At 35.0% G+C, this 72,089-nt stretch overlaps 1 long non-coding RNA gene across 1 annotated transcript; it reads right to left on the reverse strand.

Annotated features, from left to right (window-relative positions):
* Nucleotides 1-16,863: 16,863 nt before the first annotated feature.
* Nucleotides 16,864-47,888, reverse strand: LOC145666797 (uncharacterized). Its single transcript, XR_014127821.1, has 3 exons — nt 47,785-47,888; nt 33,291-33,340; nt 16,864-17,018 (listed from the first exon to the last, which is right to left on the reverse strand). It is a non-coding gene; the product is annotated as an uncharacterized LOC145666797 (long non-coding RNA).
* Nucleotides 47,889-72,089: the final 24,201 nt, after the last annotated feature.

Consider the following 72,089-nt stretch of genomic DNA (forward strand, 5'->3'; position numbering starts at 1 on the left):
CTCTCTCAACTCTCTCTTATCTGCATTTATACATATAAAAGTGTATGTATGTAGGTTCCATCATAACTCATGTATGCCTAGAGCAGGGTTTCTCAACCTGGGAGTCACGGCCCCTAGGGGATCGCGAAGATAGGCGGAAGAGATAAATATAGTTAGAATCTAATACCAAAAATTATTTTTAAATATTATTTTTAATTTTGTTCTGATAGGCATACTTTTATTTTTTTATACACACTGTAAAGAACAATAAAAATAAGTCTACATTTTCAAAGGGTGTACAATTCGTGCTACTATTCGGTTCAAAGTCTCTTGTCGTCGCAAATTCTGTCGAGAAATTTGAAGCTTAAAATATACAAAACGATAATCATGCCTGTTGTTCTGTATGGTTGCGAAACATGGTCGCTTACTCTGAGGGAAGAACATAGACTGAAAGTATTTGAGAACAAGATCCTTAGACGAATATTCGGACCCAAGAGGAACGGGAATGGGGAATGGCGGAAACTTCATAACGAGGAACTACATAATTTATACGGTTACCCAACATTGTTAGGGTCGTCAAGTCTAGGAGGCTTAGGTGGGCAGGTCAGGTAGCTAGAATGGAAGAAAGTAGAAACGCTTTGAAAGTCTTGACTGGAAGACCAAACGGAAAACGACCATTAGGAAGACCTAGGGGCAGATGGGAGGACAATATTAAGATGGATCTCGCTGAGATAAGAATACAAAGTAGAAACTGGATCCAATTGGCTAAGGATAGAAGTCAGTGTAGAGCTTTTGTGAACGCGGCATTGAACCTCCGGGTTCCATAGGCCATAGAGTTAGTTAGTTAGTAGAGTTGTTTAAAAATGAATTTAAATCAAAGAGGTATGATATAAAACTAATGAGAACTGTATATAGAAATACTAGAAAAATACACATGAAACAAAACCTGCACATTGAAATACAATTAAAATTAAAACCTAATGAAATACCTAAGCATGGTGTAATTTCACTAGTGCAGCAATGCCCGGTTCAATCTTCATGACGAATATTATCAAGCTGTTTTCAACTGATAAGCGATTTCTTATCTTTGTTTTAATGTTTACCATTAAAAAAAAAACACACTTTCGCACAAGTACGATATAGCAAATGGAATTATTACTTTTAAAGCAGCAATCACCAGACCAGGATATTCTTCTCTCCTCATCAGGCAGAACTTGTCCAAGTCTTCGTTACAGAAAACCAGTTGCAAAGACTTGTCGCATGATCATTCTATTATTTGGTCAAGAAGTTGTGGGCTTAGATCGGATACGTTAATGGCCTCTTCAATGAAGGAGTTTAACATCCATCTTGAACTAGCACCTTCGTCGTTGGGAATATAGATATTACAGTTACTGTATCCACTGTCAGTGCCGGGCGCCGAAAAGAGGGGCCACACATTTCGGAGGAAGTATGTCACTCAAGTTAGGAAAGTGCATGTTCACATGTGTAAAATAGAAGGAAAAACGTAATAAAATGTGCTCAAAATTAAGGAAAGGTAGGGTTTATTTTGAAAATGTTATTGAGCTTCGTGCCAACCATGGTGGCGCTTTGTAGCTAGTCTGTCGACGTCACTCATATATACGGTGACATCGTACTATACTCTCGCCCCGGGCAATGATTTTCCATGGCACTGTTCACTATAAACAAAAAAAAAAAAAAAATGGATTCTACTATTATAGAAATAGGTATGTTAAAAATCCCACACAAGCTTATTATAAAACAAATTATAAAAGGGTCGCTGGCAAGAGCGTGTGATAAAAGGGGATCGTGATAGGAATTAGATTGAGAACCACTGGCCTAGAGTAATTTTAACCACATTTCTTATAGTTTCAAAAAGAGTGCTGTCGGGTTACCTATGGTGAATGGGAGGGGGATACATATAAAAGATTGCTAGAAAATGATCGATATTAGATTCATAGTTTTCGGGGTCGCTTAGATAAATAGTGAGACTTTCAATTTCGCTTAACTCCGATTAAGCTCTCATTAGTAGGGATGGGCACGAACGACTTTTCTTTGAAACTCGACTCGACTCGAAACAGACATCTTTGAGGTCTACTCTTGGACTCGGCGCGAAAAATATCTTCCAACTCGACTCGGATTAGAGTCAAGTCGAACCAAAACGAGCCAAATCCTGTGTGTAGTCCTACCTAGACAATACATAGACAATAATTATTCTATCATCAATTATACTACTGTTACTACAAATAATAATAATAATAATAATAATAATAATAATAATAATAATAATAATAATAATAATAATAATAATAATAATAATAATAATTATTATTATTATTATTATTATTATTATTATTATTTTATTATTATTATTATTATTATTATTATTATTATTATTATTATTATTATTATTATTATTATTATTATTATTATTATTATTATTATGACAACACCGTGTACAAACATGAACGATAGATGGTTAGTAAAGGAATACTAAAAGCTAGTTGACTGCTGACGTCGGTAGTCATGAAGTCTACAAGGCAAGGACATCGTTCATTACCCTAAGCTGTAAGCGTCGTTGGACTACAGATGGTCAACTATTAACCTCTCGCCAGAAATTGGTGGCCCCGCAGCGACGATCCGTGATGGCCCAAGTTCCATATTGAAAACTTTACTACCAGCGGCAGAGACGCGATGAAACGCCAACGAACCACAAAATTACTCTCCCAAAATGTGTTAAAATGCCTATATGTGTAATTTGTTTATATTTAGGTGAAACAAAAAAACACAAAACAAATACCCCGGGGTGGACGCGAACTATCAATATTTCGATTACTAGGCACGTGTTCTTCTGACTTCCCCACAGAAACGATCATAAAAAGCTTGGTTGTTGAAGGATAAATCATTGACGTCTTAATTTAGCCAATCAGACAAACCCCTACATCTCGAGTTCCAGGAGGTCATACCGTGAACCGTTTCAGATTTATTGCTTTCTGGTGGAGTGCTATCCATGCGCAAAATTTGAGCATAATAGCCGACATGCATCTTCGGTGCCTCTTATCTTTTGTACAATTTTAACCAGAGATGGTTTGGGTCAATGAAAATTTGATCCACGACCCACCATGACCCACTATGACCCACCACCAACTATGAACCACTCTGAACCATTGCGACCAACTCCGACCCACCAAAACCCATCGATATCAACTCTGACCGATGACCCACGTCCTCCTCTCCATTGACTAAAGAGATTACACTTGTAATAAAACAAGACTGTGAAATTATCACTTATCGGAGTTTGAATTTCTACCGTCATTGGCTCAAGCACCTCTTTGTTACAGTACTGGTGGGTCTGACCTTTACGATATATAATGGCAAAGTGTTTCTCATCTTCCGAATTAAAATGAATTTAAATTTATCATAAGTAACTTATGTAATTATTTCTTTGTTGCCTTACAGACACATTTCAGTAGAAAATAGGGTGAAATTTAAAAGTTTCGAATCAAGGAAAAGTAGACCAACGTTAAAAAAAAAAAAAAAAAAAAAAAAAAAAGAGAGAGAGAAACTAATTTTCTATATAATTAAGCATGCCGTACTAATTGGAAATGCCCATGTAATTAAGTTTAGAATACAAATTTTATGGCCATTTTTCTCTAACTTTATGGCTTGATTGCCTTATGCTCGGAACGCTCCATATATTAAACACCAGCTTCAGCAATTATAAATAGAAAGCAGTGGGTATAAAATTCAAAAAGAACTTTAGTTTGCATTACTCAATTTTTTTCTCAACTAATATCAATCGTTTTCGATTATTTTTACAAATCAACCCACTACCAATTTCCAATATATAGAAAATGCACCCCCGTCCCCCCGCTCATAAAAGACAATTTTAAAAAATGCCAGGGCATATTCTCTTTATTTTTAATAAAGAGTTATATGCTGAATTTCAGCTCTCAGTTGAACGGCTTGTGAGATACTAAATTTTTCGCAAAAATTCGGACTTCTACTCCCCCTAAGGATATGTATTATAATGAAAGTGACACGCGTATGATAACTTCCCAGTTGGGATTGGAGCCTGATTATATACCAAACGTCAATTCATTTGACTTTGCAATTTGACCGTGATGATTACGCAGACATAGTTACTTTCAATTTTTTATGATACATATCCTTATTTCATATGTTACAGATGATTCAAAAATATTTTTTCAAGCAGTTAGCTCCTCTAGAATCTCACAGGCTGCATCCCAAAATCCGACTCCTACTATCCTATGACAATCCAAAAGTGACTGAACTTTTTTTATTAGGAACAAATGACAAAAGAAAAATGGAGATCTTGAAAGTAAAATGTAGAAAAGCTTGGTGCCCCCAATAACTCCATATTTCTCCGCCCCTTCATTCCGAACTTAAAAATAAAACTTAATTCGAATATGGTTAATTAGTGAATTTATTACAGTTAAATTCCACTCACTACATGCTACAGCTACAACTATGTAAGAAAAAATAACAACTGTGAAACATGTTCTGAATTACTGTTACATTTCTTACGCTATTATTAAACATATTAGAATAGTAAAAGAGGATTGTTCGTGAAATAGTATATTTGCTCATGATTTTTAACTTTTTCATACGGAAAAAATTAAAATATTATTCAAGTTTTAAAATTTGCACTCTGCAAATATGTTGCCCTCTAGGCAATGGGACTAATGTGGACTAATGGGAAATGCTGCACTGTTAGCGGCGCTGAAAACTTATGATTCGATTCTAATATCGGTTGATTTCGATATCTTTATGTCGCTACGTAACCACCCTGGGTGCTAATGGGAGCTTAATTGGACTTGAATTGAAAGTAGAGCTATTCACCTAAGCGACCACGAAACTATGGATTCAATAATAATATCGACCCGTTTCTAGCATTTTTGATATGTATCCCGACAGTACTCTTTTTCCAGACTGTAAGAAATATAGTTAAAATTGCTCTAGATATATCAGAATTATGTTGAAACACACACATAAATCCACTTTTATATTCTGTATAAATAGAGAGAGAGTGAGCGAGCGAGCGAGCGAGCGAGAGAGGGCGACTCAAGGCATCACCACTTCCACATTGCAAAAGCATATATCAGGAATTGAATTGAAAATCTATGTAAAGACTTTCTGCTGTGGCATCCTTCATAAGGACAATTCCAGTCTGCTCACGTGACCTTTGGGGTTCATGATTTTTTTTGCGAGCGTTCCGACTTTAGATTCTCTGTTTATACCCTCTGTTTATGCATCGAATAACTTTTCAAGAACATAAATTACATTCTATATTATGAATGTTGAGAATTACTCTCTATATGACAAATAGCTGCAAATAAATACACTACATGATTTATTTATTGCTATTGAACGAGTTTCTTAACTTGTATTTACATCCTCATATATAATACCGACCTACTGTGAAAATTATCTCAGATGTTATATTTTAAACATAATAATTACTATGTTCTGCAATTATTATGTTATATATAAACAACTTATGTATTTTAATGTAATTATTTTATATAATTTTTCATGAATTGCGGAAAATATAATTTTAGAAAAAGTATTGACCTAGATGGGATTCGAACTCACAACCTTATGATTTGAAATCCGACAGCTTACCAATGAGCTAACACAAGGACTTCTAGAACTAAGCTTCTAGCGATGTATAACGGATCTCAAGATACTTATGACATTCATATCCATGACAAACGCTGTTTCTGTTCTACTTTGACTTTTATTTTAGTACTCAGGCGATAATTATGTTCTATTTCTTAACTTTGAGCATTCTTTTACATATGGAAAGATTCTTTAACGTATTTAAATGCTCCATTACGTATAGAGAGCTAAATGACAAACAAGCATGTGCAAGGTTTCGAAATATTGTATCATTAAGTATTTCAATCAATGTTGCTTTTTTAAACACTTGGTAACAAGTCTTATTATATTTAAAAGAAGAAAAACACATCTGCAAACTTTTTCCCGATTGCAAAGGCTGGCTTGGAGGTTCGAACCTGGCTTACTTTTTCCCGAAGATACCCGAAGCTGGACTTAGAAAATTTTTGCCTCAAAACACCAATAAAGAATGCGCTCAACCTTTTTGAGACAAGGTGTACATTCTCATTTATTCAGGCGTAAAAATAACCCACTGAGTACCAGCAAAGTTAAGGAGTACTACCTGAAATAATTGTTCAAAAATTACACTTTTTTCTCTAATGATTCTCTAATACCCTAATTTAGTTGTATATACCCGAAGATGATCAGTTATGTATAATGCATAGTTTTACTGAGAGGTCGGGCTCTTTCAGTGCGTACCTTATTTATCATTCTATAAGTCACGTGAAATATTACCCCCAACATGAATGGACACATGTGTGGAAGCTGCAGCGTCTGCCGAACGTTCTCCGAAAAAAAGTTCATTCATAAGCGGTTACATAGTCGAATTGGGTGTTCCATACTCGACATATGAACATATGAAGAAGAATTTGAGTTACAGGGATTTAAACCTTCGTTTGTAAATGAATACATTCAAAAACGCCAGCAGGCTTGTGGGATGCCTGCTCGATGTTTTACAACTCTTCCTTCAAGGGAAAAGTGTTTTTCTCGGACGAGTGTGCAATATATCGCAATCGAGAAACCAGAAACATTTATTTCTGAAGTAAAGAAAACCCACGTTTTTATGAAGAACTTGAACAAAACCCACTACAAGTCATGATCTTGCTGCAGTATCTGTAACCCACTTGGTAGGTCTTTATTTCTTTGACGGTGCTGTGAATCCCATTGCGGATCACAGCATGTTACGTGATTGGTTTATTTCATAACTGTAAGATCGGGGACTGCCTGGTCGTGTATGGTTCCAGCAGGATGGAGCACCGGTCAATTATGCTATGGCATTTAGAAAACATTTCAACAAGGTATTTAATAATCTGTTATCTTGCTACAATGCATTATGGGGGTTCATGAAACAAAATATTACTGGTACACGTTACGAGAATGTTGACGAACTAAAGAATGCTGTTCGACGTGCATTTACAGTCATCAAGCCAGCAATATTGAGGAAATTTTCACATCGTACATGGACGAAAATCATGTTTTGTTACGAAAACGATGGTGTACATACAGCCACTCTTGAATAAATAATACAAAATTGTCACACTATCTTAAAGTTGTAATTTGTCAGGATCCCATATTCATCCAATGCGATGATCTATAAATATGTGGACACACGATAGGGAGTAACAGAACTTCGTGATCATCCGGTAAATTAAACTTTCCATGCTGTTTATAATTATGCTTTTCAGGCCTATGTGATTTCTGCCTGCTTCTAATTTTGCACTTTGTACTTTTAATATAATTAGATTTCATATATTTTCACGAAAAGCTTATACAACAGTCTTCTAACTTGAAAATAATTCTGTAACACTTAAATAAAGTGCACTTTGTTGCTTTACAACATGTTTCTGAAGATAAACCATATTGTCAATCCATCATTCTACTATTGAAATTTCTTTGTATCTAAGTCGGAAGACGAATTAATCTATGTTCAAGAAAACCAGACTTCAACCATTTTATCAATCTGAGTCGTAAAATAAATGTTCGTTTATTTATAGTAGTTTATGATATCTCCATGAAGCATATAACTATTTTTTTTATTATTTTGAGGCATCACTTCAACGTGACAATCCATTAAAAAACAGTTTGTTACGTGGTACGCACAGACACGGTTATAACCTTGATGCGATTAATAACGTAGCTAGCGACAAATTTACTACAGATGGTCTTAATAACCATTTTTGTGGTATCATGTTTTTAAGTAATACAGATCATAAAATTACATATCGTCGCATGATAACTAGAGGAACGTAACTCCATTTTCATAGGTTTACAGGCGAGAAGACAAAAATATTATTTGATTAGAAAGATGTGTTTTTAGTAAGATGGTAATTGAACTATATTACAAAAGATGATCAACAAGTAGAATAAATGGCGTTCCGTTCTTTTTACACCAAATGGGGCTTTCAAAATTATGTCCAAACAGGAAGAAAACGAAAACCGCATTTTCGGAGTTGGGTTCCTCTGGTTCTCATGCGACGATATAATAGAGAGAATCCATAATGTATAAGAAATGAATTTTACTTTAAATGTGTCAGTTCTCTAATAAACATGAAGACCATCAACAGAATAAAATTAAATGGTATTGGTGCTGACCAGATTAGTTTGCAATTTATTAAGAATATTACAACTTTATACTAAATTCCATTACAAATATGTTCAACCGTTCTATTATGAGCGACATTTTCTCAGAAGTCCTAGCGTTCCCCAAAACTAGTAATATCGTAAATGATAATTATTTTCGGTCTATTAGTATTTTACCAGTTCTTTCAAAGACACTAGAATATATTATTAGTGATCATTTTGGAATCCATCTAATGAACTACCGTACTCATTTTTGATGCATTCCAATCATGCTTCCGAAAGTACCACAGCATTGCTACAGTTTGTACTTATATTACTGACGACAGAAGAGTAGCAATGGATAGATAATAGGTAACTATTATTACTCCATTACATTTCTCTGAAGCTCTTCAATCACTTATGCATAAGATACTCTTCCATAAATTTACGACGAAATTTAACTACTGATGCTGCTGTGAAATGATTCAAAATTATCTACAGGAACGACAGCAATTTTTAACATTATCCGAGAATACTTCTTCATTGTGGAAGTTTCACTCATGGCGTACCTCAAGGAAGCGTCCTTGGCCATCTGGTAATATTTTTGTTCATCAATTACCTTCCTTCAATCATATAGTATTTTTCATCAGATGATTTTCATATACATAAGCAAACACACACACATAAATACACTCACACTCCTCCATTTGTGGGGGCCGCGGCGGCTCAGTGGTAGAGCGTTCTACTCTGGTGCTTGGGGTCCCGAGTTCGATCCCAGCCCCCGCCAAGTGAACCTTGTGGTGGACAAACACCGCGTACGTGGGTTTTCTCGGGGTTCTCCCGTTTCCTCCCACTTTCTTCATTCCACCATTTCATTTATCACTCATCATCACCGTGTCCTTTAGCCTAACCGAACGTAAAACTTAAAGATTTCATTTCATTTTCCTTCATTTGTCTCCCTTTTGTTGCAAATAGATCATGACCGCTTCATTAGAAATTTGCACAAAAGAGAAACAACGAGCAGTGATCCGGTTTTTGTGGTCGGAAGGTGTATTAGGAGCCACAATCCATCAAAGACTTTCGGCGCAATACGAGAAGAGTGTCTTGTCGCAACAGTGTCTACGAATGCATTGATACATTGAAACACTCCTTTCTCGTGTGACCATTTTTGTGACCATTTGTGTGACCATTTTTGAATTTTTAATCCATTCGTAGACACTGTTTTGCGCGAGGACACTGCTTCCATATTGTACCGAAAGGTTTTGATGGATTGCGGTCCCTGATATATCTTTCGTGCAAACTTCTAATGATCTATCTGCAACAAAAGGAAGACATATGGCGGAATTAGAGTTAAACTTTCGTAACATGACCGCAACAGTATAACAATAAAATAAACGAGGAGAGAGGGCAATTTGAACAATGTAAGAAATATTATAGCTACATTGCGGATAATTTTTGACGACAGTCTTAAGGATGTTGACAAATTTTAAAGTTTTTTGTAAAATCCCACTTTTTAAAAAAGAATCAAGGGTAATAACATAATACATTAACAACTAGTAGATCAACCGCTTACTCCTTTCTTCGCTTTCTTTGATCACAACTCTTTCCTGAGAAATGTTATTTTAGATTTCTGAAGTTTATCACCGGTGATATATGATGTTTCTGAAGTTAGTTGGATACGAATTCTGAAGTTTAAGCTCACACCGGAGATTGTTCATTTCAAGGCGTGTACTCTAACCATCTATCCAGAAGAGAGCTTATCTCCCTGAGTAAAGATGTATCTCTCTTAGTTCCTGTTGCGTTTCGAACTAGCTTTAAGCATATTATACTCTGTGTTTGTCGCGTAACTTCCATAGAACGATTTCAATATTTGTTCTTATTACTCAAATAAAATTAATAACATTCTTTCTTATAAGAGGTTTATCGATAAATACAGTTGCATGGAAATTCAAGTGTTTTGTTTGGAGTTTAGTGTGCATTTCCATAAAAAAAAGCACTATATATAACATATTCATTAATTTGAAATAGAAAACAATATAAGATCTCTCTTTAAATTCAATATTGGCCTTCGGTACTAAATCTGTAAATTTTAATCACTTACCTAAGAGGTGTTTTCTACAAAATTTTTAATAGTATCCAATTTCCTATATAAGGTTATTTATTCGGGAATATATACATACTGTACATTATAATACTTTTCGAAGTTTCAAAGGCCTGTCAAAGGTGATGCAGATATTTAAGATCACGCTTTTTTTTATTTACATTTTCAGTACTTTTCATTACGTACGGGCATAGACATTCCTGTTTTCCTGTTGAATGTACCAAAGTAAGAAACAACTGAAATGGAAAAGACAGAGTAAATTGAAATCTCTGATACATATTGGAAAAGCAATATGTATTTAACAGTAGAGGCATTACGAACTTGTTGACTTGTTTGAAGAATAGAAGAGGAGTATCCAATTGAAATATATCCATGGCAAAACATATGAACTAGAAACTAATAAAAACCCTCTCATCCGTTTGAGAGGCACTGGAATTGCACTCTAGAAATTGATTCACAGACAACCATGGTTACTGGAGCCATACAAATAGAAAAGTTTCAATGTTTTATAAACTAGTTTTTTTAAAAAAAATGGGACGAGGAGGAGGAAAGCTACGATCACATAGAATCTTGCCATGAGTGAAAAGCAAAATCGCTTCATGGTATTCAGAAAGTTTTTAATAACCTTGCTTACATCTATTTCAACTTAGAGACATTTCGGAAATCTCTTTTTAGTCCACCGTACGTTGCAATATACAGGGACTATATACAGTTTATTGTAGTATATAGCAAGCAAGAGTTTATTTAGGGAGGAGCCAAAGATTGTGGAGAGTTCCAAATTCAATATGGGGATTTATTATATTAAAATTTGTAAAAACGCTGCTAATATTAGATTAAATTGACAGAAAAGTGGGGATTTCGGAGTTCTGGACTCGTAGGAGTACAACCCTTGCATACATCCATAATATATAATTTACATATATGCAAGGAGAGGGCGTTACGAATGTAAGTGTTATATAGTTATTTATATGTAGTCTTATAATGTTCTCAGGATAGCTACATTTCCAGAAGCCGCCTTTGTTTGTTCGCCATTTACTTCACAAAATCTCTCTATTCATAATTATGCTCCTTTTGTTTTGCAAAGATTTGAAACAAGAGGCTTTAAACAACCGTATAATGTACGGTTTTGTTACGTAGTTTTGCAGTTCTTGTAGCGATAATGGAATAGAAATCCTGAAAGGCAGAATGCTGTTCATGTTCTTGTGAGTATGGCTCTGTGTAGGCTTACCTGCTACCATTCAATTTATTAGAAAAATCTATAAGGTTTAGACGTTTTAGGAAATTCCCTGATACATATTTTCTTAATTCCTTTTACACATACTCTAAGGTTTTATGAAACATAATTTCAGTAGTCACGCAGAACATTTTGGTGATAGGAAAACATATTCTTTGATACAAGGTACATGAGGTATCGCTAATTTTATCTGAGTACTACTGAAAACCTTGTAAAGTGCTTCTGCATTTTAAATAATTACTAACGTAAGGCTATTCATGTTAAACTTAGCTGCGCCATGACTGGTTTCTTTCAATCTTATTTCAAAGAAGCACTCTCGCTTTGAACATATAGATTGTTTTTACACTTCTTCTTAATAGTTACCTAATTGTTCTATCACACAAGATCCGACCAGCTATTAGATATTATGCAGACTCACAGATTATTTTAAACTCTCATGATACACCAGCATATTATAAGCACATACCAAAATACTTTCTTGAACAACAGAGTTATACATCCCAGCTGAAATTGCCATTTATCTTCTTTTACATTGTCAATGCATCGTTAACTTTACACTCTTAATATCAGGATTTTTACTGATGGTAAAGTTTAAATAATTATATGAGTAGTTTATTTCTTATTTCAGAATCATTATCGATTTCTCTCGTAAAAAGTTCAGTAGTAAACTTTAATGCCATATTCGATTGTCTCATCAACCTATTATCTCTACGAAAGGTAATCTTTCGATAGTATATATTACAAAAAAAATATTAGTACTTGAAGAACAACACTATGTGTTGTTATTTATTTCTCTTAAGAATATGAGAAAGATCTAGTTTCTCTCAGAACTCTACAGACAGATGAAGGGAGCAGTTTTATATGGGAGTAGGTTTTAAATTCATTGCATACTAAGTTTGAGTGAGGAAGACTTATGATGTAGACTTATATTGTTATTAACTATCGAATAACTATAAGACGAGTGGAAACGAAATCGAATTCGCCTTTTTTTTAACGCAATTGCATGATTGTAATGTGTTGATGATATATTGAAGAATTTTCTTTGAATATTATTATTCTTCTGCCGGTCCCTGCAGATCCTACCATAGCAGTAAAGGCAGAGTTAAAAGTAAAAATAACTACGATTGCTGCACTCACCCTTACTCTTCCTCATTTTAGTAAATGAGAGAGTAGATGGATGCATATACTTTCATGCGAAGAGCGCTGATGTGAATACATTTTAAGACAAAGGGCGATTGAGGCCACATCTCTGAAAAGCTTTCGAGGGTAATGACGAGAATCAATTTTGAAGGGGACCTTGAACACAGGAATGTATTTCGAAGGCCAGTGAGGTTCACAAAAAATGCCCACTTCCCGCGAAAAGTGATGGAACTAAAATTTTAGATCTACTTTTCTCATTAAATTGTTCAGCGTTTTCTCTAATTGCTATAATTAAATATAAGTCAGCTCGAGGTCAAGGGTCTTCAATAATTAGGATTTTAAGTTTTCATCTCCCACATTCTATTTTTCTCGCATTATTTAAGTTTTAAATAAATTTTTAATGAAACAATTTCAAGAAATGCAGAGAGTTTCACATAAAAGTAGCACACTTTGGTAACAGAAGAAAGGAACAAATAATTCTGTGTAATTCTCTAACTAGGGATGTACTTGAACCTGAACACACAAAGTGGGGGTAATTTTTATATTTTCTAAAAGTTTGGGTCAAGGTAAGATCAAAACCGGTTACCAAAATTTTGGAGGTCTCATGCATTTTGCTTGGGGACACCACTTTACTCATTTTTATTAAGATCTTTAATCCAGTCTATGAAGTCCGTTGCAACCCCGAAAAATCTGAAACGGTGAGACAGATATGAAAGAAAAAAAAACACATGGTTTTCATTATTTCAAAAGCACAGCGTATCAAAGTAAACTAAATTGTCCCAGGGTCCCCCGTAGGGTCCCAGACGGGCTTCAACTCAAAATTTTTAAATGGAGAGGGGGTTAACTTGCATATCGTATGAAAGTTGGTGTTAAATGAAAGAAGATAAATCAAGTCTCGACTCTCTATGATAAGCCTGTGCAAAACAGTGGTGGGTCAAAATATCAATACAATTTTGTATGGTCACTGCTATGAATCTGAAACAGTGGGATAGGTGTAAAAACAAAAACATGGATATGTTATTATTTCAAAAGTATAATGATTCAAAGTTAAAAAAAAGTAATGTTTCAGGTTCCCTCTCAGGGTCCTAGACGGGGTCCAACTCAAAATGTTGAAATGGGAAAGTAGTTCAAGTTGAGTATGGTATGAAAGCTGATGTTAAGTGAAAATGAAATACATCTTGACTCTTGACGATAAGCCTGAGCAAAATGGCAGTGGGTCAAAATGTCAACATAGGCGTCATTGAAAAGTCTATGCCCGGTACTATTAAGCTGAAACTGTGAGACAGGTGTAAAAGAAAAAAAGAGTAGAATGTTTCAACACGCTTGTGTTGACATTTTGACCTACCGCCATTTTCTACAGGCTTGTCGTAGAGTCGAGACTTCATTTATCTTCTTCCATTTGACATCAACTTTCATACGATATGCAAGTCTACTCCCCTTTTCCATTTAACAATTTTGAGTTGGACCCCGTCTGGGAACCTGCGGGAGACCCTGGGACAATTTATTTTACTTTGATACGTTGTGCTTTTGAAATAATGAAAGACTTTTTTTTCATATCTGTCTCACCGTATCAGGTTTTTCGGGGTTGCAACGGACTTTATAGACTGGATTAAGGATCTTAATAAAAATGAGTAAAGTGCTGCCCCAAGCGGAATGCATGAGACCTCCCCAATTTTGGTAACCGGTTATGATCTTACCTTTACCAAAGCTTTCAGGAAATATCACTCCCACTTTGTGGGTTCAGGTTCAAGTACATCCCGGGTAAGTAATTCTGGCTGATGCCGGTGTGTTGCCCAATATCATGTATCATGTTGTATGTTGATAGTACAGGCGTACCACCCAATTCACACTTGTTTAACTGGAATTCCCTATCTGTTTAGTTCTGATAAAGAAATCGCGTCTAAAACATTATGTTTTCCATGCAGTTGCAAATAATAATAGTGAAAGAAAATGTGCAGACAGCGTCAATTAAAAACACACACACTACCGTCATTGTCAGGCATACAGGAGCAAAACTACCTGCTAAAAACTGTATTCAGAACTAACTGCAAAAATGTATCTGTGGCAAATGTGAGTAAGCAAAAACAGTAATTCTTCTCAGAACATGGGTCATTCGTGATATTCAGCAGTGGATAACACGAAATTTGTAATAATATAATTGGAAACTATCTCATCAGGTCAATGTGTCACAAACAACGTGTCAATGTGTGCTGGAATGTTCAAAAATTGAAATCATACCGAGTAAAATGCGTCCAGGAATTTTCGGAGCCGGACACAGGTAAAGGGGCTCGTACAGTAATTGGTTACTCACAATGATTGTGGATATACGTTTGGATCATCTGCTGTAGTTCTTCTCCGACGAAATGTGATTCGATTTATTGGGATAACTGAATGCACAGAATAGGCGGCACTGACCTGCTGAGAATCTACACATCCTGCACGAAACATCCCTTCATGACCAAAGAATTGGTGTCTAGTGCGCAGTTTCCGGGATGTGTAGTGAGGTCAGTGTTATCTGAAGTAGTGAATAGTGAAGTTTATCGCTGCTTCTTGCAACAATTTTAGGACAAACTGACATCACAAGAACTCCTATTTCCAACAAGATGGAGCCATATGCCATACTTCGAAAGAATTTCTAGTATTGGTGTATACAAGTAAGAGGTTCTGTGTGGTCTCCTCGTTACTCGGATTTGATTTTCTGTGATTTCCTTTTATCTCTAGAGATGCTTAAAGCAGAAAGTCTTTTCAAGTAACCACCATTTTCTGGTTGAACTACAGCAAAACTTTATTCACACATCCGGAGCGTTAGAGGAAGTCAGCCAATGTGCGGCGATGTGCACAGAAGTATCTCGACTTTAACGAGAATCATTTTCAGCATCTCTTGTAACACACAAGTAAGCTAGTATTTACATTTTTCTACTCTTCTGGCCCGTATCCAGCATTGCAATGCAGGGCTAGTTTCATATGGGCAACTGGATAATTCTTTTAGAGCTTGTGTTTGTGTGCGAGAACATGAACTGAAATCTTAAAACTACAGAACAAAAACGACACTTATTGGAGAAAACTTATCTTTATTGGAAATTGAATGTTGGGTCAATAGTAAGTTTAATCATTTTGTTTTGTTTCACTACCTTTGTACTTCAATATATAGGATGTTTCAACTCTACCATCATGATTTCAAATGGGGTTTTAAAATATTTAACTAAGTTATACATAGTACAAAATAGAGGAAAACTCGAAGTTTAACGGAAAACATATCCAAATGTTCACCTTCACGTTTTTTCACTTATCTCAACTGGTTGCACATGTCAAACACTTGAGCAAGATTCACACGACTACCATTTGAAGTACACAGTTTGATGTTTATTTTCATATAATTTAGTGATCACGGTCCTCGTTTAATAATATCCTTCTCTAGGATAACACACAAAAAGTTACATGAGTCTCTCTGGGTTAGTTATAGTCAGCTCCAAATCATTTTCAAAGAAATGTGAAGTGATTTGAAATTACACGATTATTGTCATCATTGAATTTTGAGTGGAGGAAAAATGTAAGGACTGCTTAAGTTCTATGCAGTCTTGCTCCATCTTGCTTGAACTATTGTACACTTATTTCCGACTTATCGGATGGTCCGCAGGCATACTTATTCTCCAGCCGGAACCATCGTTGAACGAAAGCAAAAGAGGATCATTCCATAAACCATGTCTACATCATGATTAGTGATGGGCAAAAACCCGGCAAACTATTTCTTGGGTTTTTTTCCAATTTGGGAAAATATTCGTTTTTTTTTTGCATATTTAACTACATTTGCTTTGCTATTTCCAATTTTATTGCAAGGTTTGTTTTCATTAAACAATGTATTCAAAGTAATTGTGCATCTAGTACTTGGATATATCTGGAAACATGATTTTCTCCATACGTACGTGTTCTTTGACCATTCTCCACATTTAACAATACTGACTTTTCGGCATACATATTTAAAAAAGGAAAAGTTACATCATCTTTAAGCTTCTCAACCACCATACCTGATACAAAAAAAAAAAAATGGTTTTGGATTCAGATTAAGGAGTTCTACATACTGTATTAAATCAAGCACTTCTATCTAGCAATGTGTTTCTTAAGCTTATAACTTTTTTCTAACTCTATGTAATTAAAGAGAAATACATAGGTGAAGTCTATAACTTTTCCAATACTTTGCTTCTTCTCTTGTAATGTGTAGTTTTTACATTTGCCAACAACCACTCAACCGTGTCTTCGTCTTCAGTTTCAAGAGCAATGCTGTCTGATTTGTCAGACAGATGTAGATGTAAGCTCTCTGTATCTGTGTCTGTTTCAGAACTTTCAGATATTTTTCTCTTCTTTCTGCACCTGTAAAACAAAAATAAAAATAAAAGTATAACAATCAGGCATTAAAAGAACTCATAATTTCATGAATATTAAATAACAAAGCAAAACCTCTGTACTTGATGAGATACCGATAGAATTTATACAAGAGTCATCCTCTGGTTCACGTATTTATATCTTCATATACTTATAAAGAATGACCAATGTTCCATAACAACAAAACAAAAATTTCTAGTTCCAGGGAGTGAATAATTTGCCAAGTTCGACGTTATAAGACTACAAATGTGTGCCTTACCTAGCTTCGTGCAACTGAATGACAGAATACCATCTGAATGCATACTGATCAGGGTTGCCACACTCGAGACTCGCGATGATGCCAAACACGAGTCTGAATTATGCTAGATTTTTGTAAATTATGCCAGATTTTCAAATTATCTTTCCTAACTAATTTTAAAGACTCGCCTCTACTTTTTTTCATTATTTTAATGAAGTGTTTCAACTGTATTCATGTACAAAGCTAATATGACGCTGTCAGGAATGATGGTAAATGGCACGTTATAGGGGAGGATTGTCGAATTTATATTTTATGAATGGATAACATTTTAAGAAACATATACACAACATGCCGCTTCCGACATAGCCCTGAAGCATTTCTTTTAGCAGTGTATTACTAGCTGTCCCCTGATGCTCATATCCCCTCCGCTCTCAAGTTGTAAATTGAAAAGGGACAGAAACATTCCAGTTAACCACACACTCAGATTTCAGTTGACAGTAATAAAACTATGGGTAAGTAGTAAACAGACTTTTGTAGAATCACGTTTTGCTTATTTTTGAACATTTCTGGAATTCCACAGTACAACAGCGGAAATACTGACTGGTTTTATTACTCCTACTATCGTTCAACTAAAAGGGATAATTCCCGACGGTCGTTGAACTATCTAAATTTTCGTTCTTTTTCTGTTCTTCAGAGGGGAGAATGAAATTATGCTAGATTTGGCCAAGATGCTAGATGCTAAATGCATGTGGATTATGCTAGATCTAGCACCAAGATGCTAGATATGGCTTCACTGATACTGATTAGATGAATGTTAAGTATGTCGCATTTTTATTACCCCTCTTATCGTTCCCCATTACCAGGCCCGTAGCCAGAACACTAAGCCAGGGAGGGGGAGCTGAGTTAATTTTAGAACTGATTGACTTAATTTTAGGAGGCTAACTTCATGTAATTGCATTCATACTTTCTACGTATATAAATTGTTTCATTACAAAATACATTTGTCTTTAACGAGCTACGTACAAACAAAAGCATTTGAAATATAGTGACCAATTAGGACAGTTTACGGGAGGGCTGACGCTGGTCGCAGGAGGGTGCTCAGTGCCCTGGTCACCCCCTAGCTACGGGCTTGCCCATTACAATGGCACATAGAATATTACAAGAGCGTTAAATGCGTGCACAGTTCAAGAAATCCCAGTCGGCAAAATGTCGGAGGATTAATTTTAACTAAAGCAGCTTGAAATCTACATGTGTCTATTTTACGCTATATGTTATCCACGCCTTTAACCCTAGATATATTTTATAGCTTCCTCCTACTTGTTTTTATGCATACCGTAAATTACTTCTACCAAGATTGTGGAAAATATAATGAAAGCAGATTAATCTATAGCATAAAATAGACCTCAATTCATTAAAATAACTGTTAATCGCCACTTCTTCGGAACTCCTCTTTGAAACGCAAATAATAGTAATAATAATAATAATTATAATAATAATTTGGAGGAAATCAATCAAATATTCTTTTGTTGAAATAAGAGAAGGTAAACATTTTGCCCTAATATCTGCAGTAAAGTGAAATCGGAGCTCGTGCATTAAAGATTGTTTAGTACTGCACAAGTGAAATGAAATGAAATATTTAGTATAATGTCCAACGATTTTGCACAGAGGCTAAGGGAGACGGTGATGATACGGAATGAATGAAATGGTTTAGTGAAGTGGGAGGAAACGGGATAGCCCAAGAAAAACCCACGCTCACAGTGTTTGTCCACCATTAACCATGTATGGTATTTTGACAAGAAAGAGCATAATATTGTCTTCTTTCATAAGAAAAAGATTCTCTTTCAATCTCGTATAGTTGTGATAAATTTTTCCTCGGAAACTAGTCATTTCTCTTTAAGTAGCTGTTTTTCTCTCAATAATAAGAACTATGGACTAGACACCATATTACTGGATATAGTCCGTAGAATTGACGAAAAAAAAAGCCATGTACGTCTTAACATTTTCTAGCATGTGGAAGCAAAGCGCCTAAATGGGCTTTCAAAATGCAATACTTTAGCTTATTTTGAGGAAGTTAGATAAGTAGCAAAAACACAAGTGTAATGTGTCTCTATTTCGTAGTTATACTGAGCACATTATACTGTTCTTTATTCATTATTTCGCTAAATATTTTTTTCGGTTTTAGTGCTGCTATATCAGTTTATTATACTCAGAATAGAATTTCGGTTGTTTACAAAATTTCGTTAACATAGGTGAGAAGTGATTTACTTTGCATCTCGAAATTCTAAGCGAATAAGGAAAAGAAGTCTTTCCAATCACGACCCGTTTGGGAGAGTAATACTCACGGAAGTAACTTTATTCGCGTGCTACCCTAGCCAGCTGTTTAGTCACAAAATTTATATCATAGGGTTCAAGATGGAACAAAACGAGCACTGTGGAGTTTCTAATCCGTTCCTACTACTATTAGTACTACTACTACTACTCATCCTCTCCTACTACTAGTACTACAACAACAACTACTACTTATCTGCACAAAAGTAAGTAAATAACTTTCTTGAGTATTAAATTAATCTTATTTTCATGACAAAAGTGTTAGAAATTTTTTTTAAAAAAAATAAAAAGAAATTTGCCTTGAGCCTGGTTTGAACCCACGTCAACTATTTCTATTAGAAGCCAGTTACGCTAGCACACTCGGTCACGAAGACCACCAGTAGTAAACGCTTGATTTCTGCTATATGTATTAAATCTGCTGTATGTATTAATGTCAAGAAGCGGATAACGCGAACCAATCAGAACCGTGTATTTAGTTCCTACTTCCGAGGGCATTACCTTCCTAAAGGAGTCCTTCCAAATCAAGCAAAATATTATGACAAAAAAATTTACAACTTAAAATGTGTGATAAAACACGAATTTTAATATATCACGATTTGCCGAGGAATATTATCTGTTATAAGCCGAAGTGGAGAAATTGCAGCGATACGAGGGCTGCTCTATATATTTCTGGCCTAATAATGAAAATACGAATATTTATCAACGAAAATGGTTTTATTGTTTTTCAAAATATTCTCCATCAAGATTTATACACTTTTGCATGCGCTCAAACCAATTTTCGAAGCACTTTTTCCACTCCGATTGAGACACCTCCAAAACATGGTTTTTGAATGCTTCAACAGCATTTTCTGGCGACGAAAATCGTTGACCACGCATTTTTTTCTTGATGTGTGGGAATAAAAAGAAGTCATTGGGTGCCAAGTCAGGGCTGTACGGCGGATGACCCATCACTTCGACGTTTTGGCCGGTCAAAAATGCGCTGGTTTGAGCCGATGTGTGAGAGCTCGCATTGTCATGGTGCACAATGATTCGTCTTCTCTTGTTCATTTTTCGAATTTCTCCGAAGACTTCAGGCAAACAAATGGTGGTGTACCACTCAGAATTGACCGTCCTACGTTGCTCAAGCGGAACAGTCGCCACATGACCAGTTATGCCGAAGAAACAGGCGACCATTTGCTTCGAAGTGCTTCTTCCACGAACAACTTTCGTTGGATTTGGCTCGTCTTGGAAGACCCACACGGTCGATTGCTGTTTTGTTTCGGGCTCATACGCATAGATCCATGATTCGTCACCTGTGACGATCTTATAAACGTCTTTTGAAGCACCGCGATCGTATTTTTTCAGCATTTCTTTACACCAATCCACACGAGCTTTCTTTTGAGCGATTGTCAAATTGTGCGGGATCCAACGAGAACAAACCTTTTTTACGGCCAGGTGTTCATGCAATATCGAATGTATGCTGGTGGAAGAAATGCCTAGGCATGCCTCTATCTCACGGTAAGTCACATGACGGTCTTGCATTATCAGTTCACGTACGGCATCGATGTTTTCTGGCACAACGGCTGTTTTTGGACGACCTTCACGGAATTCGTCTTTGAGCGAGCGTCGGCCACGATTGAATTCGTTGTACCAGTTTTTCACAGTGCTATAGGATGGTGCTTCGTCGCCATACAAAGATTTAAGTTCATCGATGCACTCTTGTCGTGATAATCCACGTCGAAAGTTGTGAAAAATGATCGCACGAAAATGTTCACGAGTTAATTCCATTTTTTTGCCAAGTTGATTTCTTCAAGTACCTGTAAAAGAAAAAAAAATTGTCGTAAGTCAAAAAGTTCTGAGTACATTTATGCTACAAAATGTCAAACTTTCCAATGGAAATGTCAGATTGCACCTGGCAACACTTAGTGTTGCCTAGGCCAGAAATATATATAGCAACCTACGTAAGTAACGTAAGTATAGAGAACTCTGTTGGTATTGTGACTGAAAGCAGCTAACTCAAAATGGATTGTCAATTTTAAGTACTAGGTCAAGAGATTTTTCTCTCCCTAAATCAATCTGCCATCATAAAAAACATGATAAACCCTACAAAATGGATAAATGGGAACACTAAAGTAAACACATTTAAAGCAATTTCATATTTAGCAACCTTCAAAGTTCTAAATCTTAGATTTGTGAAATGGCCGTTAAACCAAAATGCATTTTCGATATGTACTAACCTGTAAATGTTAAGTTGTAAATTTTGTCTTGTAATCTATTTAAGGCATCGACAAACTAATTGGGGTAAGTTAACTGATGTGTTAATCAGATCTCAGGAAGTTCACGTTATACAAGTATGTTGCTATATATAAACATTTTGTTAGTTAATGTGATGGAAATAGACTCACATGCTATTGTTTTTCGAAATAGTTAACAGTCATATTGATTTGTTGGCTCAAATATAAGGCAAATTTTGCATGAAGGAAATATAGGAAGAGGGACACCTATCCACGTATTCGCTAACACAGTAGATGAAGAGTGTTGTCAACCCAATATAAAATTATGTTCTTAAAATGGTGCAATAACTCGCAATAGCTCATTAGTATAAATTGAAATGCCCTAAGGAGTACTGTCACGTTTATGAGATATCGGTAAGTCAGGTACTTACCGGGATATTTGATATCGTGCAAAAGCTGAGAATTTGTACTGTACAAGATGGAAACGATGTGTTAAAATTTTCTGTTTTCCTCAAAATTCCCTGTTTGGAAAAATCGTAAAATTATTAAAACGAAATAGAAACATTGATGAATAGCCCTTTCCGGATCCTGGCTTTTTGGGCTATTTTTTAGACTTTCAGTCAAGCAGCTACTGTATCGACACTATTTATCCTAGGATCATGGTTCATACCTCATTCTCTTCAGAATAGAGCTGGCTTTCAAATGGTACCACTTGCATGCTCATACCATATACCAGAAGCGGGAGAAAAATGTCAAAATGAAAGTTTTGGAGGGATTTTTTTTCTCGAACTTTGCCCCCCCTGGACCCCCCTGTATCAACGTAGCTATCTAAAAAAATCTGAGAAATAGTACTTGGTATACTAAATGTGTGTACCAAATTTCAAGTTTCTATCTTGAATAGTAAGGGAAGGAGAAATTTTATCAAAATTTCCCACCATGCCCCAAATTACCACAAAACACTATGATCTCAGGGAAAAAGAATCCTGAGACATCCCTAATTACCCTAGGGTCTTGTGTCGCCCATATTCTTATCTGAATAGAACTGCCTTTCAGGCGGTACCATTCACATGTCTCCATCATGTATCTAAGGCGGGAAATTGCAGAAAAAAGGGATTTTTTGGTCTAAATTTCCTTTTTTTCAACTTTTAGCCCCTCTGGACCCCCCCTGTTTTAACGCAGAAATCTGAAAGAAAATCTGTTAAATACTACTCGGTGGACTGAATGTTTGTGCACAATTTCAATCTTCTAGGTGCAAAAATAAGCCCACCAGAAAAAAATTGAGAAATTTCCCCATGTTACCCTATACAGAAGTATATTTTGAAAAAAAATCCCTGAGACGTCCCTAATTACCCTAGGACAATGATTCGATCGTCATTCTCTTTAGAATGGAACTGCCTTTCAGACGGTATGACTCACGTGTCCCCATCATGTATGCAAGGCGGGAAAATGACGAGAAACGGGATTTTGGGAGTAAAAATATCCCTTTTTTCACCCCTTTGCCCCTCTGGTTCCCCCCTGTTTTAGCACTGACATCGGAACAAAAAATCTGGCAAATACTACTTGGTGGACTGAATGTTTGTGCAAAATTTCAATCTTCTATGTGGAAAAATAAGCCCGCCAAAAAATATTGAACATAGGCTTAAAAAATGAAAAAATAAATTTTTGATTTATGACGTCATCACCTCCTATGTATGGACGCAGGAAGGTCTGAAATCATACGTAATGTCTTCTACAAGGCCTCTGGACTTGGAAAACAAAAAAACAAAAAAAAAAACAAAAAAAAACCCGGACGAAAAAGCTCAAATAGAAGAGAAATAACGCAATGTACCATGAAAACCGCGTATGGTACAAAATTGTACCATAGGATCCCCAAAGGGATAGGCATACGATGAAATGAACCCATTGAGTTCTTGAAAGGACTAATTAAGCATAATGCTTTGGATATAAAAGATTCTTAAGTTAATAATAAGAATTCACATTAAGAATGATGATACAAAGATATTTAGGAGATTTACTTAACAGGTACTTTCGTGTAGTGAATATATTTATTCTCTAGTAAATTAAGGGAGGCAATATCGAAAGTATTCAATATTATCTGTAAACATTACCAATCGCTCCCAATCGCTATTAAAATCATGAATGAATGAAATAAGTAACAGTTTGCTGCAACGGAAGCAATACAAGAGGGTAGTTTGCAAATACGATCCCTTTGGAAGATGGTGGCCGATGAGTGTAGCCCAGCGGGTGTAACCAAGGAAATTACTCACTTCCTTCGCTTGCTAACACAAGTCTAAGGGGTAATTCCGAAGCAATGTTAAATAATTTCTGCATACTAGAAAGCTACGCAAAAATGCAAGAAGTCATTATAACTGCTATGCCGATTATCGCTAAAAAAATGGCAAATATTTCAATTGCCTCCATTGGTAAATATGGCATTACACAAAATACAAAACAATCCTACTTTCTTCTCAGGTGTATTATTTTCCGATGAAGCAACATTTACAAATCATAGGCTGGTCGATTAACATAATGTGCTCTACTCGTCCGTAAAAAATCCCCACTGGCTACGAGTGGTAGAACATCAAAGCTCATAGTGCCAATGCTTGGTGTGACCAATTAATAAGACATTGTTTCATACATAATATTCTAAACGGAACACAATACAGGAACTTTCTTAATAGAATGTTGCCGGAATTGTTAGGAGCGATACCATTGCATATACGGCTTCATACGTGGTATCAACGTGATAGGTTTCTGGCTCATTGTTTCATTAAGCACGCGCTATTTTAAACAGGGATTTTTCTAATCGGTGGATTGGGCGTGCCAGCCCTGTTGCGTGAAACTCTCGTTCGCCAGATTTGTCACCTTTAAACTTCTGTCTGTGGGATGTACCCAAAGACTCATGTCATCAAGAGCCACCTACAACACCAGCAAATATGCGATAGCGTATTCGTCATGGGTGCGCCGACACTCAGGTGAGCTTTGAGTCCATATTGCATATCGCGTTGAAACAAACGGCCACCATTTTGAACATTTGCTCAACTGAACGATAGGATGTGTCAACGTCATTTTGGCGGTTTTCCGATTACTACATTGCTTGCATACACGGATATTACCACAACGAATGGTGCATAAATTTTTCATCCTTCCTGTGTCATTAGCAAATAATAATAATAATAATAATAATAATAATAATAATAATAATAATAATAATAATAATAATAATAATAATAATAATAATAATAATAATAATAAACAATTGCACAATTTTTGCAGATGTTAGAACCGAATGAAATCCCCAATAAGATCGACATCGAAAGTTACTCGAATACAACGTTACATAGACTTATCTCAGAAACTAAAAACGTTTGATGGAAAAAACGTTAGCTTTTTTTGTAGTGGTTGAATCACATTTTTTTCCTATTATCTATTCTGCAGTGTGTGTTGTAGTTAATTCTATATTTCTGAGAGATCTCTTAAAGTTATAGAGAAATTCAACTAACAAACCCTGAAGTTCTCGAGAAACGTTACATTTTCAAGATCCTGAACAGGGGTGTCATTTAGGGAGAGCAGGAGAGTGCACTTGCCCCTTCCCAAGAGTTTGAGGAGTACATAGATATCGATTTACTTTAATCGATTGTCTAGTACTAGTACAAAACGTGAAACTCTTATGTCGGTGGTGCTCTTGTCCCTCAAGCAAAGTCTGAAATGACGCCCCTGATCTTGAAATAAGTCACAATTTAAAGCGTTTTGTTCCCTGAGCAGCTTTAGAAACATTAAAGTAACTTACTATAAACTGTAGTAATGTTAATATTTTTGTTCTTGTACTTCATGCATTATTTTGCTTGAAAGTTTTATACCACATAACAGTGTAATTACTTCAAACTTCGATGAATATGCATGCCTTAATTTTATTGTAGTTGCAATGTTAATATGAAAATGTAATTTGAAAAAGCAGTTGTACATAAGTGAAAATGTTCTTTTTTAGAAGTACGATTTTCCTTGCATTAAAATTTTACCAAACAGATTAAGCAGAGGGCAAGGAAGTAAAATAGGATATATTTGCTTTTTCAACTTTGCTTCTGAAAAATAAATTGACGAAAATATGTTACGTGTCTTGATGTTTTGAATATTTTTATAATATCACGATTGAAGCAATAAATTTCAAATGAACATTTTGGTTTAACCTTCTCACTTATGCGTTGTAGACTGAACACACAATAAATATAAACCAATTGTAGTGTTTGTAGCGGATCTTGACGGAAGTTACATTGGTAAAAATTAAAGTTGTGTAAATATATTTAAAAAATCAGTGTATATATTACTACAATAAGTAAGTTCTCTTTAAATAGTTTAAAGCGATAAAACTAATTTTTAGCTGCTACATTGTCAGGAAAAACAAGAACAACTGAAGGGTAAGGGGAAAAAACAAGGAATGTCCATGTACGTGCTTTTTCGGGTGCTTTGTCCTATCTGTTGGTAACTCTTGGTACTATTTGAGTGTATATGCCACTCATACGTAGATGTAAAAACGTCCATGTAAAAAGGAGCAAAAGATGTAACTAACCCTATTCTTCTTATGCTGTTTTCAATATTAAATCGTAGTTTTCTCGATAATGCAGTTTTGTGACATTCCTTCTTTTTTCCCCTTACCCTTCAACTGTAAAAATGAATGTAATAGAAAAAATAGATGAATTTGAAGACACAACCTGACTAAACAATTTTTCTTAAGAGGTAACCTTAAAGAGTATAAATCTGTAAAGGAATCATTTTAAGCCATATGTTACGTGAGGAATTTATAGTTATTCTTTATCCATTGAAAAATATGAATGAAAAAGTCTCAGGTGAATGTTTTAGACCTGGGATCGTTAATGAAATATTAAATGAAACTGAAACAGGATGAATATTAAACGACGTCAACGCCGACTTTTACTCCAAAACAGCGGAAACGGATGTATACTGCATTATGCCAAAAGTATTCTGCATTGATAAATGAAAACCGCACTTAGCTGCAACAGGCTAACGCAAAACAAAGCTTGGCGCTAATAACGTAACATAAAATGTAGGAACTTGGCAGCATCGAACTGATGGCATACCCAGCATATACCCTTGACTTTGTCCCTTTAGATTACTATCTGTTTCAGATTACTATTTATTTAACAAGAAAATGATACATTAATAATTGCATTCAGACATGACTTTTTTTTTTTTTTTGAGGAATTGGACCGTGAAAGGTTAATGCGGTGTATTTGTGTATTTCTGCATGCATACTTGCAGTTCTTTTAGTGCAAATAAATCCCGAATCTACTTCCAATGTTTTTTTTAGACCCTATGAAGTATCACTAGACTAATGGTTTCCTTGTAATGATTGTGGTTGATGTTCAAACTGTAGCATAGTTTCATTATATTGGAGTAGAGAAATGTAGCTATTAAACAAATATTATTATTTATAGTTAATTGAGAACTGAATTTCTAAAACGTGTATACTATTCGCTTATTTTTTGCAATATTTATATTTCATATGCAACTACACTTCGGTTTATTACAACTTTTTTTTTCTTTTTTGTTTGGGAGACCAATGGTAACATTTCGTCACAATATTCAGCTGCATATGACTGTTTATGTGATTGATACAAAGCGAAGGTGCTTTTAACTAAATTAATACTTTGTACGAAACACTTTTATTCTGATTCACAACTGTTCTTTGTGTTTATATGATATTAAAATAACAAAATATTAGAAAAATGCTACTTTAACATTAAAAATGAAATATTTAGAATTGACTAGAATATATATATCAGTAATTAATATTAAATTAATTAATGTTATGTTTCATACATCACAAATGTATAATGTATTACTTACAAAGGGCGTTCAAAAGTATTGCACAGATGGGTATAACATTTGTATTAGTTACAATATGATGATGAAATTTTAGGCGAATATGCTGTAATCCTTTGGCTTCAAAATTGTAATAATTGTTGTTTCCTATTGTTCACGGGCTCAGTGGACACTGTTGTAGACAACAGGACCCAACGACGTTCGGTAATGGAATTCCTGTTCAAGACCATTGATGAATCGGCCACATCAAATTATAGGTACTTGCTTCCGGGTTATGGGGATCACACGTTGTTCCTCGCCAGTATGCAATATTGGTTGCAGCAGTTTAAACTAGACTTTCCAGATCAGGCCAATCAATTATGACCGTCTTTCTTTATATCAGTGTGGTGTAATTTTTATAGACTTCTTGTAACATGACTTCACAATTAATAAGAAGTATTATTATTTGCCACTGGATATGGTACAATGTTTATTCCAGACCAAGTAACGGGATCTGCAAGGTAAAGTAATCAATCATGACAGTGCCAAACCTCACACAGCCAGAATTACAGCATAAAATCACGAAATTGGGATAAGAAATCGCCCCTCGGCCTGGCTATAGTCCGGACTTAGCTCCTTCGGGTTTCTTTCTGTTTGATCATCTGAAGGTCCATCTGCGAAGAAAACCACTTGATAGCTCATTTATTGTGTGAAAGAACGGTGTAAACTCAGTCACATGAATTTTATCAAAGCGCTTCAAGGCATGGCGAGAACGTTGGATGATATGTGTCGTAAGGAATGGAAGCTACATTGAGTAACATGGTCTTGTAGAAAAAGGATTGACACTTCTTGACACCTTTTTAGAAAGTTATTTTTAAGCAATTCTATCTTTATATTATGTTTGAATTTCCACTTTAGTCATTAACAATTTTATGTTCAAAGCACTAATATTGTATATCTAACGTAGCGCCAACAATTGACACCTTTTCTGTTCTCCTCAAAGTTATTTTTTTTTTAAAGTGTCGATTGTAGATTTGTTGTTAAGCTAAATCACTACTTTAATTTGTTAATAACTTTCCGTACGTAGCACCAGTCTTTGTGATTGTAGCACATACCAGCATTAAAGAATGGGACATACTTATTCTACACAAATTTATTTTGCAGGTGTGGCGATTAAGAATGACGTTAGATGAGTATCGTCACTTTAATTTATTAACAACTTTTCATACGTAGCGGCACTAACGTTGTGCTTGCAGCCAGGCACATAGCCAGAGTTTGGTAATACGGGGGTCCGTGACGAACTACTGTGGTTATCATACCAGGGTCTCGATCATTCTAAACTATTTTACTGGCAACGTATATTGGTTCGTTTAGCCAAGATTTCTAATGGGGGAGGGCATGACATGAAACACCGTGGTTATTCACCAGGGGCTCGATCAATCTAAATATTTTACTGACAACATACCCATATTGATTTGTTAGGACAATAAAATGATATGTTAGTATGTATTTTAATAAAAAGCTATGAAGAAATCTCGAGTAAAAGAATATAAAAAAAAGAATGGAAAAAGATATAGTCTTCCGAGGTCATTCCAAGTCGGTTCTTCTTGTCTTCTTGCTCCTTCTTTCTCTTATCTTCGTTAAATGCCGTCAAGGATAGTATAATAACGAAATTTCCTTTGGGAGTAAAGATATCCTATAAAAAAGATTAGTGTTGCCGCGAAATTGAAAATCTCTTTATTAAGTGTAACTAGAATCTATGTTGCCAGGCTCATGTTATTGGTGATTATGGGCATTTCTTAAGTTCAACTTGAGAGTCTCTGATCGAATCAGTTTATCGATCGTCATTTGTAGCCCATAGGTTTACAATGGAACTGGATGGACTTCGGAATGCTCTCTTACAATAATATCCATTTTCAGCTTGACCCCCCGCCCCCCGTTTCCTCCACACAAAGATTCTCGCAAGAAAAAGTAACCAAACAGTTGCTGTAGCTTTATATTTTAAGGCTGGTTCTTCTCTTTTTCGTTTCTTTCTGTTCTATCCTTCCTTATTTTTTTCATTTCTGGTTCCGAAGGGGGGATGTCTAACTTCCCCGGACCCATCCCTTCGCAACGTGCAAACTCACACCCTTTTTCTATTCTCAAAGGTATGTTGAAACAATCGTCGATTTTAGCTTCACGTCAAGCCAGAATCGTTACATTAATTTGTTAATCACTTCCCGTCCATAAGATCACTGATGTTCTGTAACACTAAAGTACGTAGTACTAACTATTGGCATCCTTTCTGCTGTGTTGAAAACGTTGGTAATTCAGTTAGATTTCAAGCCAGATAATATAGCAATATGGACTGGTCAGATGCGGTAATTGTACTTGACAAACGTCAAGCCTATTACCGCTACTTGTTTGATTCAGTTCTTCAAAGCAAGTTCGTTCTTTACTAAATGAAAGTTAGATCACAAAATACTCGCTAACAAGTTATAAACAAAATAATGATTCTTTAGGTAGACACATAAAATATTAGAAAAATAAACAATTAAAAGTGATCAAATTCTTCCACCTGTAATTTTCACAGTATTTAATAAAGAGCTCCCTGTTACGTGTAGTATACTGCGTGTAAATATAAAACTATAGTTACTGTTAAACATACTGTTATTAAATTATTTACATCTGAGCTGTAAATTTATATTCAATTCAATAAAATAAGACTATATATCGTTAATACTACGTGGTGAAAAGTCATGTTTACCCTGTCCTTCAATTTTGCTTACTGAGCTTTCTCATATTCTATTACTGATGAAACAGAACTCTATGCGGTACAATACAATACACATCAACTACAAATGATTTACAAAAATAATGTGTATCGGAGTGGACTCTGGTTTGTGAACTCTCTTGAATTGGGACTTTAAATTGTTCTATTAATTTCTTATAATCTAAAGGGATGTAAACAAATTACAATATAATCCAGTAGGAAGTAGAGGCATGTTCACAGAGAACAAACGTTCGTGTTTATTCAATTAGTAAACTTCCAAAACTATGCTATGCGTAAGTGTCGGAAGTCTTCTACAACGGTTATGTCCGTTCGTCCATTTGTCTGTAGACAGGTGTCAGAGGAAGATACATTGAGAAGCGATTTTTTTTTTGTAATCGATGTATTGCAATTGATTAAGAGTTTCAAGAATAGGTACTACCTTCTCCGCTAACCCAATATTCACACCGTAAGTGGTTGAAGTTAACCATATTTTGTTTCAAACCTTATTGCCATAAAAATGGTAATAGCTAACGGCTAGCGGTATCGAGCAACCGATTCAAGGTCTCAAAAGAATGTGAAATTACAACTAGCAACGCTCTGCCAAAACCGAAAGGGGTTGAAATTAACTACTTCTTGCAGTTTGAATACTGATTTTCATAGAGTAAAAGTGATAAGAGATATCGAGATGCATTTTCTGCCACTGCTTCAGTTTCCTAAGAATAGACTCAGTTATCTCGGTTAACCTTCTATTCGAACGGGAAGTGGTTAACATAAATCTTTTCCGGTTTCAACATTTGTCACCATAGAGTGAAAAATGTAACAGCTAGCAAGAAGGGACTTTTGCAAACGATTCAATGTCTCAAGGCAACATATATTAACTATTCGAACTACTTGAACTATATATTGACTATCTGCTAGAACCGAGAGCAGTAAAAATTTAGATTGAAAAGCGGTTCTTTTGCAATCGATTCAGCAGCCCAAGAATAGGTTTTTATCTACTCCATTAAACCCTATTCAAACTGCAAATGGTTCAAATTACCCATTTCCGGTTCTAACTCTTATTTCATAAAATAAAGATGGTATTAGATAGCGAGAAGTGGTTTTCTGGCATCTACTTAGGGTATCAAGAGAACTTACAAGCACAACACTTAACAAGGTACCAAACAGGAAATGACTGGAATTTATTACTACCTCCAGTTTAAATACTGATTTTTGTACAAAGAATCCGTAAGAGAGATCGAGATGCTGTTTTTCTCAATCGATTCAACTTGCCAAGATTAGGTTCTATCTACTTCTATCACCCTCTATTCAGCCTGCAAATGGTTTGAATTAACCATTTCCAGTTTCAACCTTTATCACAATATAGAAAACACTTATGTATAAGCGAGTAATGGCTTTTTGACATGAATTCAAAGCCCAAGTAACAAGTTCCTAATCTTTGATCTTATTAATCTATTGCAACTAGTAGCACTGTTTCAAGTTTTAGTATTGAATTCGCATAATTTTAAAGTCTACCACAGTTTGATACTGTAAAATTAAACTTACTTCTCTTATTATTTCGTCTTTTCTGTTGTGTTATTGTAGAGTAGATGTTTCTACGGATTTCGTTGTAAACTTGTGTTCATTAGAAAACTTTCTGAATAATGATGCTAATTTTCTTTCAAGAACAAGAAAATTAATAATTGCAAAAGTTTATATAGATATGCAAATATGGATATTCCTCCTTCCCTATTGTATTTTTAAATCCAAATGAAGTCCTTGGTTTTATTTCCAACTGAGGGTAGGTTTAAATTTCGTACTTTTTCCAAAATGAAATAAAGTTATTTCCGTGTTTCAAAAAAATACATCAAGTTTAAACTTTATTCAAAGAATTTATTTTTTATTTTAAAACCAAAAGTTCGAATTATGATTTCAAGACACAATTTTAACCCTGTTCAATATTATCAATATTTTCAAAGTAAAGACAACTGAACATTCCGAGACGTAATAAAACATTAACTTAGTATCTACACCGTCGCATTACTTGATATTTGGAAGATGGTGATAAGCGTTCTGATCCGTATCATATCATCTGCATTTAGAAAAAAAATAGATATCTTTTCCGAAGTGAAAATATAAACAAAGGATTTTAGTTAGCGATGGAAATGTTGATTTCTGAACTGAAAATATTTACAATTAAGTACATTGTATCAATCTCTGTAGATGTAATTTTGAAATAATAATACTAGGTAAACTACAAAATATCAGCAATTGCTTGATTTCTTGAGAAGGAAACAAATAAATGATAATGAAGTTCTAATTTAAAATTTAGTTGGGGAGACTTTTCTCTCTCTCTCTTCAAAACTCTGCCACTGCCGTTTTAAAATGTTATGATTTAAAATAAACATAATTTAAATAATCAAAATTCTATGTTTCGTATTAAACTATTCAACATGATCTGCATCTCACGTATTTTGAATAGTCAATGGCATAAGATAAATTCATTATATTGTATAATAAGTTAAGGGCCAAGGTATAAAGAATAGTTGGAATTATGGTTTCATAATATAGCTTCAGATAAAATTTAAACCATGCATTCCTGATAAATAGAGTTGTTTCAATGTTTTAAATACCAAAATTAAAGTATTCTCTTGAAATAATTTGCATAGCAGCTTTACGTTTGTCGTTACCTGGAACTAGCAGTAAGGGTTATAATGGAGAATCAACTGACCTCTGGAAGTAAAGCAACGAACATATTTTATTTTATTGTAATAAGGATTAAATGAGATAGATAAAAGGAAATTAAAATATATAATATGAAATAAGAGATATGAATAATATATAATAATATATGAATAATTCACATCATAAGAGATATGAATAATACATATATATACAGATGTAAGGAAAGTTGAAAGTCAAATACTTACCACGCTGTGCAATATTGTTTTCCTAATGGCGCAACATATCTACTCTGAGGCTGTAAAAGAAAGGAGAAATATTGAATAATATCTACATATAAAATACTTTTATACGAAAACCAAACTACGAACAGGAAACTTAATAACCTAACCTAACCAAAACTAAACAAAGAAATTTATATTTACATAGCAACCTATTACTAAGAAAATTTTAATGTAATAAAATAACAATAATGCTTACCTGTGGTTGTAACGCTCTATATTGTATGTATTAAAATTTTATTGAGACTAAATGATAAAACGAAATTTTCAGTGTAATTGTAATTATTACATCTACTTCTAATCTGAATATCAAATTTATATTCTGTTTCTATCTTGTGTTGTGATGGAAGTATTTTCCAGCATGTCACTACATATCATCTTGTATCTGTGGTATTCTTCTAAAAGTTTTTCCCTAGCCATTAATTGCGATTGTGTCGACCCGATGCGAGGGGCCAAAACCTTGGGTCAGTTCTTGTAAGGGGGTATTTACATATCATCGCAAGACTGTATCCACAATTGAAGAGATAATCTAACAAAACTATTAAATTTGACAACTGTTGTGTGTCCACAGAAAACTGGATCTGACTCAACATCTAAAAGACATCAATCCGCAAAAGTGTGTAACAACAACTTAAAATTACGGAAAGATTTTAAGGTTCTTGGATACACTTTACTTTCAACATTTCAGTATAGTATAGCAAAGGACATTAAAAATTAAAAAATGGCGACGCCATCACAGGATTTTTGTTTTTAGCTCAATCCATTAGAAGATAGTCAAATAGAAGTTTGAGAGTTTGGTAATACAGCGAGCACAGTTTCACTTTAAACGATAGTTTTCAACGTAAAATCAAATTCAATTCATTTTCGAAATTGCCACAAACATTTTCAATATTTCTTTCACTATTGAAGGCTATCCGGGAGTAGTATAAGTATACAGTAGAATTGGAGAGCCATTGGCTTCATACTTATTATAGATAAACTGAGTCATGCCAATGTTTAGTGTGGAGCCACTAAATTATTCAACAGAATAATACGAAGTGTGTTTAAGGAAGATCGAAATCTTGGTGTTTTTGCTATTGCTCTTTCTGCAACCTTCTTTGAAGTACTCTCCTACTGATAATACACCGCTGCGATATTATTTCTTCCAATTTTGGAGTGCTGCTGGAAATATATATATATATGGTTGTGTTCAGTATTGTCGCCGCATTTTCCTTAAATTCCACTATGGACTGAGTACGACGTTCTTTTAAAGTGGTATTAAAGATTGGAAGCATAAAGAGGCCTACCGGGTCCAAATACGCAGAACAGGGTGCATGACACACAACGGAAGTGCGATGTTTTGACACACAATTTGCAAGCTTTCACTCAGGACTTGATCGAAAGGTTCTGCACTTATACCAACCGCAACCTCACAAACAGGGTAACGACAATTTTCACTAATTACAGCGCGCATAATCTGAACATGCTAATTTGTAAATTTGACGTCCGAATTTCTGCCCTCAATTAACGCTTAAACAAATCAATTACAACACAGCGGTTCGACTCATGCAATCATACGTCTACATTTGGTTAAGCAATTTGAATATTTCCGTGAAACTTGTCCCCGGTTTTACACAAAATTTCACAAAACTCTCTCCTCCAACTCCTTTATTATTGCTTTTTCGCTAATCCGACGGACAGCCTATCTTGCTTAATATTAACGCATAGATTGGAACCCAATAAAAAGCGATATTTTACCAAACCATTCAGCTATGTGCTCACGTTAGCAAAGAGCAGACCACCTTCTGCCATTCGTTCGCTATTTAAAAAGCCTTTTTCTTAACACATCTTGTATTTCATTTTCATATTTTCTTCAGACAATATGACAAAATTATTTATTAACTCATTTAATAGATTTTAGTATAGCGGCGAAACAATAGTATTTTTGTGTAATGGGTGGCAAATTGGTTTTGACCTAAGATGTACAATGCTCTCCGCCAATGTAATTGATTCCATACTAAATAACTGCAAATGGTTAATGTATATTTCTAATGTATAACTACATAGTTTGTAAACAATGTCCTATGTTTGTTTAGCTATTAAAGTACAACTATATGAACAAACGTCATTGTACACTATCTATTTGACCAAGGAAAACGTCTGTAGCATAGAAGTCGCATCGAATGCTGAAAATGGCGATACACAAGTAATAAAAAATAGGAAAATTTCAAAAAGATGAAACACGAATGTCAATTTACTAATTTACTAAAACATACTATAATTCTTGTTAACAGATCTTTAAATCGTCTTATGATATTTCTTACTTGACAATGGTGCAGATTGACAATACGCAGTTTAATGTCCATTATAATTTCAACCCAGAGTATAATATTTCGATTAGAAAATATTAAACTAGGCTCACAATATACGAAAATATGCAATATATTATTACACGAATTTATGTGAATTAAGCAAATAACTACGCAAAATAATACAAATAAAATATAATAAAATGTATTATATAGGACTATTATTTCAAGAGACCAAGTAAATTAGCTCAATACAAACGAAATGCCAAATAAATGCTATATATTACTGCTATTAGTTCATATATATACTTATTAACAAGAAGTGTAATTTGAAGTGGACATTAAATCTAAAAAGAAACAGTGGAAGGTTAACTAATTACATTTCTTGTACACTTACACTGAGAAAAATCCGTTATCCGGAGAGCGGTATATTGTACAAATATACGGAATCCTTATAGTAGGGGACCATATGTAAGAAAAATATGCCCCGTGGCAGCTTTCATGAAGGTAAGATGACAGGGTGATTTTTTGATTTAGAGGAGCCTTCTGATGAATAATTTCGAAGGTGTCAGTCACCGGTACGTGGCGTGTAGACATGATGATGTCATCAAAATGGCGGACAACTCGCTTCAAGAAACAAGCATTATCTCCGTTGTTTATGGACCGATTTTCTTTTCCCGCAGCTCATTTTAAAGGAAATTAAATTCTCAAAAATACATTATGTAAGTACTTGCTCTAAAACTAAAGGTATAAAAGGGTATAGAAGTTATTTAATAATGTGACGAATTACTGAACAATTGTTTAGTAAATATGTTGTGAGTTATAATAAAATGAAATCACAGAAAAATACTTGAGATATATGTAATATATTTGTATGATTGAATCTCGTTCAATTGCAGTGCAGCCAAATAAACATTATTTTAGTTGTTCATCGGCCTACTCTTTTCCTACGACCTGGAGAGTTCTCATGTATATGGCACTGTTACGTGCTATTGGCACATTTATAGATGAATCTGCCATTACAGAGATGTTGGAAGTCTGGTATAGTGTGAATACTGTGCAACAGATTATATCGGACAAACATGTTAGACGAGTAGAAGAACCACACAGGCGTACTCTTATCGTTTTGCTTACTTTTATCTGAAGATGTTTATGAAGAAGTATCCATGCCCAGAGATTATCAAGAACGTTAAAGAGTTAAGGCAAGTACTGGGATAATAGATTTATTAAATATTATTCGAAGAAGCAATTTATATGAAAAAAAATTAAGAAATTCGAGAACATACAAGAACAAAACAACACAACATTTAAATTGGTACAAGCATACATGACCATAGTCGAACATTTGTTAGGGTTAATGTGAACAATAAGAATTGATGACTGGGAAGAACACCTTAGATGTGTAGAATCAATCAAAGAATCAATCACTGTGGAAGTTCCATGTTTACAATGTCCTTACGCAAGTTCACGGTGTAACTGAACTGTCACAACCAGGGAGTGTGTTTTATACACTCACACCAACAATTGGCCTTCGACTTATCTCCATTCACATTCAACTCATGGTGAGAGGGCGAATTGATAATAGACCTCCACAAAAAGCGACATAACTTTCTTGGTTACATATATATATATATACATATATATATATATATATATATATATATATATATATATATATATATATATATATATATATATGTGTGTGTGTGTGTGTGTGTGCTTTTACTGTTTGTTCCAGTAACTCATTTTACAAATAATATTACAACCTCGTTCCAAAATAACTACAAGGAAATTTATTTAACTTGCCAATAAGATATTAAGAAAAAAGAGTAGGCTGAAAAACAACGAAGATAATGTATATTTGGCTATCACTGTCACTACCATTGACCGAGATTCCATCATACAAACATATTAGATATCATATCTTAGGTATTTTTTGCGATTTCCTTTTGTTATATCTCATAATATAACAACGAAAATAATTCTTATTTCTTGAATCGAGTTGTCCACCATTTTGATGACGTCATCTTGTCTATACACCATGCACCAGTGAGTGACACCATCCAAATCATTCACCAGAAGGCCTCTCTAAATAAAAAAAAAATCCACCCACTCATGTTATCTTCACAAAAGCCGCCACGGGATGACATGTTACGAAGTAAAATTTTACTCGTGACTGCCATTTCGATGACGTAATATGTCATATCTCCGTTATTTATTGACCAATTTTCTTCATTAATAGTTCATTTTAAAGGTAAGTAAATTTTCCATAAAACTGTTATGTAAGTGCTGTCTCTAAAGTTAATGGTTTTGGAGTTATTTTTGTTTATTTCATAAATAATTGTTCAATAAGTCATTAAATTATTAAATTACTCCTAAACCTTTAGTTTTAGAAGAAATACTTACATAACAGTTTTTATTTGAAATTTAATGTCCTTTAAAATGAGCTATAAAAAAAAATCGGTCCATAAACAACGGAGATAATGCTTGTTTTTTGAAGCGAGTTGTCCACCATTTTGATGACGTCATCATGTCTACACGCCACGCACCAGTGAGTGACACCATCGAAATTATTCATCAGAAGGCTCCTCTAAATCAAAAAGTCACCCTCTCATCTTATCTTCACGAAAGCAGCCATGGGACAACATATGCTCCGCTACTATTATGTTTACTACAGAAATCAGTACATAGCATTCATTATCCATATGGTACAGACATACTGCCCTCTTTGCCGGTTACATGTTACACCATACCGTTGCAGAATGACTGACATCTAACAGTCTTCGGATATTACATACGTCAGCTATATGTTACATTGGTTCATCTGTGTGTGAGATCCTGACAGCCGATATACAGTTCTTTCGTTCGTACGGAAAGTACGTTTATTCTCAACACTTAAAGGTAATGTCTGTATAAAAGGAAATTTTTCAGTTATACGTTTGCTGTACGTTAAGTCAAAAAACAACAAGATTTAAACATATAACCTACGTTTTTAGTACGCCATATACGTGTTATCTCAGTATATAATACTTGTTAACTTGTAAAACAGGCACACGATAATTTAAAGGTAACCAAGAAAGTTCTATCGCTTTTGCACCCAACACATTCGAACATCGATATGTCTCCTAAGACATATCTTGAAGATAAAAAATAGTCTTCATCAGCATCGCCGACCTTCTGCCAGCGTTCTGGAAGGCCACGGATTCAATCGTGGTAGAAGTTCCTGAGCCATGAAGCGAAGAAGATATCTAGTGCATTTTGCACCTCTACTAGAGATTTGAACTGGCGTCCTTTAAGGATGATTGTCCACGGAATGGAACAAGTGATAATCAGACGCTGCAATGTCCGGGGGGTTTGGCGGGTGCAATAGTGTTTCCCATCCAAGGCGTAGAATGGTGTCCCGGTCATCCTAGCCACGTGGGGCTTAGCGTTGTCCTGTATCAGAGGATCCCTTTGCGATTCAGAAGTGCTGGCTCCAGACTTTTGAGCTTTTCTTGAACACGGCTCTAGCGCTGACAGTTCACAGTTGCATTGATGCTCTGACCAGCTGGTAGCAGTTCAAGATGCACGATGCCGCGAGCAGTCCACTAAACACACAGGATGACCTTCTTCTGTTTCAGTGTTGGTTTCGACTGTTTTGGAACCGGTTCATGGGATGCTAACCAATGATGACGGCGCCGTGGAGCTTCGTACGAGACCCACTCTTCACATATCAACAGTGTTCAGAAATGGCTCCTTCCTCAGACGAAACAGCAAAGAAACACAGGTATCTGCTCACGTTGCCTTCTGGCCTGTAGTCAAATCATGTGGGACCAATCGATCGATCTTGTAGTGCTTCCCAAGTTGATGGAGGTGCTGTCGAATGGTTTCTCCACTCACAGCGAATTGTAGTCATAGTTCCTACATACCTGGGCACTGTTCACCTCAATTGCTATTTGAAGATCATTTTGTACATATGTTGGTCTTCTTACACGTTATGCGTCCTTGAGTGCTTCGTGGCCGTCCTTAAACTTATTAAACCACCGCTGCACTGTAAATGTAGTGACGACACCCTCACCAAAGGACTGGCGTATCATCCGCCCCACTGCTTCGGCGTTTGATCTCAGTTTGAACTAGTATAATATACACGCTCTTATGATGCTCTGTGGAGTTCCCAAGTTCACTTTGTCCTTACACACGTTCAAGGTGTAACTGAACTTCACAACCAGGTAGTATGTTGGATATAAACATACCAACAATACAACTGGCCCTCGACTTATCTCCATTCGCATACAACTCATGGTGTGAGGGCCAATTGAACTCACACCTCCATAAAAAGTGACAGAACTTTCTTGGTTACCTTTATATTTTCGTGTTGCATTGAAATTCAAGTACACATTCGATTTCGATCAATTCTAAAGGAAATGAGTAATCCATTCGACTACTAAATTTCAGAATCAAGATGTTACCTATTTAAAATAGAATTTGAATCAAGTGTGTTCCTGCTGGAAATTGAACTGTGATATCACATTCTAAAGATGTGTTTGCTGAAAGGCATAGCAAAATAAGCGAGAAGCTACACAACTCAGAGGGAACATAATTTTCTGAATCCCGGGAATCGTCGCCTTAAACTTATACAATACCTAACAGTTAACTTATATTTACAATAATTCATGTTAAAAGTAAAAAATAATAAAAATTCATGTTTATTTATTTATTTATTTTGTAAAGTTTGAAATTTTATTTATCATAGCTTAGAGGCAACACCCTATTTCTTCCCCTCCCACCGCAATACGGCATAGAACTTTTTACAGTCAAGATTAGAGTGTGACTGGATTCATTCTGACTAAAGAAAAGATGCTCGTATATTGCCAAACCTCTCATGAGCATCAACCAGAGTTGCAGGCTACATGTTACAATAACTAAAATTTCTATTTAATTGCTCCTCATTCTTACACAGTAATAAATATTCAATATTGTTTTTCTTCTATAGTGTAAGGCACACGACTATATAAATTAATTACTGCAAGTAGTTTGCTTTTATTGCATTTTAAATTTAACTTCAACAGACTTATGCATTTTAGGCTAAAAGAGACGGATGATCAATGGAAGTAAATAAATGTGGAACTAAATTTTGTGCTCTACCACAGGGAATCGAACCAGATACTAAGTACACGAAAAGCACACATTCTAGCCACTAAACCAGTGGCAGAAGTTTGAGCTTAGCAACAGGCATCATAAACACATTAGCTTAATAATAGTAAGTATGTTTATACTTCGTATTTCATAATGAGTCCAGGCCCGTATTTATATATTGTGCGCCCCTGTGCTCTAAATAATTTGCCGCCCCCCACACAAACTTATGTCTCAAACAAGTAAACAAGCCGTGATTTTGCAAACATACCAGGTCTTGTTGAGTAGCTTTTTAGGTATTACAAATTACAACTTAATTTTAAATGGCATATTCTCTCAATGATGATTATGATGTGCGTAATACTCGAAGGTAGATTTTTGACCCGAAGGTCCCTGGGCAAGTGAATCCACGGAAGTTTGTCATTGCCTTCCATGGGATGATGATGATGTATTAAGGACGGGTGCTACAGTTAACTTGGAATCCGAACAACTTGTATCTCCACCGAGAATCGAACCCGGGACTCCTTGATTACAAGGCAACGAACTTAACCACTCATCCATTGGGGACACATTCACTGATATCGACCCACAGGGAGTGGAAGGGGAGCGGCACCCGGGTTCAGAGAGATACAGAGAGACAGAGTAGGCTACTAGAGATCCAATGGAGGCGTGATTTTGAAACTGGGACGTCACTGAAACACCAATAATATTGGGGATAACCGATAAGAAAAATAATTATTTACATTATTCATGGCCAGTAATGGTTTAATCTACAGTATATTATAAAATTGAAAGTGATTATGTTTGTGACTCTTAATCTCTTGAACCGCCCGACCGATCTCAATACAATTTTTAACGTAGATGTGGTTTTAGCCTGGGAGTGTTTTTAGCTATTCACTTTGGCGGTAGAACTTAGGGAGGGGTAGGAGGTGAACAGAAAAAAAATAAATAAAACATAATAACTCTTGAACCATCATACCGATGTTGTTCAAATTTTCCGCATAGATGAGGTTCGGGACTGGTATAATTTTTATCATTTCACTTTGACGGACCAAGGTAGGGGAGGGGGAGGGGAAGATATACAAAAATCGTAAATATAAAAATAAAAGTGACTATGTTCGTGAATTAATAGCTCTTGAGCAACCTAACCAATCTCAATCAAATTTTCAACATATATGAAGTACTATCCTTGGAAGTTTTTTATCATCTCATTTTGAGAGCATATCTTATGGGAGGGGGAGGCGAGGAGGGGAAATATATGAAAATGAATTAAACTTAATAACTATTGAACCACCAGACCGATCTTGATCAAACTTTCAACATTGATAAGTTTCGGGCCTGGGATGTTTTCATCGTTTTACTTTTACAGTGCAACGAAGGGGAGGGGGGTAGATATATGTAAAAAAAAGTAAAAATAATAGTGACTGTCTTTGTGACTTCATCACGCTTAAACCACCCGATCGATCTTAATCAAATTTTCACTATGGATGAAGTTGGGACCTGGGGTGGTTTTTATCATATCACTTTTACGGTAGAACTTACGGGAGTGCAAGGTTAGGGGACAGATATATAAAGATAAATAAAACTTAATAACTCTTCAACCACCCGACCGATCTCGATCAAATTTTCAACATAGATGAGGTTCGGGCCTGGAATTGTTTTTATATATTTTCACTTTCATGGTAGAACCTAGGGGAGAGAAGAAAGGAAGATTTATATATGGACATAAATAAAACTCAACTCTTGAACCACCAGACCGATCTCGATAAAATTTTCAACATAGATGAACTTCGGACCTGGGATGGTATTTATCTATTCACTTTGACGATAGAACTCAGGGCTGGGGAAGGAGGAGTTGCAAAATAAGTCAAACTCTTGAACCAAACGATCAATCTCGATCAAATTTTTAACGTAGATGAGGTTCGGGCCGGAGATGTTTTGTATCATTTCACTTTGACGGTAAAACTTAGAGACGGGGAAAGAGGGAGAGATATATAAAAATAAATAAAACTTAATAACTCTTGAACCACAGGACCGATCTAGATCAAATTTGCAACCTAGATGAAGTTGAAACAAGAGATGACTTTTGCCATATTACTTTCACGATGTAACTTAAAGGAGGGGAAAAACATTTACAAATGATAGAAATTACCGATATTAGTATCGAACAGATAGTTTTTGAGGTCGCTGAAATGAACAGTGACACATCTGATGCCTTAAATCCAAATTCAGCCCCGCAAAATGTGAGAGGGAGGGGAGATATATAAAAATCATCTAAACTGACCAATATCAAGGAGCTCTTAGTAATAGTAAAAAGTTACTGACTAACGAAACATATTAATATTTTTTTTCTTAATTTAACCGAGCGAAGCAGGTAATTGATGCTAGTAGCATATATATTAATAATATAAGCTGTCTGTCTGTCTGTTTGTAGAGCTATTCAACTCGAGAACCATAATAGATAGAAACATTAAATTTCAATGTTTCAAAGCTCTGAGAGAAAGATCCAAATGACTTGTTCTAGGTCTCTAGGTCACACTTGAGCTGAGATATGGCCATGCAAAGTCCTCTAAGAATAACATGGGGACATTTTAAAAATAATCAAAAACGATCAATATTAGAATTGAATCCTTCGTTTTTTGTCGCTGAGATGAATACTGAGTTTTAATCCAATTCAATTTCAAGATCACACTCCACTCCCCAGGGAGGGGGCAAGATTTTAAAAGTAATCGGAAACGACATTAGTGTTGAATTCGTAGTTTTCGAGATTGCTGAGTTTAACGGTATCAATTTTCGTGATGTTTAAGTGCATCCTCATCCCTTGTGGTAAAAGTGGGAGAGGATGACTTTATGAAAATAACCGGATAAGCTAGCTAATTAGTAACTATTGTAATTAGAACGAATTAAACACATTATTATATTTTCTCGCGCTTGGGCGGGACTCTGCGGGTTGCTAGCTTTAAATATTGCTTTATTGTGAATCTTTAAAAAATTCCAAAATTTTGCCGCACCCTAAATTCTGCCGCCCTGTGCTCGAGCACAGAATAGAATTTACCTAAATACGGGCCTGAATGACTCTATTCTCTCGTATGTGTTTTTATACAGTATTGGAATAGTAAAAGAAAAGCATATATCATATAACAAAATGAACCTGTATGCACATGAGAATAAAATTGTCGTACTGAATATTGACTCGACTGAATATTCTCTCCATAACGTCACAGAAATACTAGAAACTCCCAACGAAGAATGATATTTATTGACATTATGCTGCAAGGAGTAAGTGTCCGAAGATTCTTACTACGTCTCTCTAAAACAGTGGTGATTCCGATAATTAGCCACTTGGAATTCATTCTGTTATCGGATAAATTGTTATAAGTTACAATAAGTCAACAAGATTTGGTCTCCGTTTCTCAATGGGGTAACTATTTAACCTAGAAACAGATAAGGAAGTATCTTAGTTGCTATCCCCCTACAAAACGTTAGCATAGAATAATAGTTAAAAACATATTAACTAAATACCACTAGCTAAATAGTAAAAGACATCCACTTATTCGTGAATGAAAAGTGTTAATCCCAACATTATATATTGTATTACAAGTTAATTATATAAAGCTTCTGCAGTTTGCGAATTACAATCTATGTAGAAATAGTTGTTTCTAGTTCCAATGTTTCTGAAATTATAGTTTGCAAATTTTAAATATAGTTTTCAAGTTCGGATTAGTGAACAATAAACTTAAAAAGAAGTAAGGTGTGAAATAAATATTCCTAGCTTTATATGTTTATATATCTTATATTTCCTTATATGATATCACTTGTAGGTATATATACACTGAGAAAAATCCATTCTCCGGACAGCGGTATGTTGTACAAATATACGGAATCCTCTTGCTTACTACAGAAACCAGTATGGAGTATACGTTATTCATATGCTGGATACGCACTGCCGTTAGATGTTATATCATGTCGTTGCAGGATGTTTGACATCTAATAGTTGTCCGCATATCACATACATATACTTATGTTACATTCCTCAACTATATGTTATATACGTCCATTTGTATGTGAGATCTTGACGGCCTATATTGTTTCATACGGAAAGTACTTATAGATGGAACGCTTATACGGAAAGTATTAAAACATGCATTACGCATGTAACCTATCTTTTTAAGTACGTCACCTACAATTTTTTTTTCAATGTAGGCCTATAAATAGAACCTTATCCAACTGAAAAATTTAACACTGTACGATTCGGTGCAACTTTTTGTTCATTTTTGCGCCTAGTTTGTCGAAAGTTTGAAGCTCAAAGTAAAAAAAAAAAAAAAAAAAAAAAAACTATAAAAACACAGTTAGTAGCCTGTTATTTTTTCCAGTTGGAACGGAATACCATTTTATCGCTTAGGAGATTTCAGTGGATTTGAAGTTGTTTCTTTTCATATGTGCGCTAGGAGATAGAAAAACGAGAAAATATTATATATATATATATATATATATATATATATATATATATATATATATATATATATATATATATAATTCTTTTATCTTGTTTGTTTGTATGGTGTTCGTTAGAGCTAACATTTCTTCCGAGTGCGCAAGAAGTGTTATCTGAGCGTAATAACATGATACAGAATGGAACAAACAGTTGTTTCTTTTCCTTCCGTATTCATTCACTCTTTCTTTCTCTTTGTCTGACAGAAAATAGGTGAAAACATGAAAATAAGCATGGCGAAAAGAAAGTAAATTTCGAAAAGTATTCTCTCTCTTGGATTTCGAAAAAAAAGGATCTATCGAATACGCTGTTATTACTTTCGTTACTTTTCTTTAAAAGTATATCCGCAAGATAGAACAAAAAAGTATCTCACTATTACATGTAATCCAATCACATTCTTTGCAGATTTCTTCGCTGTGGTCTACCTGTCCTTTTTTTTAAAAAAAAAAAAAAAAAAAAGATAACTTGGAACCATTGGATTTATAACATTATACTGTAAATGGATATTGTATAACTTCGATATAATAAGTTTCAAATAGGAAAAGTTCTTTATTTAATTTAGTTTAGTACTTTCAGTGGATTTCCAAGAATAATGGCACGTTAATGTAGGTAATATTATTAAACACGAATTTGTATCCCTTTCTTTATTCATCTTATGTGTTACAAAAAGTAAAATACAAACTAAATCTACATAGTAGAAAATTTCAAGAATTTCATGTTGTAGAGAGCATTGAAAATTTTCTTGGAAATGAGAGCTATTTCCTACCCATGAAACCAAACTAATAAGTAAGTATTCACGTAGTACCAACGAAAAACTCAATTAAAACTTGAGCTATAAATTAAAATTTTTAATTCTTGTACCGTAAACTGGAGGAATAGCTAATTTTCAACTCAAAATTTGTTCAAGTTCATGAAAGAGTTTATATATATTAATCACTAAGCTCTTTTATTATTAGAAATATAAGTTCTTAAGACATGCGAAGGAAGGCCATTTATTTTTGAAAGAACTGAAACAAATATATTTTATACTTTTAAACTATCCTTTGTAAGTAAAATAAATATCGAAAAAAGCTTTTAGTCTACTCTGAAAACGATATGTTACTAAAGTAAATAATTGTGTATAAATTGAACCATCCTAAATCACAATTTCTCTCTCTTCATATAACGTCATGAATTAATTAGCAAAATAATATGAAGTTGTACTAATATTTCATATATCGATTCAGTGTTTAAGTTCTAAACATTAGTTGATTTTATGTAGAACTTCCTTTCGTGTTCCATTTTACTAATTAATTTAATGAGTTTACAATTTAATTTTTATACTTTTCCATATGTAGTGTATCTTTGACCACATCCTTTCTCAAAGCGTAACAAAACAAGGAACATCGCTGAAATCATCATTCAACTATGAAATCCAAATGCCACAACTTACCTTAACTACTGTAGATTGGATAGGAGAAAAAAAAACTAACACGAGGAATATAACTTAAATTTGCAGGCACATTGACTGCGTTGGTGATGAGGAACTGCGTTACACTTCGTAGTCAGTTTAAAATGCCCCGATTAATTCTGTATAATTCGTTTAAATACTAGTTTTCCATCGTAAGAAAATCATAATGTATTTCTTATTTCTAATGAATTTCTTCATTATGATTGACATTATGGGAGACATACTGTCTTAAAGATATAGCATTAACTTCCTAAATAAAGAGACATGAATTGTTTCCGAACAATCATATTGTAAAACCATTATATAAAATCTATTCTGGGGAGTGGTGTAGTTATGACACTTGTTTCTTCATTACTGTATGGTGGTCTGTAATAATTAACACTTTCCATTCTAAGTCCGAACAGGACTCAGTGTACATTTTTAATGCAACTGGACGAAACTCGAGTCTACCTCGGGGTGGTGAGTCTCAGAAATCTGTCATCAATAGTAATCTGTTGACGGTTGTGGAAAAATTTATTCGGACTTGCAGCTAAGAAAAAAAAATATAATTTTCTTTGATATCTAGCAATGACATTGTGAACATCTTGTAAGCTGACAACAGTACTCAGTTGTCTTGTTTTACGTTACTTCAGTGACGAACATACAATGCTTTACTATGTATTTTGTGCTTTAAATCGTTTTATTAATTTCTCCATATGAATCAAAACACGGTGAGCAGTTAGCCAATGTTCTGGATGATCTAATAAATGATTCTGGTTTTGATGGTGAGATTGATACTTCCTAGATATAATGGTTTACGATTCTCGGAATAATAATTTACATAGATATTCCCAAAATGCAATCAGTAGAATTCATTAGAAGAGAAAATACATAAAGCACCCATAAACATCAACTACATTTCCAAAAGCCATTCTATCCAAGTTTGGACACACTACTTTTTTCTACTCACTTGTTGGTGTTACTCTTCGCATAGAAGACGGTGGCGGTTGAAGTTGCGGTTAGAGAGATTCGCAGCAATTACCAGTAGTGGCAATAAAGTGAAGAATTTTGCTTTCTATCACTCTCACATATACTTTAAGGAACATATTTTTGCATTTGTATAATTGTAAAATCTATTACCTGTTCTTTAGTTGTAGAAAAAAGGCCTCACAGAATCGATCCTTGTGCTTCGCTCTCTTGACATCAAAATGATCTCAATTGTTCTGCCTGCGTTACGACCATGCTATCTTAGTTACCTGAAGCGATACTAAGTAAACAAAAAGTAGTCATAACTTCGTTATGGTATGTGATAAATCAAAAGAAACACAACATTGATTTTTTAGAAAATTTCAGATGAGAACTAGGGATCATAACATGTGGTTTCCATTTAATAAAACATAAGTGAAATCAAAATGGCGGATTTCAAGATGGCAGCCAGCGATCCGACATGTTCTAAAAGTTTTGCTTCCACTTGTATTATAACCTATAGTATTACTTTTAAAATCCTGCCTTTTATTTGGGTATTTCTTCACTTTTGGACTATCATGTATATTATTATCAAAAAAAAAAGAAAAAGAAAAAAGAAAAATGAAAGAAATGAAAAAAGAAAGAAAAAAACACTTGCAGTTGGAAACAGGTCAGATGTCCGAATTGACAAGTTCAGGTGCCAATCGATGCGTGGTTGTTCATTGAGTTCTTCATTAAGGAATTTGGTGTACCAAAATATCATTTAAATATTTACTCTGTCTGTCTGTGTTTCTGTCTGCAAGACATACCTGTAAAATCTCAGGCACTACCTAATAAAACACTATCAATTTGACCAGAATGTAGTGGATCAAGAGATAGGAATCGTAATCGCGAATAGAGGTGATCAATTCAGTTGATCTCAAGATACAAATCCAAACATAAATCTGACCGTAAAACACAACGCTAAATTAAAACTAATTGACTTTCTATTTAATCTATAGGATATTTAACTTTAAAATATTAACTCATTTTAAAACATACTTCATTTAATTTGATGCAAAATTCTATATTTAAATCTAGGTTTGGTAAATTTAACACCAAAGTTTTTCTCGTTGTGTACACTATGACAGAGTAAATTATACCCTAATTATATCCTGTTAGACACTCACCAATGAGTACTAGAAACCAGAAACAACCATTACTTGCCTTATACGTAATCTTTGTAAAATTAATGCATGGGAACCGAGGAGTTACATTGAAGAAAACACAAAAACAAGTATTACGAGTTCTTTAGGGGTAGTGCTTACTACTTTTTCATGTTTCAAGTTTCTTATATGTCTTGTCGAATTCACTTATTGATATTGGTCTCTTGGAGGTGAGAAAGTGCTACACGCTTTTGAGTAAAAATGTTTTCTAAAGGATTCAGATTTAAATTAGATCAATCATCGTAGATAGATTATTTCAGAATGAAAGAAGTCGATCTCTCGCTATTAGGATAGAGTAAGCTGTGATAATCTAAAGATTTGACAATAATAAAGAAAAGTATTATTTTTTATATATTTTATTGTTATCAGTGTTATTATTAACTGCCTATTTTGTGAAGACAAATTGACTCTATATCTTTTATTGTTATAAATACAAGGAGTTTTCAATCTATTCTATTTGGAAGTTTTGTGTATTTCCATCAACTGTAGGAATACCATTTCGTGTATGAAGGAAGGGACAATTTTACAGTTTCCTTAATTTCAATATCTAATGTTTTACGCTTTTACTAACTCCATCTGCTCATAATTTCTGTTTGAACCTTAGGAAATCATAACAAATTACTAAGCAATAATAAAGGTTAACAGAATTTACTATCTGTTCTTGAAGTTCTAAATTTTAGCATAATGTCATTTTATCATGAGAATCTATTGTGGTAAATTGTATAATATCGTTCAACAACGTTTGTTGACAATACTGGATGTAACTCGTGGTTATCTTAACTCAATACTTTCCCAGTAGAATACATTTCTTCATTTCTACTCACAGATTAAGAGATTTCTTTTCAGACTAATACTGCAGTGACCCAATAAATATAGATCTTGGAGACCTACTTCCTATTCTGTTTTTTTTAAAATCGCTCTTGGCTTTAATTATTACAGGATAAATATATCTACTTGGCTTATGTGCAAAATAAAAAAAAAACATAATGTTAGTTATAACATTGTGAGAAAAGTAAGATTATTATTATTATTATTATTATTATTATTATTATTATTATTATTATTATTATTATTATTATTATTATTATTATTAAATAAGAATCATTGGTTTAACTATTGTTAGGTATTTTATGAAGTGTACATCTGAAAACTTTATACTTTTAGTAGCGTTTCTTCCAGTTTCTGGCCTCAACTCTTACAAGAGGCATGGTAAATTTAGTACACCTGTATCAGTGCCTGTTCCATTGATAATTCGAATGGAACGATCTTTTGCCTGGAAAATCTCTGGAACATTTCGAAAACTGACAGTTCGATATGAAGAAAAACACGAAGTAGCTACTTCTTTTTGGGAATGATATTTCGGTTACAAATGTTTAAATTTGGGCAGTATAGTGGATGGTGGAGCAGTACCTGGTCTCCTCGAGCAAACAAATAAGACAAAGGTTGCGCTACTTACCACAAATAATTATCCTCCCAAGTGATGACAAGATTATCCAGAAAATATCGTAACAGTTGCTTCCAAATAAGTTTCAAAAATGAACATAATTAGCGGGCACAATGGACCCTTAATATAACAGTTGTACAATTTTTAACAGCCAGGTGATACGACAGACTATTTTTGTCTTCATGGTACGTGTGGGTGGTGTTTGAAAGGATACTCCATTTGGTGTGAAGTAGGCCGGTTGCCAGCCCAAAAATGTAGGGGGGGCCAGCTGAAGTTACGGGGGGCCCGATCCAACCATACTATAGTTTATCATCGTATTATAGTTCATTTGCAAGCCTACCGTGAAAATTTTAGGGAGGCAGCGAAAATTTAGGGGGGCCGGCCCCCCTAGACCCCCCTTGGATACGGACCTGGTGTGAAGTAAGTTAGAGATCGGTTTATCGTGTGGTATAAACTAAGAATATATTGTTTCCGTTCCATGTCATGTAAACAGGAGTGTTGCACTAATTAAAGTTCTAGCTCTTCTCTCTATATATAAAATTGAAAATCACTATGTTTGTTGAGCCGCCTCACCGATCTCGTTCAAATTTGTAACATGGATGAGGTTCGAGGCTGGGCTGGTTTTAGGCTATTACTTTAGGGTAGAACTGAGGGCTGGGGGAGGGGGTATATAAAAATAAATAAAACTAAATAACTCCTGAGCCACTCGACCGATCTTGATCAAATTTTCAACATAGATTTTAGTTCAGGCCTGGGGTCGTTTTTGTGATTTAAATTTGACGGAGCAACTTAGGGAAGGAGAAAGAGAGGGAGATATATAAAAATCAATTTATATAAGACTGAAAGTGACTGTTTTTGTAACTTAATAACTCTTGAACTATCAGACCGATCTCAATCAAATTTTCAGGATGCATGAGGTTCGGATCTGGAAACATTTTTGTAATTTCATTTTAAGGATAGATCCTAGGAGAGAGGGAGTGGAGGGGGACGTATAAATAAAAATTAATAAAACATAATAACTTTTGAACCACCCAACCAATCTCGATCAAATCTTCAACATATATGAGGGTCGGGCCTTGGGTGTTTTTTTATCGTTTCACTTTGACGAGCCAACCTAAGGGACGGGAAGGGGGGAGATATATGTAAAAAAAATAAAATTAAAATGATTGCCTTCGTGTCTTCATCACTTTTGAACCACCCGACCGATCTCAATCAATTTTTCAACATACATAAGTTTAGGGGCAGGGATTACTTTAGGCTATTCATCTTGACAATGTAACGTAGGGGTGTGGGAGAGGAGAGAAATTTAAAAATGATCAAAAATGACAGATAATAGTGTTGAATCCATAGTTTTCGGGGTCGATGAGAGAAACAGTGACACTTCTGATGCTGCTTCAATCCAAGTTCAGCCCTGATATTTGGGGAGGGTATAACGTAGGGGAAGGGGGATAAACATTTAAAAATGATCGAAAATGACTAATATTAGTGTATAATCCGTAGTTTTATTAGTAGCTGAAATTAACAGTGACAATTCTGATGCTTTGTGCCGCAGTATGGAGGAGGGGGAGCTATATAATAATAATAATAATAATAATAATAATAATAATAATAATAATAATAATAATAATAATAATAATAATAATAATAATAATAATAATCGAAAATGGCCAATATTAGTGTCTAATTCATAGTTTTCGGGATCATTCAGATGAACAGTGACATTTCAGATCAGGCTTAAATCCAAAATCAGCTCTTCCACTTGGGGGAGGGGGTGAAAGAGATATATAAAATGATCGAAAATGGGCAATATCAGTGTCGAAGTTATGGTTTTCTGGGTCGTTTAGATTAACAGCCATACTTTCGATCCCGTTTGAATTCAAATTCAACCCCGCAACTTGGTGGAGGGGAGGAAGAAATATTTAAAAGTGATCGAAAATGACTGATATTAGTGCAGAATCCACATTTTTTGGGGTCGCTGAGATGAACGGTGACACTTCAGATACCATGGTCCGCAACATGAGGGAGGGAGGAAGTATATTGTAATGTGCCACATGATGTAATGAATAAACAATTCTACACGCCAGTGTTTACAAACACCACCACGTGGTTTGGCAAGAAGATTTCACACCAGATGGATCTACAATCACCTGCAGACGACGGGCTTCTGGCCCCTCCCACGAAGCACAAGACGACCATGGAGCAGCAGCGCCACCGCCACAGAAGGAACAATATAAATTGGCTGGACGACGGCAATTCTGTATCAATTTTCTGGTGACCCTCCAACTGTTTGCCACGGAACATTAGGAGTAACCTAACGCCAGGCCTCTAGTCTGCTACGGGACTACGCCTATCCTATCTCCTAGCTTAGCCTGCTACGGGGCTCTGTCTGGGAATCATAACCTCAGCCACCTAGCCTGCTACGGGGCTCTGTTGGCCACTTAACCCTTCTCTGCTTACTACGGAGCATTGGGTCCTTAATACCCCCTGCTTAGCAATGAGGAGGAGGGGAGATATATAAAAATGATCAGAAATGGCCGATATTAGTGTCTGATCTGTAGGTTTTAGGGTTGCTGAGATGAAGAGTGACAACTCCGATCCCGTTTAAAACCATATTCATCCCCGCAACTTGAGGAGGGGGAGATAAAGTGACCGAAAATGACAAATATAAGTGTCGAATTCATGTTTTCGGGGTCATTAGAAACGAAAACAGAATATTTCACGGGTACTAAACCCATGAGATACGGAGTTGTGCATTTAAATTTTCATTTCAACCCAGCGAAGTGGGTAATATATGCTAGTATTTGATATAAAATTGAAATTTCTCTCTATTTTATAAATAGCTGATTATGTTCATCGCGATTTTGTATGTACATCAATTGTATGCTTTATATAAATGCACATATGGAATTCTATTTTCACAGATCATGTTTTAATAATTGAATTGTGTAATTAAACAATTCATCTAAAAATTAAAAGAATAAATATTTTTAACTATTAAATGGTCCATAATTTCTGAACCTCCTCATGGCATTTTTCCTACGCCGAATGCATTTGCTATTAGGAATCCTACCATCGATGGATGCCATCGATGGATGGAATCCTACCATCGATGCACTACCATCGGCAACAGATGCTCAGTTATGTGATTGTCTCCATACTTTAAATAACATAACATTTTTTTTTTGTTTTAATACTGATGAATGTTTGTATAATTAGAAAGTATTAATTTAGTTTTTCTTAATAACATTGCTTATCGCGTAGTACGTCATTAGTGTATATATATATATATATATATATATATATATATATATATATATATATATATATATATATATATATATATATATATATATATATATATATATGTAATGTAAAACAACGATAATTTGAAATGAATAGTTAGGTTTTCGCCGCCATTATAAGATGTATTAGACAAACATGGACTTACATGCTGACAATAATCTGGCTAATTAACAATATTATTCGTATATGTCCACATATTGTTGTTATCCGCAAGCAGAAGCAACGCTAATATCGCAGATAGCACTCTTATCAATCCTACTCCGAGTATTCTATGGATTATCATGATAAAAGTCTAAATATGTCAACTAGACGGCTTAAGAAGATTGTAAATTTAAAATCTATTGTCAAACATTTTAAAACATAAAATAAAAAAAATGTCTTTTAAACATGATAATTATCCAAAAATGCACATGTGACCTCCACGTTTCAAAATTGTGAACTTTGTTTGAATTCTAAGTGCCATGCCACTGAAAAAGGGTGTTCTAATTATGTTGACCTTTAGTTCTCATCAAGAGACCCTATTGTATTCTCTGATTTTTAAGCTGAAAAAGCTCACAATGAAATAGTAATATACGATTATGATAACGTTTTTCACTTTATACCCATTAACCGACACTTGATTAGCTTTCAATCCCCTTATCCTTGTATAAAATTAAAACTCAGTACATGTTATTACTAATTTTTGAAGTAGTCAAATAGCGTATTTAGTTAAAAGTAAACCTCTAATGTAGTAGATATATGCAATGCTGATAATACTACCACTCATATTAAGTAGACTTTCACTACTCTCATAAAATCACATTTATTATCGCACGGAACCACAAGGAAACCCACGCACACGCTGTTTGTCCACCACAAGTTTCACTTGGCGGGGGCTGGGATCGAACCCGGGACCCCAAGCACCGGAAGTGAACACCACCGCGGTCCCTCCACAATGGTTTTAATTTGGTAGTTTTAATTTGGAAATATACCCTCAGAAGAAAGGGGAAGCTTGTGTGAAATGTGTCATTGCATTGAATTGCATGGGAATGGTCAATATCCTTTTTCCAATTTAGTTGAAAGATAAAAAATGTTAACATACCATTATATTCTCGCTAGTCGCTCTTATATGGACAGCTCAATTGACAGCGTGAAACTGAGTAAAATTTGGTGTTCATCAAACCGCTTTTGAAAGGTGAGATTTTGAATTAGGATTTGGGCAGGATTAGAGTTTCTTCAACAGTGAGGTTATATAACATCTGAACTTACAGCTTAAAGTGGAATCCGAATCACAAGAACTCCTGTCGGGAATTGAGTCGAGATAGCCCACATTAAAGGCACATAAGTTAACTGTATGGGCACGGGGATATTCTGAAAGATGAGTTGAAATGTAGAACTTTATGCGGTATATATCATTTCTAGATCTAATAATGTTCTGTGCATAAGTTAATTGTCTTGAACAATATCATTTAATTATTATTTAGTTTCATCATGACCAACCAGTGTTACTTTTCATATGTGGTGCTACTACTACTACTACTACTACTACTACTACTACTACTACTACTACTACTACTACTACTACTAATAATAATAATAATAATAATAATATGCATGAAAAACCCTAAACATGAAAAAGAATGCTTGTCAAGAACCAAATGCAAGTTCTCAATGTAAAATACGTGAGGAGAAAAATCCAATAGTACAGTATAGGCATACCACAAGGAGAGAGAAAATACTTCAAAGAAAAAGTAAGGGAAAACTAAAAAGATGGGAAATGGGATTTTTCAACAACTTTCTTTTGACTTACCTTAGGAGCGATCTTTCACTGGTACTCTATCTATTCTCATCTCATCTTTAGAACAAGAACTTCTAGATGAAAGAAAAGGAAGAAGTATATCGGTGTGTGTGAGAAGGAGAAAGAGGAAAAGGCAGAGGAAAAAAGAAAGATGGAAATTACTACACAAAGAGGGAATTTAAATGATCGCTTTGTTGAGGAGAGTTTTCTTTCTCAAAAAATATTTCTTACAAAAGCTTCTTTCAACACAATTGAATGGAAAAGTTAACCTTCACTCGGGCAAAATAGATATTTGGTATTCAACATATAAACTAGGGTTTATAATAGTAATGGATCCAAAAATGTTTTGGAGTTCGGTCCCAGAACCTAAATAAACTTCGTTAAGACAATAAAGACAATCTTACTTAGAAGTTTCAGTTTCTTCCGGTAGGTGTGACAACTGAAGGATGTTTTCTGATATCTAACAGCATCATTTGTTAATTCTACAATTAGAGTAAGCGCGGGTGAATTGCCCAGTGGGGAGAAATAGCCACCCCCCAAAAAAGGAAGGGGATATGAACTGGCAACAGTGATACGATTGTGTGAAGGCGCAATTCTATGGAAGACGAGGTGACACCAAACTACATTGTATGAAGAAATCGAAGGCGTACACGCTGATTTAAATGTGGTAAATATATAATTTTTACTTGGAATGTTTCTGAACGTTTCAGATTTATGGAGAAAGAATGATTATATTGCTGCATTGGGAAATCCGTACGTTGCACAAAGTAGGGTTCTACTGTTCTGATGCAATAATGGTCTGCCGCCATGCCATGCAGTGTTGGGAGTTTAATAAACTGAAACTATAGTGTTTGACAGCGGGATGATCTGCCCACTTGGTGTCGGGGTGAATGGCCCGTGGGCGTTTCACCCCACGGACACACTTGCCATTCCAGTAATACAGAAAAACTTGATTATGCTGCAGCCAATGACATCATTTTGTTATTTCTTCCAAGTCACTCAACCTATTATCTGCAACCATTGGATCGTGCATTTTCTTAACTTCTCAAAATACATTTTTATGCAGCCTGTTCACATTGAATCAAAGCAAATTCTGATCACAAACCCCCACGCTTGCAGTTTGGAGAACTAAGTAATCAAGCATGGTCGAAAGCAGTGACAGTAGGAAACCGAGCTGCTGAATTCCGTGCCTGTGCAATATTCCCTTTCAATACTGATATAAGTCCAGAATACGCTTCGGGAAAAGTGTCGCTCTAGTTCCAGTAGTTCTAGTTCCAACTTGTCAAGTCCAACCTTACTCTCCCCTTTAACGTCTTATGTTAATTCCACTTTCACCAATTTGTCACGTTCAGGCCAACCCTCTCCCACAACGTCAAATGTGCCATCCACTTCCAGTGTAGAGCGTGATGCCGTAGTAGACCTAGAATCCCCACAAGCAAATGGAGCTCAACATGTCAATAGCAACAATACAGGTGATTTGAAGACATTACACCGGTTCTTTTGTACCAGCTTCTACTTCCATCGAAGGCTACGAGTGACGATTCTAACTGGATATGAGTTTCGCTCTCGACAGAGTTCAGCAACATCTAGTACAGCAGCTTCCGTTCCTCGTAAGAAGGAAAAGAACGTAAGCGATCCAAATAAGTTCGAAAAGTCAAAACAAAATATGCATTCTACTAAATTATTCGGAAAAAGTTTAAGTTGTTCAGACGAAAATCAGTACAACTGTACAGACTCAACTGATACAGATGAAAATAACTATTGCGGAATCTGTGGTAGACAAAATTATAAACGTACTGGACATATGTCTACATGCCAGTGAATAAAGTGTATTCGTTGTCTAATGTGGCTCCATGAAGTATGTACACGGTTTCCAAATGTCTATCCTAAATGACACTCGCTGTCTTAGAAAAGTAGGAACATGTAAATTCTGCTCATTTCCTTCACTGAGTGTCATTTTTTCTTTTGCTTTTATCATATTTTTTCTTTGGAGTTAGCGTAGTACTCCCTTAAGACTGTTTTATGTTATTAATATTGTTGAGTTGAGTTGATTTTAGTTTAGCGCCCCTTTCAGCAGCAAGGCTATATGAGACGTGGACCTACTGATTAATGTGGAATCCGAACCACATGAGCTCCCGCCGGGAATCGAACCCAGGTCTCCCAGTTATTAATATTGTGTTGTGCAAAATTTATATTTTACTTATATCAAGGCACTTACATTTCACAATTAGAATGGAGCTAAACAAGCTTTCTTCAGATCGAATTTTAAATTAATATATGTTTTTCTATTCTGTACTGTCAAAACTCAGGAAGTATATCCGTAACTATATGCTTTAAATATAGATTTTTGTAACTTGTACCGTAATATACCGTAATATAATTTCTTGTAGTGTGAGAACACCTATGCTAAAGTGATTTTCAAATGCTATGAATTTTCGCCTTATATAGATTGGTGTTAGGTGGGTGTTACATATTACCCCACGTATGTGGGCATTTTACCCTAACGATGGGGTACGATGAAAATTTTACAATTACTTTACAAATATCAGTGTATCTCCTTCAGTATCAAACATTACATAATATAGCCTCCAGGTAGAAATACAGAAAGATTTGTCTCCCATTTTGTATAGTTTGTTTTCCTGTGCATTTCGATTCATAGTCGCAAATAAAGAAAATATTAAAAGATGGTCGTTTCAGCCCCACGTACTCTATACATCTTCGTTTGAAAAGTTGAATATGGAATATGGATGGCCGCAGTTAAGGTCACCATTACCCATGAAATATTAATAATTTGACTCCCTTACCAAACTTGTCTGAGATAGCATAGCCATACATCATTGTTTGAATAGTTGAATATGGCATATGCATAGCCGCAGTTAAAGTCGCCATTACCTGTAAAGATAATTTGGCTTCATTACCAAATTTGCTCGAGATAAAATAGCCATACATCATTGTTTGAATAATTGAATATGGGATGTGCATAGCCACAGCTAAAGTCACCATGATCCATGAATATATTAATAATTTGACTCCATTATCAAACTTGTCTGAGATAACATAGCCATACATCATTGTTTGAATAGTTAAATATGGCATATACATAGCCACAGTTAAAGTCCCCATTACGTGTGAAGATAATTTGACTCCATTACCGGACTTGTCTGAGATAAAATAGCCATACACCTTTGTTTGAGTAGTTGAATATGGCATATGCATAGCTGCAGTTAAAGTCGCCATTACCTGTGAAGATAATTTGACTCCATTAACAAACTTGTCTGATCTTACACATCTACACAAGAACTAAAGGTTCTGTTTACTGGACACCAGGGTACGGATTCGATGTATGTTGTTACATAGAATCCAAATTTCGAAACTCTATGACGATTGACCATGTCAAGTTTGTTTTACGGGCGAATAACGTGTGTCCTTCGTATCCAAAATCGTTAAAATTTATCGTCCATGAAACAATTGAAAGGTCAATCGTCCTGGGCGTTCGAGATTTGGATTATGTATAACAAAATACATTGAATACATACGCTGAGATCCGGTTCCATTTTCATTTTTATTTTTTGTATTTGTCTGTGTAATTGATCTACCTACTTATTACAATGAATAGAGGTCAAAAATTCGTTTTCGTTTAAGTTTTATTGCCTGGAGTGAAAGTCGAAGATATATCACTATTACAATCTTATAAGACACACTGATGTAATTCTAATCAACATTTATAAACAGAAGTACTTCGGCAAGAGAACCAATAAACCTTAAACATAAACAAAGTATTTGCTGAGCAAAACAATAAATTCTCGTAAAAAAACTACATACGTGTTACAGTTTCGCCAACTAACACTTTGGCTTCGTCAGACACTCAACAGGCTTCATCAGGAGTGTTTGATGAAGCCAAACTGTTAGTTGGCGAAACTGTAACACGTATGTAATTTTTCTACGAGAATTTATTGTTTTGCTCAGCAAATAGTTTGTTTGTGTTTAAGTATATACAAAGCAAAGCTTCTACTTATGGAAAAAATTACAATGAACCTTTTTAACACATTGGTTCTGTTCATAAAAATAATTAAAAAAATAATTTGGTGTGTTTTCAGAAGTAATACGAAATACATTTTGACATCATTTAAAAATATGGTTCGTTCAAGATTGTTTTATAAGTTGCAAACTGTATTAAATAGATGTGAAATGATCACTCAATTGAACCATCTACAGTGGTTCTATTATAAAATTTAATTCATTTTGTTCTCTCTAATTCTTTGTTTCCACTGCAATATCAGTTTTGGCTTCAGAACCAGAACCGATTGATCGGAAAATTGGTTTCGGCATCAAGTTCGAAACCACCTTCATCAGGAAATCTATTTCGGTTTTGTTTTGTGGTAAAGTCGGTTCTAGTTGTAGAAAAGTACTCCAGGAGACTCAATTTATGTCCACCATGTATCCCATTACTTCTAACAACCCTGATGTAAACCAATTCAACCCACTAGAGTTCTAATTTTTGCTATTATTATGTGAATATTAGTATCATAAATGGTAATAGAGAGATAACTTTTTAACTTGACGAGAGGTTAATTCATACACTTATTGTTCTCTCATTACAACTTGTAGGATTATAAATATTTCTATACAGTGAATAAAACACAAGCTTCACAATCAAGTTAATTTCTTTTCACAATGATTAATTACAGTGAGCTTTGAAAATAGGGAATATTAATTTTTGAGACACGAAACATCTTGCTTTGCTTGAGTACTATTTGCTGTAATTTGTTTAGAAACACCTGCAATCACCATCCCGACATACACGCATGGCGAAGGAACGTAAAAGGAATATTTAAAAGCAACAAGCAATTTCGTTTCCTTATACCAGTTAACAAATCTTTCTCTTTCTTCCTGTTTTCGGAAACGAGGACAAGCTTCTGTACCATCGTTTAGTTTTTCACTTTCTGGTTAATCAAATAGCTTGGGTGAATGCTTTAGGGAGAGATTGATGGATTTCGTGTGAAAGACCAAGCAAATGATTTTTGGCTTGAAGGTTTCGTAAAAGGAAAGAAGGTTGTCAACGGAGAGACGATACAAAATGCGGAAAGGAGAGAAAAGAAGTTCAGAGAGAAGCTAATCGTAAGATTTAACATGCTTAGAACCATTTAGAAGTATATTCGGAGGTCTGGAGGTTTAAATCCTAATGTGTGTACACATAGAACCCGATCCTTGAAGCAGTTCAGTCTGCCTAAACTCAAGGATGACATGGCTATTTAATTACCATGTTGTGCCCCGCGTAGCGTACTTGCTAAAGCTATCACCTTTAGTAAGAGCTGTTCCGGGTTCGATTCTAGGTAGGGATACTCAGTCGTAAAGGTGTAACAGCTTTTTTAGGCCAGCCATCCTGAGTGGTATTTCCGAAGGTTCTCCTTGTTCACACCAGACAAATGTCGGGATGATATCTAATATAATAGTTCCAGGCCACTTCCTTCCTTCCCCATTCTTTTCTTCCTCTCCAATTCCAATTCGCCAAGGGACGTCATCCCTCATATGTGTGATATATGAACATGGTCACAGATAACCAAAGCTCAAAAACTCCAGTGTAAACAAGATCATGCATTTTCTTAATCTTATTTTATTAAACGTTGTTTATTTTACAAAACAATACCAGTACACAGTGTTTCGTATAAAGACAATATCTCTTAATTGAAAAATATTGAAAAAGCAATACTGTGCTTAGACTTTTGACAATGACTCTATTTATAAATAAATAAAAACTACTTTCATAAAAACTTCTTTGTATTATCTTCGTAGCTTGGTTTCTGGAAACAACGTTAGATAAACAATTTTTGACGGATTGTATATAAAAGTAATTAAAGCTAACAAAATATAAATAAATATTTTCATTTCAGTGGGTTCATTTCAGTGTTTATACAATGATATAATTGTGATAGAGGTAAATTTGAAACAATGGGTGATATCAATAAAAATAAGTAACTACTCCTGAGAAGTCCTGCTCGAGAATCGGAGTAACTACACCTGGAGTAATCTCCTCCATCAATTTCGTATCAATAAAACAAGCTACTACTCAGGTCTAGACTGCTCCGGATTTATGAACGTTCACTTGGGTTTTCTCTGCGCGTAGCAGTGAGTCGTATCAATAAAAGAAGTGATTACTCATTTCTCCCATCGGGTCGCACGGTTATTTCTTTGGTTTTAACCTATGGCGTAGTATCCTAAACGCCATGGAACGGGCAGGTAGCAACGACAGTTTCAATCAAAGTGCATTTATGGATATTATAAAAGAGTTTCCAGTGGTACTTTCAAAGTCACAGTTACCAGAAAGCAAACGAAGGAAAGCCGAAGCTTTGAAGGCAATTACAGTGAAATGCAACGAGATATCAAATGCATCTACGACTGAGACACAAATCCAAAAGAGAAACTTTAATATTCGAGCGAGAATAAAACAAAAAAAGAAAAGAAAAGAAATAAAAAAGAAAGAAAGAAAGAAGAAACGGGAAACAAGAAAGTAACACTGAGACCATGGGAACGAACCTATTGGAGTTGATGGATTTTGATTCGAATCCAGCAATATGAAGATTAACACGAAAAGCGCATATCACGTGTTGCCCAAGGTCTATGTAGATTGTTTGGTTTTAAGAAAGAAATCAGACACTAGGCCACTTTGTTTCCTTATTAAAAGAGTCCAGCCAGTCATTTCATAAAGCACGTCCATCTGATTGAGTTTTCCACACCATACGTGTCCAGTTTCACCTTGACATAAACAAAATACATTCTCATGTATACACTCTTCCTATCAACGTTGAGTTGAGTTGATTTTGAGTTTAACGACCTTTCCAGTAGCGAGGCTATATGAGACGGGACCCACTGATTAACGTGGAATCCAAACCACATAAGCTCCACCGGGAATCGAACGCGGATCTCCCATGCCAAAGGCATGTACGCTAATCGCTTAGCCACGAAGGATCTCTTCCTATTAGCGTATTCGTCTCCAAAATACTAGGTTTCTTTATTGCCACGTGTGTATAGTCAAGTGCTCCGATAGCACCCGGAAATGCATATTGTTCTTGCCACTCTGCCTTTGCTGTTTGCATAATACGCACACTTCAAGAAACAATCAATTTTCAGATTTCGCAATAATCGCATCCATTACATTTGTAGTAGTCATAAACACAGTACTTTGAACCACACCAGAATCCCCAAAATTCCGACTTGGAATCCCGGTTCACTCACGTAACGCAAGAAAACCCGCATCTTTTCGTCATTATGTACTGCACCACCCCGATTTTCGGTTGATTCTCTTAAGAAGTGTTGTGCTAATCACTCTATATTTTCTTTCATGAACCTATAATGATTTTTGTAATATCCATTTGCAACATTTCTAAGAAGTTTATAAGTTTTCCATGTAGCAAAACAATCATATACTCCGCCACATTATGCACGGAGTCACCTATTTAGCTTGCTCCACAAATTTGGAGAAGTTACTAGCTTCACAGAGGAGTCTTTGATTTTTATTAATATCAAACGCGGAGTAGTTACCCGGCTCGAGAATAGAGGTGTGGTTACTTCAAAAGGGCGGGGCTTCTCCGAGGTCAGCCGAGACGAGTAGTGCTCAGTTCTCTTTTTATGGATACGAATGCGAGTAACTACTTCAAAATTGGGAATAATGAGTAACTTCTCCGTTTTATTGATATCACCCAATAACTTATATAAATCGTAAACCAAAATTTCAATGAGTTTACAGATACGACTTATTTCAAGTTTGTTTTGTTGATTTAGACATTCCGTTGACAACTTTCTTTCCTTTTACAAAATCTTCCAGTCAAAACTCATTCATGTGGTCTTTCACACGAAATAGAATGCTATTTATGTTGTGCATGTTTATTGTATAACAGCCTTTCAAATCACGAATCTAGAAATTGTACTTATATAAGACTTTCTAATGTATAATGGTGATACACACAGTTCTCTCACTCTAATAGACAATCTATGGCTAACACCAAGATTTCGGATTAGGACATCGAGAGCTGTAAATTTTCGTGTTCACGACCAGGAAAAATATCTATTTTTCCGCCATAAGAAAACTAAGGATCTCGAAACCTCAGTGTGAATTTTAAGAGATATTAAGAAGAGCGACCAGAAAGCTGATACTTACACTAAGCCTCACTGGCATTAGTTAGGCCAGTCAACTTCAAATTCATCCAAATCCATGGAGGAACAATAAATTTCAATAGAAGGAAGGCACCAGCTCATCAATGGAAAGGATAATAAGAGAGAGAGAGAGAGAGAGAGAGAGATTTATATGCTATCAGATTCACTTAACAGATACTCTATTACATGCAACAGTTTACATAAAGACATTAAATTCAAGTATTATACAGGAACTCGATTAACGTTCCATTAATCTACCAGTTTAAATAAAAAGATACAATACTGATAGCTGGTAGAACATACAATCTTGAAAGATGCAACCTCTCACTAAGGTTTAAACAGTGCAGTCCCGCATAAAAGCATGCTTTAAGCCTTTTGCTGCATGGAGGAGAATGCTGTGAGTCTTACATCTTTGTAACGACTCCAAGTACAAAATATTGAATTGATTAAATAATTTTACTCTAGTGTTTAACTGGATCTTTTGTCTGCTGGTGGAAAAACTTAAAACTCCGTACCCACTCACCGTCGGAGCGGAGTGCTCCTATATTAGTCAGTGATAATGGTTTACAAGGATTCATGTAAGGAGGTTCGTAAGTCGTCTTCACATAAGGAGACAGGAGGCTCATCTAAGTCATCAGAGACGACGCAAGCTAAAGAGTCGAAGATTTCAATAACTTGAGTCTATGATAGACCACCACAAATGCGAAATTGTGAAGATGTTGCAGGCGATACTAATGGGTCTTGTAGCTTTGGTCAGTCCAAAAGTAAGCTTAATCATATATAGGCGATGGAAAGAAATTGTAAATAGATGACTAGTACAATATAGGTTAAGATATAGGTAAAGGAACATTTCATATAAACCAATTTGGCGACAAGAACAAATACGAATCTTCATGCTAACGAAAGAAATACATTTCTGCTAGGCACAACAAAATACATAAAGAAAAAATATTATAAACTTTTGAAGACAAACATATAATGATGTCAAAGACGTACATACCGACACATTATATGATACACTACAAGAAAAACAGCGAAATATGCAATATCATGTCCATGTGGCACGAAAAAAGAAAAACAAATACAACTCATCTCTTTACGGCATACAAGTTGATATCATAAACATAAGACAAACAAAGATAATGTTAACATCTAAGAAAATGAAACATCCAATACGTAAGTTATGAAGGACAATTATATTTTAATATAACTACATAACATGACTTTAGAGTATGGAGGAAAGAAAGAGACGAAATATGTTATTTAAATAGAATAAAACTATAGATTTAACAGCTAGAAAGACATATTCAAAATTTAAATATCTAGATTACGAAACCATTACTCTTTTATTTAGCATCTACAATATTAAACAAACAAGAGCGAAAATTTAATTATTTAGTGGTAAGTAACAGTACCCTTGCGTTTTGACTTAACCGTAGCGAGTCGAGCTGCTCAATGTTTTCAACGAAAGCTCTAACAGGGCTGGACTAAAATCCAACCTTTCCATATGAAAACCAGAACATAAAATTCCGTAACCTAGTGAATTATTAAAAATTAAGCTTATTATCGATTTAGGTTCAATTTAAAATTCTTGGTACGTTTAACAATTACATTTAGAGCAGATGTTTGTAAATTATTCATTGTAGCTTTGGAAATTCAAGATTACAAATAAAACTCCAACTGACCAAAGCATTATATATATTTTAAGATTATATATTTGTGTTACAGTTTTGGTTATGTAACATAACCTTCCACAGACACATTATGAGAGCAATATCCAATTTTGACAGCGTATATACAATCTCAATGCAAGACACTCCCACTTTCTCTTTACAAAACGTAAACTTTTAATTGGCTCTAAAATGTATTTTTTTTAAAATTATTGTAAACATAAACTTTTAATTGGCTCTAAAAAGTAAATTTTTAATTATTGTAGTCACTTCTTCTTTTTGCGCACCTGTTATGAAACTGTTAATTAGATGCTTGTGCTTACATTTTCTATTCACTATTATCCATCTGCTGTTCTCCATAGTACACCTGCTCCAACAGCTCGTGTTGATCCTTTTAATTAAAATTAGCAGATTTTCTTTAAGATAAGTTTCCGAGGTAGGTAGGCAGGGCAGGAAGTGAAATTCTGAGGAGATAAAAAGTGTGTGTAGGGCCTGACTCCATAGATTTTTACATTTTATTTCAATCACACAAATCTACTGGCAACAATGCTAGAAGAGGCAGCGATAGACAACCTTGGGATTGATAGGGAAACAGCCTTGTCTGCTCGCTTGTAAAGCAGTAGAATCTTCTTGTGTAGAATCGTACTTACTTAGAAAACGTCGGTAGAATATAAAAGGTCAAAATTGAATTTTAAATTTTTACCAATATGAATTTTCTAGGTATATGAAAAACCTACTTCTCACAAATGGAATACAGGAGTCCCAGACTTTTCCATAGAGTTAGAGTTATTTAGTAAGTGATACTGACTTTGATGTCAGCATTGAAGCTGCCCAAGAGACCAAACATACAAAGGGCTATTTTGTCGTTCGTTAGCAGCATAGTAGAAAATGTAGAAAATCGAATTCAATCTTTGTAGAAAATCGTTAAGAGGAAAGTAAACATTTGAAATATAAACCTTAACTTGAATAGTTCACAGGAAGTCGAACTACAGACGTTGACAAATTATTAGCCATTTTCTGAAATTCATATAAATTTGTGGATTTATTATATTTCCTAAATTTTGTTGAAGAGAGCTAGTCATATGTGAGACACCACATGACAATGTTATCACTGAGGGACATTTATAAGTTGTATACAAATTCTTACATGCCAGATAAGTAATAATTGATCAAGTAATCTGACGCAACATGAGGACACATGGTTTTGAGACGAGGAATGTTTGAATGGAGGAAAAGCCCAGGGGGCAAGTAAACTCGTCTTCGGAGATAAAATCGCTGATAATATTCAGTTAAAAGTTTTTCTTGATAAGAAAAAGTCTTGCTGGAACATAACTACTGGTTCATGAAATATTTTGTATATATGTATGGTGGTTCAAGTGCGATTTTGTGTGTTTGCTTGAAGAGGACTCTTGGAATTCTTATGAACTGTGGTTTTGGAGTAATGGGTAAGAAAAAAGATATGTTGCCAATGAAACGAGCGACAATTCTTACTCTGTTGACCTTGAAAAGCATGTCCAAGTTAGAGATTAGCAGAAACGTAGAGGTAGTGCATCGTATGTTACAAGGGGAACGGTCAGAATGGCAGGAGGACAAAATGACAGGGGACATGATGGCAGGAATTAATGGCAGGAGGACGAAATGGCAGGGTACAAAATGGCAGGCGGACGAAATGGCAGGAGGACATAAGGGCAGAAAGTATAATTTGAATTCTCGGGTTTTAAACCGTTTTATTTCTTACTTGGTAAATGAAGATTTCAACATAAATTTTCTATTTATTGATTGTGTTCCAAAATTCGAACTGATAATAATATTTCAATTCTGAGAATTCTGATGTCGTAAGAATTAAGAGAGTGCCACCAAGATTTCCGTCGGAAGTTTGGAATTCTCATGAGGTAACTCTGTCTAACAATCCTCGCACAAATAACTTAGCTATGTGAGGGGTGGAATCATAATTTTTGTTTCCATTTGGTTGGACACAACCACCTAACTGTATGGAAACTCATACAAAGCTTACAGAAAGAGAATTCCACCGTTCATTCTACAATTTCCTAGTGCGAAAGAGAACAACACACTGTCAAGAAAGTTAAAAAGGTTTATGTTGATCTGCAGCATAGATTGAGGAACCTATGTGTGGATTATTACACAAACAAAAGTTATCTTGAGGAATTCTTGCGGGGAAATGCTCACAACTTGAAATTAACGACAATGTAAGTAGCTAGTCATTCTTATGACTGCAAATTGTTTTTGTAGTCTATTTTACAGTATATTTTTTATATAAAATTAATGACTGTGTAAATAATTAGCAATTCTTTTAAGACTGCAGAATGTTTTTATAGCATATTCTAGGATATGTGTTATAGGATGTTCACGACGCTGTAAGTAACTAGTCATTCTTACGACTGGAAAGTATGTTTATAGTCTCTATTACGATATATTTTGTTATATAAAATTAACGCCGATGTAATTATTAGTCATTCGTACAACTGCAGAATGTTTTTATATTGTGTTCTAGTATATGTGTTATAAGATGTTAACGACCTGGTATCAGGCCGGTAGCCAACCCAAAAATGTAGGGAGAACCCGGCTGAAGTTAGGGAGGGCGATCCAACCATATTATAGTTCATCACCATATTATAGTTCGTTTGCAAGCCTACCGTGAAAATTTTAGGGGGGCTGCAAAAATTTAGGGGCCCGGCCCCCTAGACCCCCCTTGATACGGGCCTGCCTGGTATGTAATTAGTTATTCTTACGACTGCAAAGTGTGCTTATTGTCTATATTATGATATATTTTGTTATATAAAATTAAGGACTATATTTAAGTCATTCTTACGAGCGCAGAGGGCTAGTCGAAATCGTTTTTTGAAAAACTGAAAACCGCTTATGCGGTTTCGATGTTGGAAACCGTTTTTGCTGTTTCAGTTTTGAAAACCACATGATTAAATTTGGCATGATTGTAGCTTTCCGGGACAAGCTCACAGAAAAATTGCCAAAAGTGAATATTCTTAATATTTTAGGGGTCTAAATGGGGATGAAGAGATTCCCATGTTATTTAAACGGACGTCTTCTTGGGATACAAAATCTTATATTTTAGATAGTTGAAATAGGAAAAGAAACGATAGAATTATGGGTTTAAGAGATGCGAGGCCGTAGGCCGAGCAAAGGCAGGGTGTGGGGGCGAAGAACCCGGATGGGCAGATTCAGGAAATACGAAGAGCAAATTCACGAAATTCATTGTTGATGCAAAGGTCGATAGATAAGAAATGCGAGGCCGTAGGCTGAGCAGATCTGGGGCTCTGGGGGCTGAGCCCCCAGCTAGCGAAAGGCTAGTTTTGTTATATATTACAATTAATGACGATATAAGTAATTGGTCATTCTGACGACTGCAGTGTTCCTTACAGTCTGTTCTACGATATCAGTTATTATTGAGAATTAAGAAAGATGTACGTAATTAGTCATTCTTACAACTACAAGCTGTAGTTATGGTGTCGAGAATTTTACGCCTGGAAAATTTGCGCCCTACCTCGAGAAGCGTTAAAATTGCTCCCGCGTTGTACCTGCACCGGGAAGTTTGCACCCTGTGAAATAAAAGAACTTGTTCGAGTTCACGCACCTGCTCAGAAGGGCGGACATTACAGAGTAAACGATCCTCCCAACAGCCGTGGTACCTGGGATTTATTTAGATTGGCTGATTGTGATAGCTTGGAGAGAGTAAACTTCAATTATAAGCCAAACGAACACAACGGATCAACACAATTGTGTGTTTGAAGGGTAACTCCTGCAAGTGAACATATTGCACATACTTTTCTTGATAATACTACTGAAATGATTTTACATTCGCTTTACAGTTTCCGTAAGATTTGCACAAGATTTAAGGAATTTTAAAGGAAATCCCATGTTAGTTACAAACGTAATGATTTAGAACAATGGGTTTTAAACATATAATAGTTAGACATAAATTCGGTATGACCATAGTTATTGGAATATAAACTTTGGTGCAGAGTAACTCCATAGTTGATGCTACTTTGCACCACATACAGTACAAAAAAAGTACGTTCAACACACAAACATAATGTTTCTGTGCAATGTTTTCCCTTCAGTATTTATAAATTTCACTTCCTACACAAAACAGCATGCAGTCTACAAATATTGATAGGCTATTAGAATGATGGCACTGGTGCCAGTACTTAGTATGAATGAACGATATTTGTAAACAAAATTATGTGTTTTCTGGTACCTTCACAGGAACCACATTCTGATAGTTTAGCATATGCCTCACAAAAATGCCAACTCAGGAACAGAAAAATATTCCCCTGAACTGATTTGCCTTGCTTGCTCTTTGTGTCCGAGAATATCATCCCAAACGTAATCAGTGCAATATTTACGGGGTTTGGGGCTTTCAGGCTGAAGCCCTCCCTTTTTCATTTTTCCTTCTTTTTCTGATAGAGCGCAAATTTCCCGGGCGCAAAATTCTCGCATCCGTTTTTTATAATTTAAAGGATATGTTATAGGAAATTAGAAAAAAATACTTTGTCATTCCTGTAACTGTAGAGGAATTTTGTAGGTTTGTACTGTGATATGTATTAGTATTGAAGAATAAATAGTAACCATTCTTTCAGTTTGTACTTAACGTGTTTGCTTTCAATCTATATTTTCTTGTAGTTAGAATTGTTATAAGACCAAGATATCAGTTGGAAGATGGTTACAAAGAAATACATTTAAGAAAAAAGGCAAGGATTTTAAGTCAAGTTTGGATAACTGATATTTACCCTCTTGGTTCAATTTAGTCGTATTTATGTGCTTTGGAAATTAGAGGCAGAAATGGCTAAATCGAGAACCGTTACCTATTAACAAACTCAATAGGTAAATCCTAAAAATACGAGCCCTAGATGTTATAATTTTTGCCAAATTAACTTCCTGCAATTCTGCCCTTCTGCCATTTCGTCCGCTGCCATTTTGACCTCCCGCCATTTCGTCCGCTGCTATTTTGTCCTCCTGCCATTCTGTCCTAAATTCATGTTACAAGATTTGCAAAAACTTAAGCGGTGGGAATGAACCGTCACCAAAACGTAAAGGTGCCTGCGGCCGAAAAATCACTGCTATCAGCCTATGAAGACGGACTGCTGGTAAGGGAATCAAGAAAAGTCATCAGGAAATTTCTACATAACTACAAGGAATGCTCACAAATGCTGGTGTCCATGTTTCATCCAGAATTGTTCGTCGCCGATTGTTTGAGAAAGGATTGAAACCTAGGCGCCTCAGCAAGAAACAAAAACTGACTTCGGCGATGGTGAAGAAACGGTATCAGTGAGCCAGAGATCATCAGGAGTGGGCTGTAGATGATCGAGGAAAGATAGGTTAATATTTTATTTGTCATTTGAGTGTAATAATACATCATTTAAGTGTAATTTGATAGATTGCAAATGCACAGGTTGTCTGTATTGTTGGTTAGTGAACGAACTTTAATGTGATTCATGTGAACTTCAGTAATTTTAAAGTCATTAAAACATGGTCATTTGTCCACAGGTTGTATTTAGAGACAAACTGACCATAGACTGTAGAGATGAGATGAGACCAGAATTCCTGTAGAAGAGGAGAACTCCCCGTATGTGATGAAAACCAAAGGCGAAGCCTTTAGGGCAAATTGTGTAAGACAAAGTGTGAAATATCCAACACGAGTGATGGTATGGAGATGCATTAGTGTGAAAGGAATGGAATGTTTCTATGTTGTAGAAGAAAACATAAACGCAGGGCAATATCAAAAAGTAATCACAGAACATCTTTTGCCACAGTTGAGTCAATGGTTTCCATCTGGGGACCCAAGTTTTATGTATGATGGTGCTGTGCCAACCTGCTAAGGCTGTTTCCAAGACGTTGGAACAGAAAGGTGTCAGAGTACTTCCGTGGCCAGGAAACAACTCAAAAATAAACCCCATATTGTCTTTGTGGGCCTTCCTGAAGAAATAGTTAGGGAGCAGCATCCAACTTCAAGAAACCAGCTGATAGAAGTGGTGAATAATGTATGGCACTGAGATCCAGAAATGAAGAATATCTGCTATACTTTAATAAACCAAGTGCCAAAACGAATCCAGGCACTACATCGAGTCCAAGGTTTCCATACAATGTACTAAGATACTGTAACAGTTCGTAGAATGTAATGAAATACTAAATTATTCATATATTAAAATGTTTACACACGTATTCTTTCTTTAATTTGTAATTTTCTTCAATTTCCGCATGAAAATCCTAAAATTGCTAATAATTTATCCACGTCTGTAGGTTTAAAATGAATGATACATGTTCACATTAGTATAAGAAAGGCACATAAAATAACGGTAATGCTTATTGATGTACGATGAACAATTAAAATATTCGACAATTGGATTTAACTTACTATATTAATCTCATAGATATTAAGAACGTATAAAGCAATAAATATCAACATAGGGATATATACGTACTAGAGAAATGTATACATTATTTTGACAACGTTTTATAATATGGTAAACTATTATATATATATATATATATATATATATATATATATATATATATATATATATATATATATATATATATATATATATATATATATATATATATATATATATATATTACTCAGAGAAATGGAATATCCAAAAAATCATTATCAGTAGAATATTCTTACAGAATAATATGTGCTAAAATATTATATTTCTACGTCTTCACTCCGACTTCGATTTTACCTACGTAAACTTGTATCATACCATATATCCTCATATTTAACACGAGTATTTGCAGAAATGTCTCGGTGGGGTCAGTTGTTTCTCTATGGGTTCAATGGATTGTCTTTTACATTCAAAAGTGAAAGAAGCAAAGCTTATGGTTAAAGTGAAATCGCCTAACCTAAATCACTTTTCGGATTTAAATCAAAGACCCAGGAAAATACTTTG

The sequence above is a fragment of the Thermobia domestica genome, chromosome 1 (assembly GCF_964235325.1).
Source record: "Thermobia domestica chromosome 1, izTheDome1.hap1.1, whole genome shotgun sequence".
In the NCBI taxonomy this organism is placed as follows: Eukaryota; Metazoa; Arthropoda; class Insecta; order Zygentoma; family Lepismatidae; genus Thermobia; species Thermobia domestica.